This window comes from Budorcas taxicolor, chromosome 7 (assembly GCF_023091745.1).
Source record: "Budorcas taxicolor isolate Tak-1 chromosome 7, Takin1.1, whole genome shotgun sequence".
NCBI lineage: Eukaryota > Metazoa > Chordata > Mammalia > Artiodactyla > Bovidae > Budorcas > Budorcas taxicolor.
Window position 1 is genome coordinate 68,782,559 of NC_068916.1, and position 72,089 is coordinate 68,854,647.

The 72,089-nt window shown below is 36.4% G+C and overlaps 1 protein-coding gene across 2 annotated transcripts; it reads right to left on the minus strand.

The window, feature by feature from the left end:
- Positions 1 to 1,204: 1,204 nt before the first annotated feature.
- Positions 1,205 to 60,650, minus strand: CLINT1 (clathrin interactor 1). Of its 2 annotated transcripts, none has more exons than XM_052643010.1 (12): positions 60,469 to 60,650; positions 27,837 to 27,941; positions 27,205 to 27,301; positions 25,626 to 25,734; positions 24,519 to 24,683; positions 21,369 to 21,546; positions 17,601 to 17,847; positions 15,280 to 15,349; positions 8,753 to 8,827; positions 5,538 to 5,830; positions 3,843 to 3,993; positions 1,205 to 2,898 (listed from the first exon to the last, which is right to left on the minus strand). In XM_052643010.1, exons 1-12 carry the CDS (start codon positions 60,507 to 60,509, stop codon positions 2,552 to 2,554), a joined length of 1,878 nt encoding a protein of 625 aa, XP_052498970.1. In that variant the 5' UTR covers positions 60,510 to 60,650; the 3' UTR covers positions 1,205 to 2,551. The 2 variants fall into 2 exon arrangements, with proteins under 2 accessions (XP_052498970.1, XP_052498969.1); XM_052643009.1 differs by having other exon boundaries at positions 3,843 to 4,047.
- Between the last annotated feature and the right edge of the window lie 11,439 nt (positions 60,651 to 72,089).

Consider the following 72,089-nt stretch of genomic DNA (forward strand, 5'->3'; position numbering starts at 1 on the left):
TGCTGTCTCCTGGGACAGCACACAAAGCCAGTTTGTTTCAGAAATCTATTCACCATTAAGGTGTGTTCTGTGCTCAGGACAGTTAGCCTTATTTCACTATTTCATAAATATTTGAGAGAAAAAAAGTATTAACCCTTCCCTCCAAATATAAGTAACTATAGGCCTCAATTTATTAGTGACTAGCCCCTAACCAACAGCATTATGGATATCATTCAGGCAATTTATTAAAATTTTAAAAAAGTAAACATCCAAAGTACTGTACAAGAACACTGTATACATTTATGGTTCCTGAAGATCATAACAGAGAAGTAAAAAACATCTGAAGAGGGAAAAAAAGTGAATCTGGAATGGCAGTGGAGAGTCACACAAGTGTATGTAAATTGCAAGAACAGTAACTAATTCTCCTTCACGCCCCCAAATATTAAGCAAATGTTCATTAAACTGAATGGAACCCCAATGAGGCAAGTTTTGTTTTCCTTTCATGGGCTCTGAAACAAAAACTACTAGTAAAACAGCAAACTGTATGTTGAGACACAGTAATAACTGAGGTAGGGGCTCACTTGTCTACAGAAGTACAACACTGGAAGAAGCCATAGTACAAAAAATGCTTGAGATAAATCTCAGTTTTATTTAAAAAATTTTTTTAAACACAAAAGTTTAGAAACAAACTATTTCTTTTAAGGACCAGATATATTTGAAAAGGTGATGCTATACTTCTCAATTTAAAGAAAAAATTCAAGATTACAGATTTCAAGTATCAGTGAAGATACTCTCCATGCTGCTTACCAGAGCCTGGTTTGATTGCTCTGAAGTAACAGCACTTGAAAGCTCCTATTCTTTGAAACTAATTTAAACACATTGAATTGTTGAAAGATTAAAAACCACAGTCAGCTAATTACACTCTCTCTCATCTCTTATTCAGCAAATGAATCACTTTTCATTACTGCTTAGCAGAAGTACATGAATTTCTGCCTAATTAGAAATGTTGTAGATGGAACATTAGCAAAAATGGAGCAGGTCAGGATATCTTTGCTGCTTCATTTTTAATTCCTAACAGTAGAGTCTGATAGGAAGGAATAGAGAAGTCATTAAATAATTTTAAATTATTTATAAAAATTACTTTACCCAAATTATAATTATTTTTTCCCCAAACGGTTTCAAATGTCTAACATAATGAAAGAAAAAGCAGTTCAACATTGATTTTAATGAACATTTTAATGTTATGTATAACAGAACTTTATGAATACAATGGAAACAAAGTTTCATCAATTTAATTAAAAAAATTTCAACACAAAGTGGGGAGGTAATAATTTGATACCTATATTATTCATTTTAAAAAATATTCCCAGCTTGAGGGTGAAACAATTTTGCATTCCAAACTCTAGAATCATGATTTTCATGTGAGCTTAATGCAGAATTACAGCAGGAAAACAAAAACATCTTAATTAATTTCCTTTATTTGCATTAAATCAATAAAATCTTTGACTGCTACAGGTCTCCTTTAATAATATAGATATTTAACTCGCCTCTATTGGAACCATATTGCTAATGCCATATTATATACACTCAAAACCAAAACAAAACAATACTGTATAAAATCTAAAAGCCAACATTGTTGAGTTCTTACATTTATATTTAAGGTCTTAATGAATTTTCACCTTTTCAATTTTTTTAAAAGACACCAAAAAAAATAAATATTTTTCTCTTTTGACTGTTCCTATTATGTGGTGGCTACAAGGATAAACATGGAAGGGAAGTCTTACCAAGTTAATCACTGCAAAGTGTAAATAATGACTGCTAAAACCAGAAATACTGGAGGTTTTTTTTCTTTAAAGGAAACCATAGAGCAGTCCCGAAAAAAATATTTTTTCTAGTTCTGCACAGGATAATTATAGCAGAAGAAATGGGAAAAGTCCCATAGCTGTCACCAATTGCTTAAAGAGGTTTTGTTACAATAAAAACTTGGATAGTATAATAGCAGTGTTGTTGGAACATTAGCAAAAGTATATACATTCCAGTTACCTTTGATTTAGCCATAATCACATATGTATGCCTTTTTTGGACAAAAATATATATTTTTATAAAAAACTGATCATCCAACTTTAATGATTTCATATATGGACTCAAGAGTGGTAGTAAAAGGAACAGACCCAATTGTGACAAGGTGATTCAGGGACAGAAAAATCAAGTTCTTCAGGAAAAGAAAAGTATAAAATTAGAGATTCAAACATGTTTATTCAGCCCTATTCTAGTCTTCCCACATATTATGATATTAAAATTGGCTCTTCAATTTATAAAGGCTTTCAACGATCTCACTACCCCATTTGTGGTCTCACTGGAAAAATGTTTCAGACTGTCTCATCAAGTGCCCTTGCCTGGCCATCTAAAATACTAGACATTTTACTTTTATAAAACAGCCTTTTTGGCTCTTAATGTAGGTTTATTTTAATTAATTGATAAAAGAAAGGGGAGTTGATTAGCATTTTCTATCCCAACATCACCTATCTACACCACTAAAAATCCTTCACTCAATCTGTTCCTTTATATTCTCTTATTTGCTAAAGTTGGCGAAATTTGCAAAGGCATCTTGCTTGGGTTGCACAGTTCCAGAAGTCATGGCTAAGTTGGGCATGCCCATTCCCATTGTGCCTGTCAGGCCCATCCCTGTAGTTGACATCCCTATGTTCATATTCATGCCCATCATGCTCTGGTTCATCATTGGACTATTTCCAAGAGGGGCCATTCCCATGGTGCCAGTCATCACATTGGGCATGCTCATAGGCATGGGTCCCCCCATCAAAGGATTAGTTTGAGGCCGGACAGGAAGCATGTTCGATGGAGAACTGAGGTTTACAGCTCCGAAACTTTGGGTCATCATATTCATAGGCTGTTGCATATCTAACAGAAGAAGAGACAAAAGAACTTTACCATTCTGAATTCTTAGACTTAGAGAGCAGAAAAATAATACAATCTGCCTGACCATCAATACTTGTAAGCCCCAATAAAATTACTTCACAGTGATTTTATAAGAGAAGTCAATTGTCAATTAACTTGTATTGATTACTCATGAGAAATATTCAGCGGCTGTCAGCTCTGGTTTCCCCAAGATGTAGAAACATAGGAGTGGCCTGGGGGAAAACATCAGGCAATTTAAAATCATTCCTATAAAATCTATTGAATCCAACCTAACAAGTTGTCAAGAGCTATTGTGTATCAAAACCTTTAAAAAGGTTTTATCCTTTGACTTGCTCTATTTTTAGAACATCATACTAAGGGGAAAAAATCACAAGTACAAAGATTTACACAAAATCATGGAGTTATTTATAGCAAAAAGCTGGAAACAATGGAAATAGAGGAACTGCACAGTAATACAATAGATAACTATAAAGATACAAAAATCATACTTTCTTAAGAATATTCAACATAGGAAAAACAACAATTTAATGTTGAATGTGAACTCCAAGAAATATACACATAACGCTCTCAAGCATTAAAAATGCAGTTAGCAAAGATGGAATGTGAAGAAATATCAATTAATGGTGATTATCCCTGAATTATGGAGTTCAGATGAGTTTTGTTTCCTTGACATATTTGCCTATGTTAAAAACAGTATTTTTTATTTTAGTGATCAGGCTCCCAAAACTCACCATCATACAATAAATGTTATCATGCTAAGACCAGAATACAAAGCAATTTAATGCGGCAGGAGGGACACCAGATCTTATGTGAAAAAAAATCTTAATGTGAACACAAAGCTGCCTTCAGTATGTTTTAAAGTAGTCCTGGCATAAGGGCAAAGGATTACAAGTACACAAACAAATGGATGTCTTGCAGTAACTTACTCTGTTGTTGAATCATTGTATTGAGTGATGGCTGCTGGGGTTTGGAAGGCTGCATACCAGGTAGTAAGTTGTCTAGGCTGATGTTTACACTGGGGTCAGACCAAGTAGAGGGCAGGGTTTTGTTGACTGACTTCTGGACCATATCTGTATTCTGATTATAGAGAGGATTAGGCTTCTGCAGCACTGTGCTAACATTTTGCAAAGGCTGGAAAATAGAAAAATGCTCTAAAAATTAAGTATCTTATCTATAAAGATTATCAAATGGCAGGTTAATCACAGTAACTCCAAATACTGATATATACTAGACTTTGTAAGAAACTTCTGAAACTTTCAATGTTCTATATTAAGGTCTTCAATACCCTTCCGGTACCACTAGCCTCCCATAATATTCCTCCTGAAATCCAAATCATATTTGGAGAAAAAACTAAGATATTTACATTAACAATTATCCTCCCATCACCCCAAGTCTAGAAGCCACCATTCCAAGATAACTACTAACTTCAGGTTAGTACAACTTTAAGGAAATACACAAGTGGAAATTTATTCTTACAAAATGGAATTCAGGGTATAAGTTCTCATGCTAAAAAAAAAAAAAAAAAGCAAAACCATCAAGACAGCAAATTATACTCCAGAAAACCCGACTGATATATCCTTGCTCCATGTACATTTCTATTACCTAAAGTGAACAACACTAGTGGAACTTGCTATAATATGGACCAATTCAGGAGGAGAGATTCAGGAAAAAGAAGCAGAGGTACCTGGTAATTACTACCAGAATAACTGCAGCAAGGACAGAAAAAGGGAGAGATAGGAGTAGGAGGAATAATTAAAAATCGACCAATGCAAAGAATCACAACACAGATGCAACTAAGATTGTAAATAAGTAGACTGGCTTTATGATAAGACCATATGAAAGAAACGCTATAAAGAATAAACTAGCTTGGGCTTGTTCAGTTCAATTTAATGGCACTGGTATGGCTTTTATGTCCTTTGTTTTTAATGTTAGGTCTAATATCTGTTATACAGACGAGTCACCTTTCTGTTTCTTCTGTCTCTCCCTTCATCCTAACACCCCAAAGAAGGTAATCTACACATTAAACTGAATAATTAGCATCATAAGCAAATATTCTGAATAGCCTGAGTCAAAAATAGCAAGTTCCTGGTACAACTTCAGACAAATATGCACTTGTTTTAGTTCTAAGTGAGTATCAGGTGATTTAGATTTAATTTTTAAAAGTGAATTACAAAGTTCCTATTCAGTTGTCTTTAGGAAAGTGAGAGCTGAAAGCCTATATAAACAGTATATAATGTAGAGGAGGCCTAGAATAGGGAAGTACATTATTTTAGAGAATAATCTTCTATATTAGCAATATATCTCTATTCCTTCTTCTTAAAAACACTTTTTTAAACTATTAAAATAAATACCAATTATTTGTTCAATAAAATTTTCAGCAAATGCCTCCTCTGTGAAAGGCATCACACTTGGCTTTGCATGGATAGCCAGATGGGTGGGAAAGCCTTGCCCTGGAGAACCAGATGACTATTCCAGGGGAAAGGGCACAAGGTAAATGCAATGTACAAAAGTAATCATGTATCACATACTTATTTTTCTGTTTTATGCCAACCTTCCATTAGATTAGTCACAGCACATCAAAAATTATGAATTACCATTTCCAAGGGAGGCAGGTAACTTACCTGTGATCTTGACATGGGCAAACCCAGCCCTACAGTATTAGTGCTCATCATCGAGAAATTCATACTCTGGGAAGATGTCATGGTTGCCTGTGATGAGCCCATAAGATCAAATAGGTCTGAGGAATTTGAGGCAGCTGGAGGTGGGCCTAAAGCTGGTTGTGAGCTACTGACAAGCTCTACAGCTGGCTGTGAGGCACTGCCGAAGAGCTCGCCACTGGCAGCAACAGGGACTGATGGGGCTTGGTTGAAGGCACTCCAGTCACCAAAGTCTCCATTCCCACTTGTTGCTGTTACTGAGAAAGAAAGAATGATAAGGGTAAGAAAGTTTCTGAGATGCCCAGAACAAATTAACAATCTACCAACTGAAACAAATTAGAGCTGATCTGTGTCCATCCAAATTAGCATCTGTAGGTACCATCTCCATCTGGATGTTATTTTTTCTCATGAATATTCCATGAGTGTTATTTAACAAGGTGGCAAAGAAAAAATAAAAACTTCCACATATAAAGTAAAATCCATCTCTGGCCATTGGCAGGTCTAAGGTAACAACAAGAAATGATAGAAACCAAAACTTTCCTTTAACCTAAGCATGCATATCAACTATGTTTCTAGCTAAATTAATATGAACTAGCCTGAGCTCCCCTCAAAACAAGAACAAAACTCTAAACTGGTTAAACCTTTTGCTGGGAGAGTTCATTCATTATTTGGAAAGGGTCAAAGAGAAAGCAAGCTATGACTTATACCATCTCATGGAAATAAAACCCCAAATTCATTAAAACATGAAACAAAAACACAACGAAATGAAGAGCAGGACTAGTAAATTTCTGTAAGAAGTTCTCACCCATTTGGCCATGCTTCCACTTACAATACAAAGGCTACAGAGAGCTATGATATTATAACCTTAGAAAACTGCTCACTTCAAATGGAACTGTTCAATCTATTTACATTAAAAAGTGGGGCAAGTCTTAAGAGGGGAACTCCTGCTAATATTTTTTTTAAAAGGAACAAAACTATCACTATGCTTCAAAGTATAATAAGTTTAAGAACTTAAAAAAATTTTTTTAATTAGTCTATACAAAATAAACAAATCTTACTTCAAGAAAGGGACAAATAGATACATGTGAATTAATGGAAGTTGAAAAAAGCAAAGGTGAAGAAAGAGCTACATGTAAACTGTCATCTGAAAGTGAATAATATGCAGTTCCAATTAACACCATTTCTTTGCTATCTTCACTTACAACTTGGAAATACATTTTGTCTAGCCTAAAAGGTAAGCAACCACTTCAATACTGTATCTCATTATGCTGAATATCAAAAGAGAACAATAACATTAAGTCTTTACAATTATATTCTTCTATTACCATATTATATTATAAGCACCCTCAAAAGAGAAAATAATTCATTAGAAACCCCAAGCTCTATCAACAATTTAATGTAAGAACTGGGCTAATATTCATTACCTCAGGGTTTTGCTAAAATATGTCTTTGATCTTCTTTACAAAAACGACTGAATTAAGTTTTACAATTAGTTCTATATATTAAACAATTTAAATTAATTTAAAGAAGACTGCTGGATAAACGTAAACTGTATGCTGATTTTCTATCTACTTGATCTAGAAAACAGAGTAAGAATGGAAACTGGGGCAAAATGTGTTGCCCCTTCTGAAAACTTTATCTGAAATGATTAATCATGAGAGGAAGAGACTTCTAGTGAGGCATATATTGTTCAGAAATGATTAATCATTGTTGCAACAGTTTCAGCCCCTTGCGTAATGGTGATCAGGTTATATTAATCACACGCATACAGATGAAGAGATGCATCACTTACCAACATTAACATATTTGAATTATTTGCATAGTAGGCAACTTTATATACATAAAACTTTTGAGAATTACACAAGCAGCCTATAAAACTGGGGCAATGTTTATTTTCCATTTTGATTTGCCTAAAGTAAGGTATTAATGTTTAGAAGTCATAGTCACCCTTTTAAAATGACGCACTTCATTACTCCACAATGCTAATTTCTGGGAAATACTTGGAATTTATACAAGTTGTCCAAATAACCCAACTCACATTAAAAACTATGCAACTTTCTTCCTAAATCCTCACAAACCTAAACTAGCTATTACTAAATATAAATTTTAATCTAATTTAATGGGGACATACAACTCTACTTAAAATAAGACTAATTAAGTTAAATATTTTCTCCTTGCCTCACCTCATGCTTATGATTTTTAAATGTAAGTTTTTTTATACTATCTCTCAAATTTGAGACCGACCAGATTTTATGGAAAAAACATTAGAACCAACACTTTACAACCTAAGAGACACTTAATAACGAACTTAAGACTCCATTCTACACATTTCTATGGACATTATCAAGAACCATGACAAGAAGCATTATTCCCAATCTTAGAAAGGTAGAGGCTCATATACTAAAGCATATGGCAGAGGCAGTAAGATAAAACATATTAATAAAAAGGGGGAAAAATACAAGCCCTTCACTCAATCCACGATGTTTAAGTCTGTATTTGCTTAGATGTTAGCACTTTTTTGCCATCAAAAAAAAAACTGAGGGTCTAATTGATATGTAACATTCTGTTAGTTTCAGGTAGACAACATAATGATTTGATCTTTACAAATACTGTGAATGGATCACAGCAAATCTAGGGTATTTTAAAATTTTTTATTTAACTAACATGGAATGAGGAAGTTTTATTTTCCTCACATTCAAGGATATGTCAAAATGAAGTTCAGTTATTTTTCATAAAAATTCTCTTAAGATACCTAAATTTCAAAGAAATTAATTTTGGCAAAACAGTCTGCCCAATTCCAATGTCCTTGAATTTCATTCAAGAAAATCATTAATATTTTCTTTTGCTAAGATGAGATTTATACTTATTCACACTCCTACCCACCTACCCCCACCCACTTCCTCCCTCCAGAGGAAACTAAACAAGAGTCACTTATGAGTGAGGAGAACTTTATTTAGGTGTACCTGAGTAGTCTGCAATGAAATTAATTCATTGGGCACATCTAGGATACTAGTCTAATAAAATAACTTTGTGAATAAATTATTTGGTAAGTGGGAATTACAAATACTACAAGTAGAAAAATGGCCAAAAGAAGCAGATAGCGAATAGGGTGGGGGAAGAGCTGTTTTGGTAACCTTTTCACGGCCTCTAGATTTCTGGCCAGTCAAATCATATCGTACCTTGGGAAGGGAAGTTGCCTGATGCAGCAGCTGAGCCAAAGTCAGCAAATCCTCCAAATAAATCAGCTGAGCCTCCTAGAAATTAAATATGAGGGAAAAATTGTTAGGACCACAGCACAATTGATAGCAGTTTTATTAGGAAGCTATTTTAGCACAGTACTCAAAAATTACTCAATATATTAGACCCCAAGACCTATCATAAAAGCTAGTTAGCTGATCTAGCTTTTTATGCCACCATGTTCCCTTTCAGCTATCACCAACTCTCTAACATCCTCAGTTCTATAGCTTACTGATTGATACAACTGTTATTAAAGTTATCCCTTACTTAGACTTCACAAACCTAATGTAGGCATACAGTTTATCTGGCTAATCACACCCTTTATAAGAATCTTCAATGGATGCTAAAACCTGGGAAACATGTTTCTGGGTAATAAGATAATCACATATTCTCAAATCATCACCCTACAGATTATTTACAAATAAAAAGGGATGAAGCTATTTTTACAATGCAGAAATTAGATGGATATCATCTTAAACAATGTCAGGTGCTCAAACTTAATGTCACTAATAACTGGAGAAAATAGTACTCATAGGCTACCTAATGTAAGGGACTAAAAAAGAGATCATCACCCATGTAGAAATTCTTTCCCAGAATATTTAACGGGAATCCAGTCATGAGGAATAAATCAGACAAATACAAACTGAGGGATATTCTGCAAAACAACTCTCCAGACTTTTCAGAACATGTCATCATAAAAGACAAAAAAGACTGGGACCACTCCAGATTAAAGAAGCCTAAAGGAACATGACAAGTAAACGAAATGCGTGAAATGATGTAATTGAGATACCAGGGAAATGTGAATATGGTCTATTATACAGTAATACTGTTTTAATGTTAAATTTCCAAAGTATGATCATTATATTATGATGATGATGGAAAATGTCCTTGTTGTAAGGAGACATATACTCAAGTATTTTAGGGTAAAATGTCACAATGCTTGTAATTCTCTCTCAAACTGTACAATAACAAAAAAAAAAAACTAGAAAGAGAAACTGTGACACATTTTCTGCAGCTTGATATTTTAAAAAATAGAAATAGAAAAAAAAAAAAAACCTTGAAGTTGATCTGCACAGAAGTCAGTTTTAATAACTACAGGAAAAAGAATGAACGCAATGATTTAGGTGGACCTTTTTTTTCTCCTACTATTTACTTGCAAATACATGCATTTTTAGTATTTGAAAAAATAGTAGCTTTCTGCTACTTCCAGACTGGTGTTTCTAAAGAGGTGAGATTCAAATCATAAGGCTGCAGGTCAAACTCTGCTTGCATAACATCACATTCTCATACAAATTTTCACTTGTAAACACTACATAAATAAGAATATTTCCTTTTATCTACAATTTGAACAGTAACATTGTTAAATTTTATATTCCACTTCTTAATTCAGTTACCAAGGAAATAGCAATAGTCAATGGATCTAAAACCTTAAATAGCTGTCCTTGTTTTTTGTTTGTCCTTAAAGATTTCACCTCTTAAAAAGAGTCACAACCTTAGAAATTTAGAGCAGCAGTTCAATTATAGTGCTTTTAGTGTTATGTGAACATTATATAGGTTACATCACAGCTGCTTAGCCTGCAGTGCTTAGAAACTAGCCAGGTGGGACCAGAACATCTGGGCTGCACTCAAACACCACCAGGGACAGCTTCCAACATCTGGTGCCATTTCTGAATTGTCTTATCACTGCAAGACATTCTGCCCCATCTGCTACACTCAACTGGGTTAATTAAACTAGAACCATCTCCCCTTCGTAATAAATGGCCAGAAGTAATAAAAGGAACAAATCAGTTTCTGATACATGTATACTTGGTATTTCTTTTTAATGCACATTTACTATAGTCACCTATCAGCAGGTCTAACGAATTCCTCATTTCTTCACCTCATAAAAGATGCACAAATTCACATATATACCCATTCACCATGAACTAACGTCCATGAAGGCCAAGGTTCTCTACTCCGAGCAACAATTACAGCTCACATGTCTACTTCTGCTTTATCTAAAGATAAATATCATAATGATTTCTCTCTAAAGGTACATATGTCATAATATATACAAAAGATGATGGGTACAAAAGATCAGTGAGCTATATTTTTTACCTATATAAACAAGCACATATGATCCAAGTATACAGTTAGGTAACAGAAAGATAATCTTTTATTATAGCATTAAGGGATTATTAATAGAAGGAAAACTGGGGATTATTTTCATTTTCTTCATTTAAACAGTGAATAGATATCAATATGTAATTTATTATGCCAAATAAGTTAGGGATTTTCAAATCTTATCCAGTCTGGGCTACAAAGAAAATTCATGCTGTGAAGAAAAGCACTGAATAACGTGAAATCGTAATTTCACACTGGTGACATATTTTATTTTTGTCACATCCTGAATTTAATATTTCAAGTGAGAATCTATTTTAGTTATTCTACTGCTCTACCTTTTAACACCTAAACTAAAATTATACAATGTTCATAATGTGTCTACAGCAAATATTATTATTTTCTCCAACCATACTATAGGGAATTTAATTTCAAATATGACTAATTTAAGAACAATGGAGGGGAAAGAGTAGAAACACACATATAAATATTTTACAAATAGAAGCCACCTTTCCTTGAAAGGGATTTAACTTTTCTCCATCTTTTGAAGTACTGCAGATTATGCTTCTACTTATGTTTTACATAATGTTGTCCTCAACTTTGCAAACTATCTCAGAAATTAAAAATCTCTTATTTCATTTAGAAAAGTTTCTCACTCTGAGAAGGGACTATCCATACCTATATGCATGATGTTATGCATACCAATGCTTAAATTTAACAAAATTTCTTTATTTAAGCATTTTTCTAGATAACATCTATCTAAGGAAATTTAAATAAGAATAATTTACCAAAAATTGCTGCATGGGGAAGACTGCTAAATTTCACAATAAGAGCTATCCTTCAAGATTCCCACATGAGAGGTGTCATTATAAATGAACCATTTCCATCTGCCTTTTCAGGGCAGCAAGGAGGTTATTTACAGTCACCAGCTGGGAACATGTATTTCCAAAGCAATACTGTGAACAGGAAAAACACAGCTGAACTAGACAGTGCTTTAACTACAAATGGACATTTTCTTTAACAAAGAATTTCATCTAGATTATATTATGAAAACTTTTCAAAGAGGAATTTTAATAAATACAAAATGAAAATGCAAAAAATTATAAATACATGATGAATAACTAATATAAATAAGTTTTTTTAAAAAATAAGGATAAACAACCCCATTTTTTTTTTAAAAAAAAAGGACAAAAGAAATGAACAGACAAGTTACAACTGGCATATAAAACATGAAGAGTTTCAAATTCAGTCATCAAACACATGCAAAATAAAATGAAATACTGTTTTTCTCCTTACCAAAATGCAGTATTTTCAAAGATACTATTTCCCTACTTTTATAACAGAGAAAAGTTTGGAAACAAAACCTAATGTCCAAAAAATAAGACGCTGCCCAGTCAAGTAGATTAGAGCATATTTAGATAATGTTAAGATTATAAAGCAAAGGTCTGCAAATATCAACTATTTTTAAAGAATGGTCATGAGATTTTAAGTGAAAAAGAAATTTAAAAAAATGTAATAATAATAAAAATCTTTATCTAGAAGCCTGAAAAAGGTATGAAAGATAATGCTTAAATATACTGACTATATAGAAAATATAAAATAAGAATATTCACCCCAATTATTAACAGTTAACTTTATCTCAGTTACAGTAAATCACTTTTTTTCCATAAAATTTCTAAAATGAGCATACATTACTTTTAATTAGTGAAAACAGAATATGGTAAAACATTTTATTTTTAGTAAACTTGGTTTAAACTAGAGACAACTCCCATGAAAATTCTAATATATAAATTGGTTTCTAACAACCAGTAACTTGGCTATAACAAGGTAGTTCCTATCCTTGTAAATATCCTCAACTAACTGGGTACAGGGCAACAGGTTCAAATGTATATATAGTGAAGATTTTGGATTTGATGTATGTTAATCTTCTATAGTTTTTAACTTAAATTCAAAACATATCGCAAGCCTTGTAAAGTCTTTCGATTTTCTCTTCAACCTCGTTAATTGTACTAGAAATAACTTACAGAGTAGTATGTTAATCAAGACCTAAATTCATTAATTATAAAAGGGACAAAGGAGACAACGTAAACTTTTAGGACAATATATACTAAAAAATGAAACAGAATGACTCTTGGCATTACATTTGTAACTGGCTGATTTTCTAAATACAGCAAATATACTATACATAAAAGTCATCAAAATATCATTTGAGTACAGATCTTAAAAGAACATCACCACAGTGGGATATATCAAGATAGTCTCAAATAAATCTTGATAAATGGGTTTCATATGTGTATTTTTAAACTTGGTTGATATTCCGCAACGATTTTACCACATATACTTCTAAAGATGCTAACAAGAAGGATGTAACAACACATAAAAAAAGAAAATCCATTTTCTCCAAGGAGACATTTTTCTGGTGAGTGGTACAGAAGTCATATCTGCTTAAGTTTACAGTTCATGCCCATATTACTTGCATGATGGCACCATTATAAACACAGGCACATCTGGTAAATGACACCCAAATGGCATACCAAACAGCAATGTTAGTATGGTAGATTCTTTAAGACTTTCTCACATACAGGTGCTAAAGATTTAAAATACAACTTTTTTCCCACTGCTGAATTCAATTTAAAATGTTATTATTACTAAAAATATTTAAATAGAAATTCATGGTAATGAAATTCATCTTACTGATTGGAGGGGGTTCTGCACAAACTGGTTAAACAAACTATTTCAAATAGAAGAGAACTTTAAAAAATAATTAGGTTGTCAACCCACTATCAGATGGTTTTTAGAAAATATTAAAATAAAAAATTAAGACAAGAAATATTTTGGATTTCATTCAGACTTTGTCTCAATTACTCTATTAACGACTACTTCTATTTAATTAGTCAATCTACTGTTAGCACTGGAAAAGAAAAATCACTCAAAGGTTTCTTGCCAAGTAAAGGAAGCATGTTGGATTTAGTAATTCTCTCTGTTCAAAGCAATCCTGATAACACCAAGGAAAAGTTAGATTCACTCATCTGACCTTTCTAGTTAATTCTTCTCTGATTGCTCCATTAAAACTTTCCACAGATACATGAAAGAGGCTCTTAAATATTTCATACCAGGAAGTCCAAAGTAGTTGATATTATGTAACACCAAGTCTCTACTATATGATTACATGCTAACTACCAGTTAATACTACAGTTAAAATCTTCAGCATACAAAAAAGACAGCACATAAATTGTTAAACAACTAATGTGGTTGTTTGTTACTTTGGGCATGACAGTTCAATAGAGTTTAAAGAATAATTTTAGGAACAGTTATAGTTACAGAAAAAGAGAGACTGGGAATTGAAGAATCTCAGACACTGGTTTGAACCAGACACCCTAGTAAGTTAGCACCCAATCTAAGAATTAATTTTATGGTAATAGGTAAGGAGTGGGAGAAAATAATCCCACTGTAAATTAGTAAAATAAATTAATCACATGTACTAAACTATCAGTGAGAAGTAATTTTCATCATAAACATCCACTTAAACTCTACTGTAAATTTTAAAATAATTAAGTTTTGAAAAATCATTACACACAACTAGAAACAATAGATTTACTTTGACATTATTTCTATGCCTATCTTGCCAGTTATATTTTAATGTGAAATGAACTTTAAACAAAGATTTATTTATTAAGCTACTTTGACTTGTAGTAGTTTATTATGACTCCACAATCCTCAAATGCAACCCTAAAATACCAATTTTCTTGAAAACAACTTATAGGGGATTAGTAAAAAAAAATCTACCACATATTAGAAATCAAATTGAAGAAATCATTGAACTTCTCTGTGAGAAAATCATGGTAAATGGACTATTATTCTTTTGATATAGCCCTCTTAAAATATGTAAGGTAGTTACACACTTTCACAGAATGCCCCTTTCCTCTGTATGTCTGTAACTATTTGTGACTCTTTACTAAGCATTATATCAATACCTCAAGCACCCAGGCCAGTGTCTGGTTCAATAAATGTTTACTGAATAAATGAATGAAAAGTGTAAATGAACTCTAGGCATGGCTAATTTGAGAATATGAAAAGACAGTGAAATGGGAAGAGCAGTATATTTCACTTACAGAGAAAGTAAAGGGACCCCAAATACTCAGTTCTAAGGAAATTGAGAGATTACTGAATTATCAAATACTTAAGTACTCGTTTTCCTTATTTTAGGCAATTAAATATTTCCTCCTAAATAATGCTATAAGGCTCATTAATTTCACTTTAAAAGTAAATCTACTGTAAGAAAAATTTTTTAAAAATGTTCATTCCATCTCTTATTTGCCATTAAAAAAAATTACTTTGAAACCAACAAAAAGCCAGTGTCGAAGCTTACCTGTTGATTGGCTGGTGCCATCAAACAGATCGACAAGGTCACCAGATGACTTGCTGCTAGGCACTGAAGTCTGGAAACACACACAGAAACTAATAAGCTTAGGAAACAAATTTCTACTACTTAAAAAAAATCTGCTCTATTCATCTCTAATTCTCAACTTAGACACAAAAACCTGTAATTATCTGAATAAAGGCAGATTTCCTTTTCTGAATAAAGAAAAGTGAACTTGAATCCCTTTAAAGAGATATTTTTAAGTAATTCTATTCCTAACTTACCCACACTCCTCTTTCCCCTAACTCCTTTCTTTTCAGAAATCAGATGAGTTTGGCATGCCCACTACTCCTGGATTACTTTCTCAATTCTTTTCTTATTGTATTTCACTATGAGAAAACATACCTTCCAGATCCCACTCAAATATTAATGCAGAATCATTTGAGAAGCATACACACACACATATATTTTATATGTATATATACATATACATATATATACAATATGCTGAATCATAATTGCCCAGGGTGGGATCCTGGTCTGTAAAGTCTTACAAAGCTCCCTTGGTAATTTCAATGTGTAAGAGGTCTGAGATCTACTAGATTGGAGGCCAAGATCCTATCCAGCTCTAAAATTTTATGACTTTGTGAAGTTCAGCAACACTGTCTGTATATCATGTTTGTCAGTATAATTCTATATTGGTTTGATATACCTTGACATATGTTTTAGTTTCCAAACTAAACTGTGGGGCTAGAGTTGTAATGTAATTTCTCTCTTCTCCATAGTCCTAAACACTCTAATACATAGGTTCAATATGTTCAATACAAACACACTAAATTAGAACAAAAAGTGCTAGCAATAGGGAAACACTGTAAATAAGTAGGCATATTAATTTGAGGTTTGAAGATTAAAACACTGTATGCTGCTGCTGCTGCTAAGTCGCTTCAGTCGTGTCTGACTCTGTGCAACCCCACAGACGGCAGCCCACCAGGCTCCCCCGTCCCTGGGATCCTCCAGGCAAGAATACTGGAGTGGGTAAAACACTGTATACTGTGGGTCAAAAAGGCCTTGAGATTGAAAGATATCTGAAGTGGTTGAGTAACTTTTCAAGAACTTGAGAGTTCAAGACATCTGTTCAGCAGTAAGAAAGTCAAAAAGCTTATATACTACAAATATAAAATATTTTTGGTGTGACATACATTCAGGCTGTACTATAAATTTATATTTAAAATCTTTTAAGATGAAAAAGTTTCAGTTTATTGTTTAAAAAATATATACAGGTTGAATGATTTTCCCCATACAACCTGGAATGAATTCTCCATATGACAACCATCATGTATTTGGGTTTTAATTATGACTATCAAATCTTAGAGTCATCAGTTAACTAACTGTATCCACAGCAGGGGAAAGCTAAGACCACAAAGAAATAACAGCACCATTTCCCCCTTTTAACTGCAACTAAAGTTGAGTTATAATTTTGAATTTTGAGGTTTTCATCAGATCTATACAGAGGACAGTATGAGTGAAACACCAGAAAATATTTGGGAAAAGTTGACACAGTTCTTGCCACTAAGTAGGACTAGCTTTATTTTTAGAGTCACCTGCAATTCACAGAATACATTAGCAAAATATTTTCCACAGGCTACATTTGATGAGAAGGTACAAACTGTGAGAACACTAGGAGGGGTATAGTAACAAAACAACTATTTAGCCTTTTGGGGTAAACCTCCCTCTTTGGCAGATTTCTCCCCAAAAGACTAGCTTGCAGTCAGGTATCTGGCGAGTGGATTTCATCTCTTTGGTGGAAAAAAAAATGATGACGGTACATGAAGTAATGCTGCTACTGATCAATACTGGCCACAAGGCAAATTAACCTCCCATCACAGGCACCATCCCTGTATTAAACAAGACCATTTCCCCTATATATAAGCTTGTCATATATACACATTGTCATTGCTTACAACTTTCAAACACTACCACATTTGCCTTAATGAATCTGGCACTTGGCACCAGTGGTAGTGCCTAGTAGGAAATAAAGGCACTACATTCTGATTCACAGCTTTTCCCAAATGAACCAAGAGTGTCATTACTATTTCCACAGAAAGTGCATAGATAATCATTCAGCAACTGGACAGGTTTCTTCCTCCAAAGAGATTTCTTATTATTAATGAGTGACTAATATATGCCAGTCACTTCACTTCAATATATGCCAGATGATCTATAATTAATAAGATTACCTAGAAATGCCTGAGACTACGAATGCAATAAATCTAAAAGTAATTTTTTAAGAATAAAGTTGTGTATAATGTGTAAACTTGTGCCATTCGCACCTTAAGTGAAGACTGAGGTGTATGAGTTGAAGCATTCTGATCTGGACTTGCTTTGTCCCCCGTGTAATGTGCTGCTGCGCCAAGATCAATGGTTTTGGAAGGATTTGCTGTGCGCTTGTGTCTTGTGGTGGTGGTCTCTGTGGCCTGTGTGATATGGATATGCTTTGTCGTCACAGTCTCCTCTTCATCTTTGAATTCACCTTTGGGAGATCTGCCTCTTCTTGCTTTCTTTTCCTCATCACTGTCACTAAAAGATATTTAAAATGAAGGAAAATAATAAGACAAGGGATTATTTTTCAATGGAGCCTTCAGTGATTTGAGCTAAAGAATTTCAAATGCAGTCACTCCAAAATTCTGTACTTTGACTTACTTGACAGTGATCAAGACAATGTTATCTAAGCTATCTGAATATGATATGTGTGCAATGGGGAGGGGAAGTGGGAACCCATCAAATTCCCCAGGTAAGACTAAAACACTGCTACAAAAAAGCATTTACATAAATGTGTACAAACAAAAAGGCCTAAAATAATTCAGGTGCTTATTTATTACAGATTTAAAGTTTAATTAAAAAATAAAATAGCTGAATTATTATCATATCAGAATCAACTAATGAGACCCTGGGAGCTCAAACAACTGCAAGTTACATTTTCTTGAAATGGATTTTGTGCAACAACTACAGTTTCATTTATATAATTCTGTCAGTGACTCTCATATACTAAGCAAATATATAATAAAATACTATAATTTCAATGAATATCTTCTAAATATCATCCTATCTGAATTCAAATGATTAAACTCTCATCTGTAAATGCAGAAAAAGGAGATAGTGCACTTTACAACAACTGTGCTCTAATTTACTATATACAGAATCAGGAGATCAAACTTTTACAAAACTATGAAAACTGTTCTACAGAAAATTTAAATGTATTTTAAATGTTTTGAAATAATTCTTTTTTGGGCACATTAAAAAAAAAAAACTTCTTTTCCTTAACAGTGTGAAAGTAAAAAATAAAATAAAAATGCAGAATGAGTAAAAAATGCATATTTCATATGCCACGAATAGAAAATGTCAGCAATAATGTATTCTCCAGTAATGAGGTATTGAGGGTTTTTTTCCTGGTACAAGTAAGACAGAGAGAGAAATTACCTGAAATATGTTCCATTACCTTTATTTCTTAATTTTAGAGTAGGTGGTTTAAATTATAAATATCCTGAAATAAAATACTTAAAATTCTCCTTAAAATTATGAGTATTACTACTGATGCAAATTATCTAAGACTAAAGCAATATCTACTTAAATATAAATCAGTTTGGAGCCTGTATAAATCAAGAATCAAGAAGAATGACTTCCCACACTGAGTAAAGGGGTTAAATGTATTTTTATCTACAAGCATTTTAAAGAATCTACTAGTTCTGATTAAGTATTCAAAAGCCCTTGTCACTAACTTCTAAGCAACAAATGACCTGAAGATTCCCATCATCAGTACTGTATCTAAAACTGAAATTTCTTACCTTTCTCATGTTCAATTTGATTCCAGAGCAAGATAACTTCTTTACAAGTTGAGAACAGAAACCTGACTAGCACACAATGAAATGGAAGCTTCATATATGATCAGTGTTCAAGAATTTCTAAATATAATGTTGAACGAAAAGTCTGAAATTCTGATAACATGCCGAAGAGGTCCCATGCAACTTTGTCTAAAAATCCATTCTTCTCTCACAAATACTCCAAGATGTAAAGTCCCTAGCGTGCTCTTTAGCTACTAAAACAAACAACACACACTGAATTTTCACTCTTTTAAACCTGAATACTCAAGATTTAGGAACTCTAACAGATCCTGTCTTAGAGGCAAACATAGAAAAAAAAAAAAAAATAAGGGAGAAACAGAAAGAAAAAAAAGGAATAGGAAGACAAAGCAAAACAAAGAAAAACTGAATGTGGAGGGCAAAGAGAAAGTAATAGAACGAGAATGTACATAGTTAGATCTCTAACCAGCCTACCTACCTGATTGCCATACTTCTTCAGAATATAACAAGAGAATATGTGGCCATTATGTTTTCTAAATCAAACCAAAAATGTAAATGCTAAGGCCACAAGAACACTAATGAGGGAAAAATAGCACAGAGTATTTGAAGTAGGCATAATTTTCCAAAGTTCAACTATTTATTATTACTATATGCATACACTTTCAGTATAAAAGAGCTGGAAATCTAGTTGTAAAATATATTCAAACTATTAAAAATAAATTCTGGTTCTTCAAAGACCATATTCCATAAATAGACAGGAATTCCATAGATGAACCTTAGTAGTTTCAAAATTGTATTTTTATTTCTTTTTCATGACCCCTAATCTGAACTGTCAAAGAGTGTTTTTAATAAGAGAAAAAGAGATGGTACTTAAGTTAAATGAACTCACTTGAAGTTGTGGTTGCATCTCTGTGTAACTATAGGCAAGTTCCACACAGATGATTGGGCCTCAGGTTTTACTTCCAAAAAATAAGGGTAAAATCCTTGCTCTAGACTACCTACTAGCAATATGGTGAGACACAAATGACAAAGATCTTATAAAACTTGCTTTGCAAATTAAATGCTATATATTTTACCCTCTTAACTGGCAGAAAGACTAATTAATAGCTATCCTGATAGGTAAGAACAAAAAGTGAATGCTAAAATGTTCCAAGTACTATTCTATGTAAAACTAAATACAAATACCCCACCATCAGAAAATAAATCTATAAAAATACCGGTACTATGTGAAAATATTTTAGCTCAAAAATCAATCTGGATTTTTTTTTTTCTGGTATACAGTGACACATAATTTAAATGAAATGTCACAGAAAGAATTAAATTTCAACCCCCTTAACTTCTGTTTTAAACCTAATATACTAAACTTCATCATCCCTCAGCAGTACCTTAGGTCCCTGGATCATCAGATGCTCAAGTACAAAATAAACCATCAAAGTTCTTACTGGAAAAAAAAATCCAATTAAATAGCCTGAATAATAATATATAGGAAATGTGATCAAATTTAGAAATAAATGGACATAGACAAGGAACATGTGCCAATACTAAGTGCAAATAATGTCTGATCTAGCATCTTATAAACAGCTATACTGTATATATTATGTATGTATGTGTACATACACACACACACAATATATGCATAAATCAGCACATATGGAAACTGGAACAATACAGAGAAAATCTGCATGTCCTGGGAACTGCCTGGTCATCCAGTGGTTAGGACTCGGCACTTTCACTGCCATGGCCTGTGTTCAATCCTTGGTTGGGGAACTAGACTTGTATGTCCCTGTGCAAGGTCAAGAGTTCACAAACTATTCCATATTTTCACACAAGCACTTTTAGGAGAGTGAAACTACTCTGTGTGGTTCTGTAATGGTGGATACTATGCATCTGTCAACTGTACAACACCGTGAACCCTAATGCAAACTGAAGAGTTTAGTTAACAATACTGGTTCTCAATTGTTAATAAATGTACACATGAATGCAAGATGTCAGTAACAGGAGAAAGTGTGTGTGTGAGCACACGCTTTTACTCAGAGAGGTGGGATTATGTGGCAGCTCCCTGTACTTCAGGCACAATTTTTCTATGAAACTAAAAATGCTTTAAAAAATAAAATCCATTAAATAAACAAACAACAAAAGCTGAATTTCAGATAATGCCAACACTCAAACAAAAAAACCCAAGACCCACCTGAATAAATCTAGTACCCTTTCCGAGAGACCCAGGAGACAAAGTGTTAATACCTGCATCTTTCTGGAGAGTCTTCTCTATCTTTCCTCCGGAACTTGCTGATGGTGTCATCAATTGTGCTTCCAATTTTATCACTCAGTTCACCTAATTTATCACTGAATGGAAAAGCACTCTTGTTTTTATCCCACTCCTCATCCCATTTTGATTTGGGCTCAGGATCGTATCTTTCACCTATATAAAGCATTAAAAAGAGAAGCAAGTCTAAGGACATTAAATTCAAAAGGGGTCTATAGTCCTTATTTCTGAAGCTTTTTCTCATAATAAAATAGTTTTCAAAGGAAAACAGAAAGCTCCCACAGTGCTGAATCAACACAATTACAGCAAGGCACAGCATGTAGTGCCAGTCATTAAGTGGCAGGAATGCAGATTCAAAAGCTTTTGTTTATGAAAACTTACACAACCTTAATGCAAAGCACAGCATATCCAGAAGTTCTTAAGCGCTATTGAAAGGAGTAGAAGAAAACACAAAAACCAACACAGGATGTATAAGCAAAAGAGAAATGGAAATCTTTTTGTTTTTATGTGGTTTTGTGGGGTTTTTTGTTTGTTTGTTTTGGCCACGAGGCACGTGGGATCTTAGTTCCCTGACCAGGGATGGAACCTGCACTCCTGCAACGGAAGTGCAGAGTCTTAACCACTGGACTGCCTGGGAAGTCCTGAAATCTTTTTATTTTTATAGAAGTCGCTTATTGCATTATATTTCATTCCCATCTCTTAATGGTTTTTCAATTATTAGGAAAGTATCTGGACAGCAACAATCTCTTAAAAGACACAAACTATAGGAAACACTATTCTGAATGCTACGTATCTCAATATAGTGTAAAGACTCATAACTGTCATTCTTTACTATCAAACTAGAAAAATAAATGTCTTTCATCGCCTGGGAAAGCACCTTTCAATTATTTTAAAAAGAAAAGAATATTCTAACTACCAAAAACTATACAGACTAGAATGATGAAATATGCTCAGGTGGTTCAGAACAGTGATGATCTATACAAACACCAAGTCCAAACATATGCTGGGACTGGCAAAACCTAGGGAGCCTCTGTGTGAATTTGTGAATTGAGTCAGTAGATCAGTGGAAAAAAGCCCCCAAATCTGTTTTAGTCCTTGTCCTTGAGGGCCTAGAGGAGAGATAGGAATTGTAGGCACTAACTGGAACCTTTTCCATTTCCATGTCCAAACTTAAGAGCCAAGAGTAAAATGTCGGAGAAATCACATGAGGTTAAAAAGAAGAAGACTGAAAACTAAGGCAGGGTGCAGAGAAAAAGAAAAGACCAATGAGAAACAGCAAAATAATCAAAAGGTGGATAATTGAGCTTTTATCTTAAAAGTTGGTTAGCAAGTTCGGATGGCATACATGCCCATTGGAGATTGAACAAAATCATTTTGTTGAATTACTAAGTAAAACTACAGAGCAAAATTTTCTGTAAGAAGTAGAGGATTTAAAAATATGTCTACTAAATCTGAAAGTGATCACCATCTTAAAGAGAACATGACAAAATGTTTTCTAAACAAAATTTAAGCCAGGATGGTATTATAAAAGTGAGTAGCTTTCCAACAATGTATATGTACACTTTAGTAACAATGTGATGAACTAGGCGTTGAAAAAAACAAGTTTATAGGAAAAAATGAAAAAAGCACATGAAAACTAAACTGATTAGCATGGTAAGCATTATACTAAGAAAGTGTCAAAGAGACTGCATATTGGCAAGACATTTTCTAATGTCAAAATGAAAACCAGGTAAAATAGTTACAAAGTTGACTACTTAAGTCTCTGAATAATACATATAGCATTAAAAACAACGTATAAAAGAAGCCAATGCAGATACACAGGACACTGAATTCTATCTCGAATGCAAATGCTGTAATTAGTTCACTCTGAAGTCTAAAAACTTATTCAATTGTCTAAATGCATCTAATTATATATTGCGCTGATTTAAAAAAAGACTACTAGCAAGTAGAATGAGGAAATGAGTGGCAAATAGCTATTTCTGCTAAAAACCACATTGATCTGCTAAAGCTACCTTGAAAAATCTAAAGAATAGAGTATCTATTGAATATGTGGGTAAAAAATTAAAAGACTTACTTCCCTAAACAAGAACTCCAAAATATATTTATGTAATTTATTTAAGAGAAACATTTTTGCCAATTCAAGGATTGACTTGTATGTGATATGAGACATAAAAGGAATTTTTCTGCCATTAGAAACATTAGCCTATTAAGTGCAGTACTTTTTCTTTAATGGCAAGAAAAGCAGAGGAGCAAAAGAGTGAAGATATTTTATAAATACTCACAAAGTAAGAAATAGAAGATTTTTACATGTTTACAATGAAGAATCATGAGATCTCAGTGAAATTCAAATATAAAAAACAGCGATGGTTGTGGATGGTTAGAGAGTTCCAATATGCAGCTGCTAAGTATACAAAGCTTTGGCCAGTCCCTTACACAAAATGGCAAGGGACTGTCAGCATTCACAGAAGACAGAACGAGTCCAAAGGAACATATTGTGAAACAGAGTTCTTACTTTCTGTATCTGTTTCAAGCACCTACCTAGTGACCTATTTTAGGAAAACTATATTATACATTAAAAATAAACATGAGAGATGAATGTTCTAGCTGTCCTTAAATATATTAAGAACATATATGTGACAGGCCTAGATGAAAAACTGATGGTATCGTTACCTTTTTCTACATCAAATTAACATAGTGCTTAATTAAGGGAGGGAATTAAGGATGGACTAACTTGCAGCTCTATTTTTAGCCAAAAATATAACTAAACTGGTTTTGAATTAACAGGATGAATCTCCTGATCACTTTTTTTAACTGCTCTAAATGGTTAAGTTAGAGGAATCCTTTTCTTCTTAGAATGGGAACTCCAAGAGGAAAGGACATATATCTATTTTATTCTTTGTATGTCAACTCAAAGTTTGGTCATTCAATAATGCTTAATGATTAAAATCATATTCTTGAACCACAAAAGTAAAAAAATAGATCCAGAGGATCCAAAGGAAACAAAATGAGTATTACATATGTCTTAGTATCATATATATTCAAAATAGCATTTTTGTCTTCTGTGATTCTTAAAATATACCCAAGAAGCTAAACTGATGTTCAGGTGCTAATCTGTCTTTGATACTCACTGTATCTGAATCCTCCAACACTGTCTGAGGAAACCCCAACATATTTGTCTTTGTTCTTCTTGGCTTTCTTTCGCTCTTCACGAAGCCTGTCATCATCCTGGGCAAATTCAACCAATTCTTTCACCTTCTGGCGAATATTGATACCCTGATCCTTGCCATGCTCATCTGTGAGGATGGTAAGGGAGAAACAAAACCTTAAGAATTCAGTTAATATGTATTAAACCTTTTAACACACACGCAAAGACATGAAAATTTCAACGTAAGAAACCACCTTCAATATTTTTAAATTAATAAAAAGAGGCAAACTGTGTTACTGAATTTTGTCATTTCCTCATCAAATCCTAAGTCTTGAGAGACAATTCTGGCTTATAAGAGCTTGCAGAAATGAACTAAAAAGGAGCACAGATGACGGTGCCAAGCAAAATCAATTAAATATCCACTAAAAAGGATTACTAACAATAACCATACAAAAATGGACTAATATCCAAAAATGTTTTCTCTTTCTATAGTATTTTAACAAAACAAAATCTACATTTTAATGACTGAAAAGCACCTAAATGCCTTCCTCTCCCCAATACAAGTTTGAAAACACTAATTACCAGGATTTAGTATAGCTGAAAAACTGAAATTTTAAAGTGTTTTCAACTGGGGTATACTACAAAATGAAATGTGGTTCATTCTGTATCCTCTTTCACATTCAAAACACACTCTGGCCTTGCTGCCTTTGCACAGTAAATATTATTTGGTGGGAGGAAAAAAACCCCAGCTTCAAACAGATGTGTGTGTTTTGGAGCTCTAACCTTTTCTTCCCATATGATTAAAGCTATTCCTTTATGGACACCACAGGGGACCAGTCTCCAGTGCATATTTTAATATAAACCCGAACACTCATGTTGTGTTGGTTCTGTTGTTATTAGCCAGTCTTTTCTGCAAGTTCTTGTCTTCACTAATTAATACTCTAGGGCCCCACGTCTTGGATTCTGCACTCGTCACACAACCAGCAACAGTCACATTCTAATTAGAGCAGAGAAGCTTCTAAGCTGGTTCAGGTGACTGACAACTCCAACTACTGTTTTAATTTGCTTATAAGGTTTTTCTATTGCTCACCTACAAAGTGGTAATTTTCCAGGGATCGCAAATCATAAATGTGTTCTCTGGCACTTGTAACAACACGCTCTGATCCATTCCTTATGAGGTAAGCTAGGAGCAGCAATGACTGTAAAAATACAAAGCACCAAATGATTTAACAAAATAAATTCTGGTAGAGCTCTGGTAAATAGCTTAAAAAAAATAAAATCTAACAGCAAATAAATAATCTGTATGTGTGTGTGTGTGTATATGTGTGTGTGGGGGGGCGGAGGGCGTTCTTTACCATACATTAGACTTTAAGTACATTTAAAACCTCATATTTTCAATTTAGAGTTCCTCTTACACCAAGCATAATAAATAATTATAAAACGTCAACTGGATACATGTGTCAAAAGATTTTTAAAAAATTAGATGTTAGGAAAAATCTGAATGTATGATATAAATGAACACTAAGCTTTTAGAAAGCTGATTCAGTTTTACTGTTAGAAACGTTAGTTTAAAGAAAATAATTATTTGGTAATTATATGATCTCACAGCACTTTTCCCAAATAAAATTTAACTTGGGAGGTTTGTGATGTAGCTTTTGTTTAAAAAACTTGCTACCAACAAATATGAGAAAAAAACATTAAGAATTTCTTTTTGAGATGATGAAAACTGTTCTGATTTAGACAGTAGTAACAACGCACAACTTTGTGAATGCACTAAAAATCACTGAATTCTCAATTCTAAACTTTGTTTGGAACAAACCTCACATAAAGATGATTAGACCTATGAAAATCTAGTTAGGCTGGAGAATTGAGGGACAAAAAACTCATCTGAGCAGGAATTTATTCTTTAAAAAAAGTAGTTTACTCTAGAATTATTAAAACAAAACTCTAATTATAAAAAATTAATTTATAGGAATTTAAACTATTTCATCACTACTACTGTACAAGCTAAAGAAATGACAGTAAATGTTTTCAGAAACAAACAACATCAAAAACATAGAACTAAATAAAGCAACTAATTTTTAACGCTGAAAGCCAGAAATGTTACTTTTAAAGTTTCATATATGAATATTATAATGACATTTTGGAAAGCATAAAAAAACTGCAAGCAGCAAGAAAATATAGTGGAGGTGGAAGAACCGCTTACTATCTTGTTTAGAATTCTACACTATATGATGAGATCAGAATTAAATGAAAGGATTCTAACAGAAGAGTACATATATGCAAGTTTTAAAATGTTAGAATTTTAATGATTTAGAATTTATTTTATTATATTTAAAAATGACACATTTCTGGTGCACAATACTGTAACACTACTGGAAAAGTTTTATGTAGAGATGACAAATGATATTAGAGGGTGGTTTTTATCTTAAATGCTCAAACACTAAACACAGATACTACTATAGATTCATTACTTTCAATATGCTCAAATATATGAATAGCTGTTTATGGTGACTAAAAAACACAACTCAAATAGCAAATCAATTTTTTATCTGTTTTAGAATATTCTATTCTAGGATTCAGTGTCTATCATAATCACTTATGTATGTACACTTTAAAATTTCACGTCTTCTACATGTCAAGTAATAAGCACAGACTAATACCCATACCTTATAAACTCTTCTCCAATTTTTTTTGTTGTCTTTTAACATTCGTGACCAAAGCATGTTCATAAGTTCTGGAAATTGTTCATACATAAAGGTAGCCCTGAAAAAAGAACAGTTTTCCTCAAGAGTTTGTAGTATGTTGATTTTGACAGTAGATGGCAGGCTTGTTCTAAGTTACTGTATTTTCCTAAATAGCTTTAAAAAATAAGTTTAATTAAAAAAAATTTAGATATGGTACCTTAAAAATGTCTATTTTATATAGTATCTAGCATGTAAATCCCACTAATATCATATTTCATAAGCCCTTCATTCAGTGGCATAGTCAGCCAGATGTTTGTCAGGAAAAAAATTTCCTAGTTTTAAGTCATTTTATATGCATTTGTCAAAATTTTACATAGTTAAGCTACAGGAAGTCTCTAAACTTCATTGAAAAAGAAAAATTTTGTTTTACTTTATTGAGCTAATATTTAGAAGGAATGGATCCTTATAAAATTTCCTGCACTGATATCAGAACGATTATATGCAAAATTTATTATATCTGGCAGTTGAACAGTTTAAAACTGAAAGCAAATTTCACATTTCTGGGTAAAGATAGTTGCATTCTTTCTACACCGCTGAGTCAAATTATCACTTACTTGGCAATCTCTCCCATGAGTTGCCCAGAAGGTCCCCAAGGATCGTCATTCGTTGCTTCTCGAACCTTAGACTCGATCTCTGAATAATTCATAACCACATTGGTGCTGAAGACAAAAAAAATGCACGCACATACACACAAAGATTAGCATCAAAACTGAGAAACACATGAAAACTTAATAATGACACTACTGGGTGTCCTAATGAGATACCTCTACAGGGTGGGAAAGAAAACATCTTTTGTGCACAAGCTACCCTTAGGACACTATATAACACATTTAAGTTATCTTTAGGAAGATTTTACTATTCCATTAGCCTTCAAGAATATAAATGAGAGATTACATTAGAGCTGGCGTAAGTCCAGTAAAAAATGGCTTTAGGTCAAATTAAAAAGGAAATTGAACATGCTAAAGTCTATTATAAAACTAACTTGTCAGTTTGCTGACCAGACCTGGTTTACATTCAGTCTTAGGTTCCCTGTTTACAGAAATTCTTTAAGTTAATGAGCAAAATTATGTAGAAGCTGAATATTATTTATACTGTATTTAAATTAACACACAATAAAAAATCAAACATAACACTAAAGATGTCTAGAATCACTATGGATTTTAACTGTAATCCTTGCCTTTTTTCATTTACTGTACCACATACATTTTCTATGTCACTGTAACCCTTACTTTTAATGGCTACATAATATTCCATCAGAGGATCATATGACAATGTATTTAATTTTCACTTAAGACTTCATCAGTGGTCCAAAACATGGGTTCTAGGAGTCAGAGAGATCTGACTAAAATTACTTTGTGATATTTAGCAAAATTATTTTACTTCTCTTAGTTTTCTTAAATGTAAAAATGGGAATAAGGAGGAATACTATTTACTACCTCAAAGAGTAACATATCAAATGGTATACCATGGTACAGTGTCTAGCTAATATCCCCTATTAGAACTTTAAAATATTAAGTAATATTTTTATAAGAAAGAACTACCATTGAAAAAAGCACCTTACAATTAAGATATGAGGTGGCAAAACATCTGGTTGTTAAAAAAGAATTTCTCATGCTTAAATGGATTTAAGAATTCAAAAACATTCTGAGGAATAAATACTTTGAGAATGTGACATACTGTAGTAGTGCTCATTTGACATAGAGAGCTCCAATTATTACATAAAAAATTATTGTAACAGATGCCTGTGAATTTGGTAATTCAAATCTTCCACTTAAAACTGAGTTTTAGCAATAATCAAAAAGTGAGAATTTGTTAACTACTATGGGCAGAGACATTACTTTGCCAACAAAGGTCCGTCTAGTCAAGGCTATGGTTTCCAGTGGTGATGTATGGATGTGAGAGTTGGACTATGAAGAAACCTGAGCACCGAAGAATTGATGCTTTTGAACTGTGGTGTTGGAGAAGACTCTTGAGAGTCTCTTGGACTGCAAGGAGATCCAACCAGTCCATTCTGAAGGAGATCAGATTTCTTTGGAAGGAATGATGCTAAAGCTGAAACTCCAGTACTTTGGCCACCTCATGCGAAGAGCTGACTCACTGGAAAAGACTCTGATGCTGGGAGGGATTGGGGGCAGGAGGAGAAGGGGACGACGGAGGATGAGATGGCTGGATGGCATCACTGACTCGACGGACGTGAGTCTGAGTGAACTTCGGGAGTTGGTGGTGGACAGGGAGGCCTGGCGTGCTGCGATTCATGGGGTAGCAAAGAGTCGGACACGACTGAGCGACTGAACTGAACTGATGGGCTTCCCGGATGGCTCAGATGGTGAAGAAGCTGCCTGTGATGCAGGAGACCCTAGTTCGAAGGCTGGGTTGGGAAGATTCCCTGGAGAAGGGAATGGCTACCAACTCCAGTATTCCTGCCTTGGAGAAACAATTCCCACGACAGAGGGGCCTGGTGGACTATAGTCCATGGGGTCACAAAGAATCAGACACAACTGAACAACTAAACATGATGTGACAATGACATTAGCTATATCTATCCCACTTTTGTTATATGGTTTTTCAGTTATCAAAAAAGTTACATGTTTTAAGTAATGAAGTTTTGTTAATAACTGGCACTCAAATCTCTCACATATAAACTTCAAATTTATTACAAATACTTAAATTAATAAACAGTACTAGTTCAAATCTTAAAGGAACCATTATGTATAAATGACTTGCCAAATCACAAAACTAATCTGGCTTCTAGGTTTACATTCAGAATTCAGTTCTATTAAGGTAGAAAAGTGAAATTCTATTACTTTCTTTCAAATCTTAGAGAAAGCTACACTGGTTTGATAACACAAATACAAATTATTTCCCTAGCACTAAAATAAATCCATGGTCTCTACTGCCTCTTTAAAATTTAAGACTATTAATGAATGGACTTTTATAAAAACCCAGTAATCATTCTATCGGCAATTTTATGTATAAATATAAAGAGATAATTTTTTTCCTAATTTTTGCTAACAGTGGAACCAAAATAAAATCAAGGCAGCCAATGGCATATCTGCAATTTAAGATGCCACAAAAAAACAGATTTCAAAATGCTTTTGTTTATCTTACTGGTTGAAAAATGCATGCATTAGGGAGTTAATAGTGTCAATGCAGTGTGGGAATGAACAATAGCAATTAGGATTAAAATTCATCCAAGAATTTCATGACCAAGAAAGCACTTGAAATTGTTTGCACTGTTTAATTTGTTGAAGAACGAGATGAAAAGAGTTAATCTCTAGTCCATGTACATGAAATATTTTTACAAGAGCCTTCATAAATGCTGCAGCTTTCAGAACACTACTTTCCTTGTTCAAGTTACAAAAGCCCATGGGTCAAATGAGAAAGGTCCTGTTTCCCTAACCCTTCACAAGATCCTTAACTGAAGGCCTGTGTGTTTGAGCGCTGTGTGTTCAAGAGGAAGAGGTGGCAGAAAGCCAATAGCTTAAGAATCTCCTATTTCCTTGGTTGAAAAACAATGGCAACTATGTAAAAGGACAACTTGCCATTAGAACACACTCACAATACAAAATGGCAACAATATGGAAAAATATGGCAACAATAGTAAGAAAAAGTAACAAAGTTAGAAAACTCCATGAAAAGTATCAGGTTCTATTTTGAAACCATTTTCCAATGAAACCATTGCTTTCCAGAAATTGAAACCACTCAGGATAAGATCTAATGGCATCAAGAATTCCAAAATGAAGTATTTTAAAGCTACACTTAATTCAGGAACAAATGTAAACTAAAACAAAACGACACTGTATAGTTTGGCCTTATTCCAGGTTATTTAAAAATAATTATTTCTAAAAAGGTAAAAATAGCATTTTGATCCTTCCCATCCATGTTTTCTATTGCCCCCAATCCACACCCTGCCCATAATTCTAGCGACCTTTTTAAGAAAGGAAAATAACTCCCTGCTTTCTCCCATAAATGAAAAGCTAAAAAAAAAAAAAAAAAAAAAATCATGTCCAGATGTGAAAGGAAAACACAGCTAGCTTAATTCCTAAAACTTACCACTGACACAAATGTTTTAAGAATGGATAATTCAGACACTAGAGGGGGATCTCTCATCAGTTTTTTAAAACACAGAAAATTCAGACAAAGGTTGAGGATCCACTCCACAAACAAAATTACAGGAAATTACCAGGGAATGACCATGTGCTAAAGATTTTTACCTTAAAGCAATACAGAACTACTGCTTTTTATAAGGATAAAACCCACAATTGAAATCAAACCACTTACACACTTTCACATTTGCTCCTTATAACATCCCAGCAATAGGATACAAGACTGACTACCAGTCTCCAAGAGGAGTACTTAACTCTGAACAACCCAGCACTACACTCAAATCACTGGATTTTCAATTTCCAACTACTAACAGTTACATCCTCAAGTCCTCTACATACACTGCTATGGCTATATGAACAGTCAATATTCAATTAATGTCTAATATTCAGTTATTCAATTTGTAAACAATTAGTGTTTATTTTGGCCCTCCTCTTTATTCCCCATTTTCTCCTTATTTCACTGGTCACTACTGATAAAATACCACATTATTTTACTTGGTAATAATTTTGGTCCAGGGTTTAGAGGCAAAATTGGTTGAAAGTAAAAGCTAAAATGGAGTTTTGACCTACAGATGGTCAATGATTCTTCTAACATCCTTAAAGAAGAATCAGTAAAATAACAGACAAGAAAAAACTTAGTCTTATGGACTTTTTTTTCTGCCAAAAATTCAAGAATATTCTTTGCTAAAACAAAACTACAAACCAAGAGAAAAGGTAAAGTATGGGTATAATCCAGTCCTAACTGCTAACAAAGGATAATGAAAATTGAAACTGATTTAGTAAAAAGTCTTTTTCCTAGCCTGCTTTTAAATTTTACATTTAAAAAATGAAATCAAATGGGTCCATATTTTTAATAGTTTCTACTTTTTGTTTCAAAGTTACTATAAAGACTTCATTCTGAGTTCAGGAGAAAATATTTAGCAGTATTTTCTATTGGACAGTTTTCAGTTTGTGTTTTTTCATACGAACATCCACACTTACATACATAAGAGAGTCAGAAAAACAGAGGCAGAGACAAGAGACAAACGCAGCATTCAAACTAATGGTTTTAAATAATGGTTTTTTTTTTTTCTTCAAACTATTTTCTTTTTCCCGTATTTTCCAAAATTTCCCCCATGAATATTATATTGTAACAAAGGGGAAAGTATTAAAATGCCATTAAGAATACAAATGAGTATTATATCATCATTAGCAACATTTTAACTATTAATAGGCAAATAAGCATCATGGTAGATCAAATGAGTATTATTTGTACTTCCAATGTCGGACTGAGCAATTGAACTGAACTGAACTCAACTGAATGTCTTATTATTATCAGACTAATAATTGCAGCAAACTAGTAACTACACATATGTATGTACACATCCTAAAATATGTATACCAAATGCTACCTGTGTAAAACCACAGGGATCAACTTAGGGACCAATATTGAAATTAACTTGCTTTAAAAAACACTGTATTAGAGAAGAATGATTCTAGATATTAAAATCTATATTTAAAAGTGACCTCTCAATGCCACAGATTTCAGAATATACTTTTATGATATAGGTAAAATTATCATGCTCCCTCTAAAATAATCTTTTTAAAACTTATTAAAAACAATAACATACTCTTAAAATAAACACTGATAAAAGACAGTTTTCTCAGGTAACAAGTTACATAAGCCAGGAAAATCTGTTCCTTTTAAAAAATGTTTCTAACCAAAATAGCAGGGAAATAATTTTAAAAATACTTGCTCTAAAAGCTAGTTAATGGACCATGTGACATTCATTTTTCATCAGGGGATGATGGTCTTCACCACATTGCCCTTATTTGCAAGCTGAACAATTACAGGTTCAATACTCATATTTTAAAACCAAGTTAGATGTTACTACAATCCTGTGAATGCTATCAAATTTATGGTCAATAACCAAGAAGTCTAGTACTCCTAAATTCGACAAATACATAACCTTCATTTTTATCAAAAAATCTTACTGTATAGAAATGGGGAGGGGAGGTGGGAAAATTGGTTCATCTACTTGGCTGGGTATTTGCTACCCATTAAAAAAAAAAAAAAGCCCTTTCTGGATCTGAAAATGAAACACAAAGCAATGAATAATGTCCTAACACAAGTAATGGTTCAGTACAGAAATTAATGCTGCTAAAGCCGATATTATCGTGTTTGATTACATAGCATCTTAGTTATAAAATAGCTACAATGCTAAAACAAAGAAAAAAACTACAGTACTCCCTCCATAAGAAAACTAGCAAGTTAACTATTGAAAACTACTGAAGAAACAAAATAACAAACCCAATGCTTGCCACTTTCTCTTCAGTGCTGCCACTACTAGCAAAGTCCCTCTACCAAAAAGTAATTTAAAAATTTGAGAGAGGAGGAAGGGAAAAATATTTAATAGCATCTCTTTGGTAGAGAAGTTTAAATAAAACTTACACTCAGGATGAAAAGACTAGTAAATACCAATAGATATCCAAACTGTCAGGGTTTTGAATTCTAATTAAATGTAGCCCATTTCCTATTATGCCATAATGCTGCAGAATCAGAGAATTAATAGTATCACCTAAGCTAATAGTCTACTAGTTAATATAGTTTATATGTAAGATGATATCACAAGTTATGCTACAAAAAGAACTAAATGCTGAATTAGTATTTTAAAAAATATATTCTTGGTCATGGAAATTACATTTCCTTTGGTTTTACTAAAATTAAATACAAACTAACCAGTTAAAAAGGAGGAAACCAATGTACTCCTCTCTTAAACATACATATTCTTAAAAGCAATGCAAAGAAAACATCAGTTTAAATAGGAAATAACTGAGACTGAAGACATCTAAAATCTGAGGCTCTGTTAACCATGCCCCTGCAGTAACAAGATTTCAGAAAAGAATAACCAAGCTACTTTTAAAAAATTACCTTATATCAATCTACTTCCACTTATAAATATGTACTGACAATATGCTCATGTGCATATTATTTATGACCACTTATTTACACAGTGGACTATGCTGATTATGTACCTTCTGTTTTCCTTTTCACTTTTCAAGAGAAGAACATTAAAATGCTAAAATATTTAACCTGCTACTTTTAAAAATAACCAACAAGAATAATAGGCACTGAAATATTATATCTCATTCTTTAGCTCTCACAGTCAAGAAACATTAAAACCAAATAAATATTAAATAGCAATTTACCAGGTTTTATTGAGGGAGGGAGTCCCATAATCATTTTTAAAGCTTCTAACTTTTAAAATAATTCTGGATACTTAAAGATCAAGTTATGAAGACCATACTATAGCCAGATACTGAATACATTTTAAAAATATGGCACAGGCAGAAAAACTAAGTCCAAAACTCAAGCAGTCTGCCTGTATGACATTAAAACCACAGAAAATGTATTAATGTTCAAAAACACCATATTAATTATTCTCTCTCCACATAGTACTAGGTAATATAAAAGTTGTTGTTCAGCTGCTCAGTTGTGTTGCGAGCCCATGGACTGCAGCGTGCCAGGCTTCCTTGTCCTTCACTATCTCCCAGAGCTTGCTCAAACTCATGTCCATCAAGTCGGTGATGCCATTCAACCATCTCATCCTCTGTCTTCCCCTTCTCCTCCCACCTTCAGTCTTTCTTGGAATCAGGGTCTTTTCCAATTAGTCAGTTCTTTGCATCAGGTGGCCAAAGTATTGGAGTTTTCAGCTTCAACATCAGTCCCTCCAATGAACATTCAGGATTGATTTCCTGTAGGACTTACTGGTTTGATCTTGCAGTCCAAGGGACTTGAGTCTTCTCAACACCACAGTTCAAAAGCGTCAATTCTTTGGTGCTCAGCCTTCTTTATGGCCCAACTCTCACATCCATATATGACTACTGGAAAAACCACAGCTTTGACTAGACAGACCTTTGTTGGCAAAGCAGTATCTCTGGCTTTTTAAAATGCTGTCTAGGTTTGTCATAGTTGTTTTTCCAAGGAGCAAGCATCTTTTAATTTCATGGCTACAGTCGCCATCTGCAATGATTTTGGAGCCCAAGAAAATAAAGCTTCCATCGTTTCCCCATCTAATTGCCATTAAGTGATGGGGCCAGATGCCATCATCTTTGTTTTTTGAATACTGAGTTTTAATAGAAAAGTACCCCTGATATACTTTTAAAAATTGTAATTAAGTTGTAAGAAAATTAAGGACTATATACTCTTTTTTAATCAAAAGCTATTATCACATCAATCCTACTACCAAATTCTTTGATGCATTCTGAGTGATGCTGGCCATCAATTTCAGTAACAGTTCAGACCAGTACTATTTTGAGGTTGGAAAACTGAACTATAGAATTTTAATCACCTGTGGTGTTTTCCTATTATTGAACACTGTTGATAGATACAGCTCAATAGTCTTATAATCTTAACTCAAAATTTTACACTGCATTTGTACTACGTACAGATAAAGTAAAGTGGAAGGATAAATTCTACAAAACTATTTTCTATAGAAGTATTTTTCATTGCAGTGGCATGGTGGGGGGAAGGGGGAGGGCAGGGAGTAGCATGAACAGAGAACAAATGAAGCACTACTTTGAAGGCAGAAGAAGCTATAGAAATAAACCCCTAACATTGTTGAAAGATAAACTGAAGGACTTTGGGTATAAAAATGCAGACTCCTGACAACCTCCCAAATTCAATCAAGAATTAAGTATCCTCTGCATATTATACTTCCTCAATACAAGATAACCAATATTTAAATTAACCAAATTATATTTCTTAGGTAAGCAACTTTTGCATGGCAGAACATGTTCCATAAATTTCTTCTACTGATTCCATACAGATTTGATTGTGTCATCAATCCAAGGTACTACCAAACCCAATGCGTTCCTCTTTAAATATGTATAAAACTTCTATTTTCTATCTGTGAATTTTACAAGGCTCTGCCACATTCAATACCAATACTAAATCCAGGCTTTCTGTGAGTCGTTTTTCACAAAAAAGCTAAGGTGTTACCACAGCCCGAGAGCTGGAACACAACAAAGCTGAGCTGCAAGATGGATACCAGTGACTGACTTAGCTAAGTGACTAGTTTCCACACATGCAAGTCAGATTTGGATCATAACAAAATTAAACATTATTTCCTGTTAACAAATCCTCTTTAAGAAGAGTTTAAAAACTCAAAACTCTGAAGAGAAAAATCTATCAAGACTCTACTGTACTTTAGAAAGAACGCTTACAACAGTAGGAAATGTAATGCAAAAAAATTTAATCTAAGAACTTTTATCAGTAACTGACACTAACCAATTTATAACGTACTATCTCTTTTAATCTCTAAAAACACCCATTACAGATTTTCAGTATTCCAAATGATATCTTTATCTAAAGATTACAAACTCAAAACCAGCACTCCAAAGCCACACAATTTCACAATGTGTGTTTAAAAAATAACTTAGTTCTTTGCTTTAGTAAATTTACCAAACATTCCATGAACATTTCCAGTATTGATTCAGTATCAGTTTGCATACGCCAAAAACGAACCAGACCCACATCTAATATTTCTGATATTTCTGATTTTTTCATCATTTAAGTGTAAACTGGTCCTAACATGTAACTAGTAGAAATAATAAATCTTACGAATTTCCTCCCCCCACAAAAGAAAAACACAGAAAAATCATTATTCTATGGTTTATGCAGAATTCAAGGTCAGGAAAGGGCAAAGTCATTAAGGAAACCAACATTCCAAATTTAGTTTCAAATAGCAAACTTTGTACCAGACTAGAATGTATAAATAAACTGATCACTGGAAAGATAAAAACTTAACAGAAGCAGTAACTAAAATACCTAATTTTATACGAAAGATCATTAAATATTTATAGTTCAACATAAAGTCTTTTGGGAAACACATTAGAAACCACATATAATTTTATTTCAATGCCTCAAAAAAATATAGGAATTGATCCAAAAAAAACCCAAAAACCTTAAATTGGGATGGTAGTTGGATTTCTGCCCCTCAGAGTCTGTCATTTAATTCTGTTTTCCAAAAGGTACCACCCCTTGATCACTACTAGTGTGACAAACTGGCAACTTTTCAAGGAAGTAGTTTAGTAATTTATGTAACAGATGTGCGAAGGAAAACTATATGGATCAGATAAGTCAAGAAAAACATCCTGATGTCCACAACTAAATTATGACCTGTAGGAGGAAGAAACTATAAAACTATTTCCCTTCCTGTACAACTTCAGAGGTTAGCAATACCAAATTAAATAATCCATTTGATGGCAGCCCATATTCAGATATTAAAACGGGCTTGGGCTTGACTCTGACTCTAGGAACTGGTCCAAAACACAGGGCCACACTAGAGGAAAATATTGTACAACCACTAATTTTCACAATCTGCTTCATCTCTTACGGCTGTTTTGTAGAAAACATGTATAGTAACTGACCAACAATTTATTAGAAACGAATAGGGCCCATTATCTTATCTCTGATCCCTGGACAAATCAACCACTTATGTGTCTCAGCTACCTAATCTGAAAGGTAGTTCCCTTGTATTACTGAGATTAAATTGAACAGCATATAAAGCATTTAGCACACATGGTTATTTTTCTGCCAATATTTATCATTTTTAGTTTGAAGATACTCTTTATATGGCCCCTTAGAATATACTGGCATTAATACTTATTACTTACCTATGCTATTCATTGTTGTGGAACTTTATAGTCAAGGTAACTGGCAGCCTATCTGACCTAGAGTATGCATGCTGAAATGAAGAGTTCAAAGATATAACTACACTTCAAGGCAAGATGACTAGTATTTAAAAATGGCCAAAGATCTGGAAATGCGTTTCTCTAAGGGACAGGACAAGTATCAATACAAGCCATTTTACAAACAGAGTTTGTATTTTGAAGTTCACTCTCTTTAATCTCAGTACCACCAACCATGTTCTAGGGTTTTATTTTACATTAAGCAGCAATTTCTCCTGTAGTGGTAATCTGTTATCATCTGATAATGTCTTTAATATTTTTTTGGATTTACCAAACTAACTCATCTGTATCAGCTACTCGAGACAGACATCCCAAAAGCAAATTATGTGAAAAACAAAACATGTTTAGGCTATTATAAAAAGAAACTTTCTCAGCATGAAGTTTATATCTACAATTTAGATACTGGAAGTTGTAGAATTTTAAGCTTTCAAAATGCCAAAAATAAGGTCCATGTAACTGATTCCATGAAGTGTCTACCTGAACAAAGGATGTTAGAAAAGCCACGACAACCAGTTTCTCCAATCGGTTTCCTGTGTAACAGCACAAATTATTATCCTAGGAAGTGTCTGAATATTCACAGGTCTTATATGGAAGCCCTTCTCTCTAGCACAAGTGCTGCTAACATGAACTGGACAGCAGATGATAGGATCAGAGAAAAGCTTTCCCAACGTAGGCTAGTCCCATGATGCTACAAGTTATTATTTTCAGAGAGGCACTCTGGCAGCAGTAAGATTTGAGGAGGGTGGCAAAATGGAAGACTTTTATTGTGTGTGGTTCAGAAAAGCAGAATGAGAAGCTGCTCCCAAAATGTTGCAGCAGTGTGCTTGGAACAACATAAAAACAGAACAGGCAGAGGCAGCCACCAGCAGGAAATTCTTCCCTTCATAGCCATAAGAAGCTCTCACAATACAAAATTGTATCAACACTAACTACTACCAACTATATAAAAACAACTTTGTGCATGTGGACAACGCCTAAAGTTAAAAAGCCCATAAAAAGTGTTGGGGTGGAGGCACACATTTAAAATTTCATTTATACACTGAAACAAAAACTAATTTGGGGGGGGAGAAAAATAGTACTTCTATATACAACTTCTTTACACTTGCTAAGTGCCCGCCGGCTAGGCTGATTTAATTCTGCCGAGGATCGGCTTCCACTCCCCTGGCTCAGCAGCCTGTGTGCTGTATCAATGCCCGGTGTGCACAGATAAAAGCTTTCTGAAAAGACAGCTATGGATAGAAGGCCAGAAGATAGAAGTATCAAGTTACTCTCGGCCCCTTGGCTCCGAAGGACACTGCTGCCTCAAAAGGAGCCCGTTCCCAAGGAATGAATGCAAGCCCCAACCCAAAACCATTTTCTATTTCCAGATGACTTTTTTTTCCCTTTAACACATATCTCTGCAACTGTTAAGATTTTCAGTTTTTATTTTCTTCTGAAACAGTACTCTAGTGTTTTGCGAAAAATACTCTGGGAGACATTAATAGGTGTTATGTGAGAAACGTGTTCCATGGTCAGGTTTAGGAAATGTTACATAAAACAAAGGCAACTTTATTACTGCAACACTTCTTGGAGACTTTACTATTCTCGCGTGCAATATGAGTCTCCAAGAGGGGACTATATTAAATATTTCTAAAACTTTGGGGACAACATACCTTTTCCCTGGAGCATATCGTAAGTGTCCCAAGAAACCCATTTCAATGTATTTTTAAAAAATGGCCCTTTTCCCCCAAACTTCTAAAAATATTGTCAGCTGATACCTTTTATTTTACCATTGTTTTTACTTTCTATTATTTCTTATCGTTAACCTCATGAATAGCTTTTCCTTTAACCTTTTATGTTTTTAAATTGTTGGTTGGCTTTTAGCCTTTTGTCTTGCTTTACTTCTTACCTAGTTTTATCATACTTAAAAAACAAACAAAAAACCTTGATTGATCTTTATTGTTAATGTTAGTTTTCTTTTTCTTTTTTAAATATGGCCACGTCACTCAACTTGAGGGATCTTAGTTCTCCAACCAGGGATCAAACCGTGGCCCCGGCAGTGAAAACCCCAAGTGCTAATCACTAGACCGCCAGGGAATTCCCTCAATACTATTTTAAGTCTCATCTGTTTTACTCTTTTTGAACCCTTTCTGCATTGGGTTTTTTAAATGTTTAAAACTTTATTCCAACCTCTCCAAAGTTTTCACTTTATTTTAGCTTCAACTTTTAATTTCTTAATTTTCATTTAATAACCATGTTAAATCTTATTTAAATATCTTTATTAGTTAAATAAAGTTAAATATATTTATTTCCTGCATATTTTACTTATTTTATGATATTTTATGACACACAGCTAAACAAAGAGCAAGAACACAGAAAAACAAACACAGCAAAGAGCTCAGGAAGAGACAGATGACCTCTCCCCACAGGCCTTACTCTCACACTAGTAGCTGCTTTTCTGGGCTCCCTCATGCAGACCTAACATTTTTCACAAGGATCAATACCCATATGAGATACCCCAATAGTCCCAAAGTGGAAAACATGACTATTCTTACAAATTAGAGCTGGTTTTTAACAAGAAAATGTCTCTACGTATTTTAAGAGGTAGCAACACAGAAGCAGCTTCACCATTTTTCACCCTGATACATGATCTCAGAGCACATGATAAAAGCTGGGCAGGCCGGGTGCAGTTGTTGGGATGTTTGGAGTTATCTTTGGGAGTCTCTTCCCACAGTGCCTACTTCTTATTAATTTCCAAAACCTGTTCATTCTGCATTTAAAATATAGGTACTCACCTCCAGCCTAGTCCTACAAAAGCACTTAACACTCTCTCCAATTCAGGTGTATTATCCTTTCATTCATCTTCCAAAGCAAAACAGATTTGTCTTCCTAGTGTTTAGTGTTGGTCATGTTAGCTTACCACAAACTCATTAAATCCATCTTCCCCTGAAACATCTTCCTCCTCCTGTGCAGTCGACAGTACCATCCAGGGTTACAGTTTGAACATCGCTATTGATTACTTCTCTCCCCTCTTCTAGCCAGCATCCAATCCATTCCCAGGCCTTTTCAACTCCGTTTTCGAGGTATCTCTCAAATATGTCCATCTGCTTCTCCCACATGCACCTCCACTACCTTAGTCCAGGGTGACCACCATTACTCACAGGGACTATTGCCAACAACCACGTAACTAGTCTGCTTCCCATCCATCTCCCAACAGGCTAGAGCCAACATGAACTCCTGCTGAAATAAAAATCCTATCTATTTGACCTCCCATTTTAAATCCAGCAAAGATCTCCTTATTACCTTCAAGATGAAGTCCTCAATCCTTCATATGAGATATCAATTTATTTTTTCAGTCCCACCACTGCCATTCTCTCCAGGTCTTTGCACATACTTTCTTTTGGTTTTTAAATCCTCTGCCCATCCATCCCATCCCCCCACCTAATTCCCACCTTATTAGATTTTAGCTTAAATGTTACTTCTTCCAAGAAATCTTCTTTCAACTTTGGGGAACTGCCTATATGCTCTACATAGCAAAGAACAGTATATGCTTTCTATTACCTTGAACTAAAACTAAAACTGGGGCACTATATAATGGGCATGTTTGTTTCCTTGCTTGTCTCACCTTCTAGACTGAAAACATCCAGAGGGCACAAATTTGTCTTTCTCACTTAAGAACCTCAGTACCTGGAACAGGTTTAGTGACAGCAGAGGTTTAGTAAATATTTATTAAGTAACTGAACAAAAGGATTATAATTCTTAAATGTTTTCTTTCCTCTGACTAAAAAAGTCCTAACTGACTTTTGATAGTAGTCCTCAACCAATCTCTCCAGGCTTTTCTCCCACTACTTGTTTCATTTACTTTATGAGATAATCATAGTGTATTACTAGTTGAAATTTAAGCATGCTTCCCTGGTGGCTCAATGGTAAAGAAGCCACCTGCAAAGCAGGAGACACGGGTTTGATTCCTGGGTCAGGCAGATCCCATGGGGAAGGGAATGGTAACTCACTCCAGTATTCTCGCCTAGATAATTCCAGGGACAAGAGGAGCCTGTGGGCTACAGTGCATGGGGTTGCAACGAGTCAGACGCAACTAAACAACTAACACTTCACTTTACTTTCTTACCTGACTGTTTACTCCTGGAATCCCCACCTCTTCTTTCAGTTAAAATCAACCCTAATTTTAAACAAAGATGCAAAAATGAAGTCTTCCTGACTCTTCCCAACCCATAATCTTCCTTTCCTATGAAGAATTAAGCATTACATTTATAACTCTTATGAATTATATTCTGCCATTATATTGTATAATGGTTATAACTGAGTTTAATTTCCTTAATATGTTTAAAAAGCAAGTAGAGTTGACTATTTGAGGACTCTGTTAGTGTATTTCCTCACCAAAATATATTTTTAACACCAAAATCAATATTCATAGCACTTTCATGGTCATTTGTGAACAGTGTGCAGCAAAACTCTGAGTTAACTGTCTTACAGTCCCAGATGAGGTCAAAAAGGTGAGGCTCTCATTTCAGTTCTCATACTGTAAACAAATGTCCTTTCTCTGGCTTACTCAGTGTCATATTTTTTTACATCTTTATGATTTCTCCTGATTTTGTTGTTTAACATGGCCCCCAAACTGGGTGCTGAAGTGCTGTCTAGTGTTTCCAAGAGGTTATGATGTGTATTATAGAAAAAATATCTTCATACAAGACATGTAATATAGTTGGCCTTGGGTTCAATGTTAATGAATCAACAATATATGTAATAAAAAAGGCATCTTTAAACAAAAATACACATAAAACAAGGTTACATACTAACTGGTTGATGAAAACGTTATGATCAGAGGCACACAGGAACCTAATCCTGTATTTCCTCTAAGAACAAAGATTCAGTATTTGCAGTAACTTTTAAAAACATAACTACCTCAATTAATCAGTACTGACTGTACTAGGTATTATGCATTTTTGTTTCCTTCTCAGTACCTAACAATGGATGTCTCACATAAAATGGGATATTTAATAACTGACCAGTGAATACATAAATGAAATCTATGATCTCTTGGTAACAGAGAGTAACAGAGAGGGGGGATGGAAGATAAGGACTTTGAGATTAAGATATGAATAGACAGGACTAAAATAAACACCCGCTGACCAACATATACACAAACAGAATGACATGAGAAGTAATGCCCTCAAAATTTCTTTTTAAAGAGCTGTCACAGATGTTTCAATCCCAGGCTTTTTGGAGGCACAGTCTGAAAGATTTGTTAAATTATTATAAGCCCTAAAATTAGCTTATTGACCCCCAGTAAAGACTTTAAAAGGTAAGATACCTTGGCCTAAGACTTCTGTGTCCCATATAAATACATGAAAAGCTAAATATGAAATTTAAGGCTAAAAATTTTTGTTAAATCTCTTACTCATGCTCAGTATCAACTATGAATTTGAAAGCATCATGGATTTCACTTCTCCAGATGCTGGAATTCTAATATACAAGGCTCCTTTCGCATGGCATCTTGTTAATTGAAACTCCTACATATTGGACCAGGCTCTCACTTTGCACAATCTATTACCACAGAGGAACAAAGCAAAGCAAACACTGTATAACAGTAATTCTCATGTATTCTTTCCAAAGTAACACAAATAGGGGGCAAACACACACATTTTATTGCCCACTTTACATCCTATTCCATAACCGTTATGCTATAATCATGATTTTAAGCAGTGCTCCTTTCTACTCATGTCCCCACCTCAACCTCCAATCCATTATTCAACTCAGCACCAACAGTAAGGTACATATATGGGATCACTTCACTCCTTTGCTTATCAAAATTCCACTGTTTAACATACTTAAAATAAATCCAAACTCCATGCAATAACCTACAAATCCCTGAGCCTACCACTCTTCTTCCACACGCTCCTGCCATACTGTTCTCTAATATTCTCACCAGCTCCTTCCTTATTTGCTCACTCCATGAGTGAAACACTCCAAGGATAAAACATTCTTCCTTTATTCTATGTGCTATAAATTCTTTACAAATACCACATCCGCAGAAAGACCTACTGCTGCTGCTGCTAAGTCGCTTCAGTCGTGTCCAACTGTGTGTGACCCCCAGAGACGGCAGCCCACCAGGCTCCTCCGTCCCTGGGATTCTCCAGGCAAGAACACTGGAGTGGAAATGGGTTGCCATTTCCTTCTGCAACGCACACATGCATGTTAAATCGCTTCAGTCGTGTCCAACTCTATGTAGCCCTATGGACAGCAGCCCACCAGGCTCCTCTGTCCACAAGATTCTCTAGGCAAGAATACTGGAGTGGGTTGCCATGTCCTTCTCCAAAAAGGCCTACTATCACCACCCTAAATGAAAGAGCCCCATTCACCACTCTCTACTTCAGTCCCTTATCTTCATAACACTTGAAAAATGTAATTAATTTGCTTACTTTTTAGTTATCTCTCCCCACCAAAACTTGCTTACAACTGTACTTTAAGTATCTGAAAGAGTTCCAAATGCTCAGTGAACAGTCATTTAAGTGAATGCATGCATGACACATGCTAAGTCACTTCAGTCGTGTCTGACTCTGTGCAACCCTACTGACTGTAGCCCACCAGGCTCCTCTGTCCATGGGATTCTCCAGGCAAGAATACTGGAGTGGGTTGCCATACCCTCCTCCAAGGGATCTTCCCCACTTAGGGATTGAACCTGCATCTCTTAAGTCTCCTGCATTAGCAGGCAGGTTCTTCACCACTAGCGCTGCCTGGGAAGCCCTTGTAGGTGAATAAGCCAGGATATCCTGCAGCTTCCCTGCAACCTTTAGTGTATTTCATTCTCCTTGTCATATGAGTAATCTGACATGAGAAGCAGACCTATAATTTGAGTTTTCTTTATTAATAGATTATCTAAGTATTCGGTTCGGTTCAGTTCAGTCGCTCAGTCGTGTCCGACTCTTTGCGACCCCATGAATCGCAGCACGCCAGGCCTCCCCGTCCATCACCATCTCCCAGAGTTCACTCAGACTCACGTCCATCGAGTCAGTGATGCCATCCAGCCATCTCATCCTCTGTCGTCGCCTTCTCCTCCTGCCCCCAATCTCTCCCAGCCTCAGAGTCTTTTCCAATGAGTCAACTCTTCCCATGAGGTGGCCAAAGTACTGGAGTTTCAGCTTTAGCATCATTCCTTCCAAAGAAATCCCAGGGTTGATCTCCTTCAGAATGGACTGGTTGGATCTCCTTGCAGTCCAAGGGACTCTCAAGAGTCTTCTCCAACACCACAGGTCAAAAGCATCAATTCTTTGGCGCTCAGCTTTCTTCACAGTCCAACTCTCACATCCATACATGACCACAGGAAAAACCATAGCCTTGACTAGACGGACCTTAGTTGGCAAAGTAATGTCTCTGCTTTTGAATATACTATCTAGATTGGTCATAACTTTTCTTCCAAGGAGTAAGCGTCTCTTAATTTCATGGCTGCAGTCACCATCTGCAGTGATTTTGGAGCCCAAAAAAATAAAGTCTGACACTGTTTCTACTGTTTCCCCATGTATTTCCCATGAAGTGATGGGACCGGATGCCATGATCTTCGTTTTCTGAATGCTGAGCTTTAAGCCAACTTTTTCGCCCCCTTCTTTCACTTTGATCAAGAGGCTTTTTAGTTCCTCTTCACTTTCTGCCATAAGGGTGGCGTCATCTGCATATCTGAGGTTATTGAGATTTCTCCCAGCAATCTTGATTCCAGCTTGTGTTTCTTCCAGTCCAGCGTTTCTGATGATGTACTCTGCATAGAAGTTAAATAAGCAGGGTGACAATATACAGCCTTGACGTACTCCTTTTCCTATTTGGAACCAGTCTGTTGTTCCATGTCCGGTTCTAACTGTTGCTTCCTGGCCTGCATACAGATTTCTCAAGAGGCAGGTTAGGTGGTCTGGTATTCCCATCTCTTTCAGAATTTTCCACAGTTTATTGTGATTCACACAGTCAAAGGCTTTGGCATAGTCAATAAAGCAGAAATAGATGTTTTTCTGGAACTCTCTAGCTTTTTTGATGATCCAGCAGATGTTGGCAATTTGATCTCTGGTTCCTCTGCCTTTTCTAAATCCAGCTTGAACATTAGGGAATTCAAGGTTCACATATTGCTGAAGCCTGGCTTGGAGAATTCTGAGCATTACTTTACTAGCATGCGAGATGAGTGCAATTTTGTGGTAGTTTGAGCATTCTTTGGCATTGCCTTTTTTTGGAATTGGAATGAAAACTGACCTTTTCCAGTCCTGTGGCCACTGCTGAGTTTTCCAAATTTGCTGGCATACTGAATGCAGCACTTTCACAGCATCATCTTTCAGGATTTGAAACAGCTCCACTGGAATTCCATCACCTCCACTAGCTTTGTTTCTAGTGATGCTTTCTAAGGCCCACTTGACTTCACATTCCAAGATGTCTGGCTCTAGATGAGTGATCACACCATTGTGATTATCTGGGTCGTGAAGATCTTTTTTGTACAGTTCTTCCGTGTATTCCTGCCACCTCGTCTTAATATCTTCTGCTTCTGTTAGGTCTACCATTTCTGTCCTTTATCAAGCCCATCTTTGCATGAAATGTTCCCTTGGTATCTCTAATTTTCTTGACGAGATCGCTAGTCTTTCCCATTCTGTTGTTTTCCTCTATTTCTTCGCATTGATAGCTGAAGAAAGCTCTCTTATCTCTTCTTGCTGTTCTTTGGAACTCTGCATTCAGATGCTTATATCTTTCCTTTTCTCCTTTGCTTCTCGCCTCTCTTCTTTTCACAGCTATAAGTATTAAGAATATATAACTCATTCATGAAAAGATTATCACCATTTATTCTAAAAAACTCGTATCTTAAAAATGTTATCATTCTAGGATTGTTTCTCTTGTGTTGCCAGAATGCCTCTGTATCTCTGCCCCCTTGTCCCCTCTGGCTATCTCTTTCTGAAAATAAAATGATGGATCTTCAGCAAAAAAAAAAACACCTTATCAGTCTAAAAGGAATGTTAATTATATATTGTTATTGTTTTCAGCTTATTCCTTATATATCTCAACACAGCCAAAGGCAGATTACCTATGTTAAATTCCAACACCAGGGCTATATCTCCAGCAAATTCTCAAGTTCTTTTAACTCTTAATGTTCATATTACTTGTATTTATTTTAATTATTTAATATTATATAATCTTGCTGCTTTTTACATTTATACATATATAGTTAATTTGTTAATTGTTCAGAAAATGAGATTCTCAACATATGGACCAGTTCTTTCCAATTTAGGTCAAAAGGATTTCATATTCCAAATGAGTTATCTATTTGGTTTGGAGTAAAGTAGGTATTATGTCTACACTTAAGACAGATATCCTAAGATTATCTACAGAAAATTATTCTTCAATACTTATTTCCACAAATGTCACAAACAAGTATTTTATATTTGCTTGCTAAAAAAGTGCCAACATTCAGCACTCTAATTAGAATAGTACTGCCATAATTAAGTGAGACTTAAATTACTCAGTAATCAGCTGCTAGTATAAACAATTCAAAAGCCAAACAGGAATTTAGTATGTGAATTACAGGTTGTAACATGAAATACCATTAGGAAAAGTACATTCTAGAGAGCATTTTATTGACATAATCACATTATCTACAATATATATACTTGTACAGAAAATGCTTTGCTATTTGTCTTTTCATACTTAAGTGATTTACAGAAAGTAAATTACATTGTTGGGGAGAGAATGGCAATGTAGCACCCTTCACAAATCTTAATTATCTTAAGGTTTAAAAATATGAAACAAAAATGTAAAACCTTAATTATTCAAAAGAAAAATACCACCACTGTACTTCCAAAGAGGTCTTTATCCCATGTGCCAACTCTTTTACTGTAGGTGTTCCTACACATAGGAAATTCTAGCAACATCTTAACTGTGACAGAAAAATCTCTCTAGTCCACCATACATTTCCTTTAAAAATGTGTCCCACTACTAAAAACAACCAAAACCAGGGATCCTTGCAGAAATTGCCAACTCCAAGGCTGAAGTAGTGAAAATACAGGATAAGCTTGAAACAGCTTGTGCCAGAATGTTAGAAAGTGCTCAGAAAAATAAAACAGCATGACAAATATAATCATTCCTCCATTAAAGCATTAAAGAGTTTTAATAGAGTGAACATTTTATGTTATGCTTTTAGATACAGAATGCATCAATTTTAATGTAAAGGAAGTTTATAGTTAAAACATGATATTTAGGCTCACCTGATTTTTTATAATTAATGTCATTTTATAATTAAATTACAGTAAAAAGGAATAACTAGTAATATATGCAAATCTTATTTTTTTGGTACATCAACCATCACACCCCTTGTCTCAAACCAGGTTAACATGTCAAGCAATCTTATTCATATGAGTAAAAAATCCTAAAGGTTAAACATTTCAAGCAATTAATAGGCCAATCAACCTCAATGACTCTATAGGATTTTTCTAGTTACAAAGTGTTCATGAAAAATAGTAATCTATTATTATTTTTAATGACAAAAGTTAATAAAAGCTAGTAAAATGTTACATTTAGATACAACAGTAATATTCTATTTATGACTTTGAATAACTAGAGCACAGATTCCCACTTGCCAGAATAACTTTTAGTGAAATATTCAGCATAAAACATTTGTTTGAAAATTGTCCTGGAAATACCAGTCATTATAAACTCAACTATATATGTTATGACACACATTATCAATGCAAGCACAAGTTTCTAAAATGCCATTTCTAATAAATTTTGAAAGCATATGCTCCTGAGGTCCATATTTTTTTTTAAGTACAGGAATATTATTCCTATTCAAAAACCAGAAACAGTCCTATTCTGTACTTAAAGCAGCTTCAGACTTGCATTGTTTTGTGTATAAGTTTACTTGTGAAACTATCTTTCCTATTGCTGACAACTGCTTAAGGTCACTTAAATAGGTTATTTAGTAAATCAATTTCTTCTCAAAAAAGAAAAGGACAGTGTGATGTTTATCTTTATCAAGAGATGTGTATGTTAAACTGGTCTCAGAAACAAATCAAACATCCCAGGGTATTAAAAAATGGATATAGCATAAGAATTATTAGCATTATACATCCCAATTCTAGTTTTTACAGGTACAATAAAATAGTAGCTACTAAAATTAATAGTAAAGATTTTGTTAAAGGGGTTTATAGTTTATTAAAAAGTTTTGCCAACTTTTAAATTCCTACTCTTTGGAACTAATCTAAGGAGTGAGTTTTTGTTCACCTTTATCTTAATTTTAGGTTACAGCTTTTTAAGGTTACCTCATGACTAAACAAGACCAAAGAACCAGAATTTATTGATAACACAATGGTAAACCTTTTTATAATATATTATTTCGTTTAATTCTAACAGTCCTAGAAGGTAGTAGATCTTATCCCCATTCTATACAGAAATGTACAAAGTCTCTTGACTTATGTCTTCCCTCAAATTACTCCTTCCACCCCTCATTTAAAAACAAAATTAAAACTCAAAGAAGCTAGCTCAGCTTGGGCATACTCATAACAAATCATCTTTTAAAATACGTGGCGACCTATTTAAAATATCCTATTAACATAATTTTATTAACTGTATTGGGTTTCCCTGGTGATTCAGTGGTAAAGAATCCACCTGCCAGTGCAGAGGATGCAGGTTCAATCCCTTCTTCAGATCCCCTGGAAAAGAAAATGGCAACCCACTCCAGTATTCTTGCCTGGGAAATCCCATGGACGAAGGAGCCTGGTGGGTTACATACAGTCCATGGGGTCACAAGAGTCAAGACACGACTTAGTGACTAAACAACAACAATTATTAACTGTATTATCAGACTCCTTCAGGAAAATAATGCAAAAGAAAGTACCAAAATTAGTTAAACTTTAAGGAAAAGCATAAAACTCTTCTAAGAGGAGAAAATGATGAAAGATCCTACACTGGGACAATATATGAAAATTACACCTTTGTAGACACAAATGCTTGACACTGTACAGTTTGGCCACATCACTTATAGGTATTTCCACTTCTATGTGATTAAGTTCAGATGTACTCCCAAATATCAAACACTAACTAAAAGAATATAAAAAATCCTATCAATAGAATAATGAGAAATCCTGCACCTCAGCAGTGATAGTTTGAGTTTATAGAACTACCTGTAAGTGAACTCTAATACTTGTTATTTTTAAATTTTAAGTGTTATTTAAAAATTTTAAATTAAGTCAGCAATATTTTCTCCCACTTTCATCCATGATTAAACTTAGATTTACTCAAATGACATTCGAATCCCAAAAACTAGACTCAACTTTTCTGACATTAAAGAAACTGTTCCCAGAACGTTACTACTAAAATTCTGAAACCTATACAATTTATTTCCCCTCAAAGTCTCAAACAAACACACACCATCAAACACCAGTACTTTATTTAATCTGGATTATCTGGGGATAGAAGGGGAACTTCCTTTTGAAACAGAACAGCTTCTGAGACAGTATCACTGATGTCATCCTCTGCTTGGAACCATTCAGCAGTAGGTTCTTATTAGCGACCACATCATTTGACCTGTGTTTCAGATGTTTCATTCCATGTTTAATACCTTTTTCGGCCTTATTGTCCTTTCGGCAGATACGCATTTTTGAAATCCCAGGATTTATCTATTTCATTAAGCTTTTGCTCAGTCTTAATTGTTCTTTCCATTCCCTGAATTTCTACAGTATTTATCTATACCACAAATTTGGCTATCATAGCATCTTATATTATTCTGTCTTTTTCATGTGCATCCACTTAACAGAACCATAAGCTGCCCTGGAACCGTAAGGTCTGTCACTCAGTTTACAGTGCTATCCAGTGCTCACTCACTGAAGGACCCCTATAAGGTTAGTAAGAATACCAGCAATGTACTTTCAGCTACTGTATACCATTTAGATATTTACAATCTATGCCATCCTCCTTGGATAGGCACATACTGAACTAAGGAAAATTATTTTCAAATTACCCAATTTAAGCTGAGTAAAGTTGGGAAACTCTGGACATATATCAGGGATTAATACAACACAGCACTACAGGCACAGCTAACTGACATAATATAAAGATCAAAGAATTGAGGGAAGTTTATTAAAGCTGTGGAAGCTGATTACAGGGTAATTTTGAACCTATGATACAGCTTATGACTGTCATGAACTTTTTTTTAGGATTAATTATAATAAGTAAGTTCATTATAATAGCTAAGATTTCCTTTTCCACTGACAAAACAACTGTTCGCTTCTCGACCATTGAAGGGCATCCTACTTATAGACAATATTCAGAGTCTAGAAAAATTTTCTTTTATGATCAGTACCCATAGGGAAAAAAAGAATAAAATGCTTATTGAATTTGATTCAGAAGCTTATAAACTTCTTCCAAGTAATTTTTAACTGCTTTAAGTAAAACCAGTAATTCACCAGTAATTCACCAGTAATGTCTTGTACAAGTTAGCAAAAACTGTGAAATATATGTTCTAAAAGCTCACACTAGATTTAAATCTAGACTCTATTTTCTAGATGTGTTATTTCAGGCAAGTTTCTGGACTTATCTGTGGCCAATTTTCTCAACCACAAACTAATACTAATAATAATGCTGTCACTATTGTTACTGGCACATGGCAAATACTCAATAGTGATTTATTAGAAGTATCTGGACTTGCCCTCAAGAGGCTTACATCCCAGAGGCAGCAGATGGACAGATGTAAATAAAAGTAGCAGAAGTGGCTTGTGCTAAAATAATAGCAGAGCAGCTTCTGTGAATGCAGGCATCTTATTAGACTGACACAGAACAGTGAATGAGGGAAAGTGGTGGTACATGAGGTCAGAGGGAGCCGCAGAGCTAGACCAAGTAGAGGCTGGTAAGCAGCAAAATAAAAAGTGGCTGGAGAGTTCTGAACCGATGTGATTTAAACAGTTTTAAAGAATCACCCTTGTTGCTATGTGCAGATTACAGGATTACAATTTTTATCTGGCTTCATGAGAAATGGGCCACACTTCAGAAACCCATTCAATACCAAACTTATAACTATAAACCAAACATATCACACCATTATGGTTTAACTGTTAATAAAAAGTTTTAATCATACTTAAGTCACTTTTAAAAACTACAAGTGATGAATGTTCTTTAATGATTGCTAATATTGTATGAAAACAAACAGCAAGAAAACCAAATTGAATTTTCAATGTATATCTTCTTTCTCTAACAAAAATAAAGGCTATCTAAGGGAATTCCTTGGTGGGCTAGTGGTTAGGACTCCACGTTTCCACTGAGAGGGTCTGATTCAAGGCCTGGTGGGAAAACTAAGATCCCACAAGCCACGATGGTACAGCCAAAGAGAAAAACAAAAGTGGGGCCAGGGTGGGGTGTGTCGCCAGTATCTAGGTAAGAATTTTTTTTTTTGAGTGAAAAATTTTACCTGATGTGTGGAAGTTATAAAATGTTGGGCTTCCCTTGTGGCTCAGCTGGTAAAGAATCTGCCTGCAATGCAGGAGGCCTGGGTTTGATCCCTGGGTTGGGAAGATCCCCTGGTGAAGGGAAAGGCGACCCACTCCAGTATTCTGGCTTGCAGAATTTCATGGACTCTATAGTCCATGGGATTGCAAAGAGTTGGACACGACTGAGTGACTTTCACTATAAAAAAGTATTCATAATTAGAATTATGTATAACTTACTAAAGCTGAAACTCCAGTACTTTGGCCACCTCATGCGAAGAGTTGACTCACTGGAAAAGACTCTGATGCTGGGAGGGATTGGGGGCAGGAGGAGAAGGGGACGACGGAGGATGAGATGGTTGGATGGCATCACCGACTCGATGGATGTGAGTTTGAGTGAACTCCGAGAGCTGGTGATGGACAGGGAGGCCTGGTGTGCTGCGATTCATGGGGTAGCAAAGAGTCGGACACGACTGAGCGACTGAACTGAACTGAACTGATAACTTACTCTCCAGGTGTGTGCATGTGTGATCAGTTGTATCTAACTCTTTGAGACTCCATGGACTATAGCCAGCCAGGCTCCTCTGTCCATGGCATTTTCCAGGTAAAGAATACTGGAGTGGGTTGCCATTTCCTTCTCCAGGGGATCTTCCCAACCCAGGGATTGAAACTTACTCTCCTGAGAATTTATAAACTAAGCAAAATTCCTATGTCAAAAGAAGACACTCCAAAACAGGGCTAACTGGACTTAATCTTAAGTACAAAACACGCCTGGCTATTGTTGCACATTAACAAAATTATTCATATTTAATAATTCATTAGCTAGATCTATGCACAGTCATGAGGAGCTATCAACTTGTTCCAGTGTAGGAATGCATTATGTTACTTTACCTATATTTAATTTCCTGGCTAATGGACTCTGGTAAGCCAAAATGAAGCCAAAATGATTTCTTACCAACTTGGGACAGTGTATCGAAAAACTGGAAAGCACACTGTAACATGCTTTCCTTGTACATGTGTGCTCACTCAGTTGTGTCTGACTCTTCACAACCCCATGGGGACTGCAGCCCACCAGGCTCCTCTGTCCCTGGGATTTCCCAGGAAAGAATACCGGAGTGGGTTGCCATTTCCTTCTCCAGGGGATCTTCCTGACCCAGGGATTGATCCCATGCTTTCTGCATCTCCTGCATTGGCAGGCAGGTTCCTTATCCACTGAGCCACCTGGGAAGCTCCCTTTCTTGCATATACTGCTCATCTACTATCAGAGACTATGAATTGGGTATCACATTTTAGAGTTACTTTTCTTGATTCTGTTCAGTTTCTTTAAGGATAGATGGTCCACTTCAATTTGCCTTCATAAGTCTTTATATATTTTAGAAGAAATATTTTAGATTAGTAGCATCTTTAAAACCTTGAGAAATACAAAACAAGCTGAAAAAAAATGAGCAGATTGAAACTGCAATACGTCTTTCCAAAGACTTTATTCCTCAACGTGTTTTTCAAAAGAGTTTCTGTAATATGCTTTACAATATTAAAGGCATTTGTGATTTGCTAAACACAACACAAGGCATACATAACAGAGATATTTTTATGAGTTCTATGGGTTGCTTACTGTGTCTATTTAGGTGAATACACATTGAAAATAATGATTTATGGATTAAGACACAGTTCTTACACACTTGTAAATAATTTAGTTTGACATTTTCTTTATTCCTTCAAACACTATATCTTTTGATTTTTTTCTACAGGTTATAAATTGTTATAAATTATTTTGTGCTTTGCATAATAAGAGTAGCATTTCAAGAGTTTATTTTATGTCAAGCACTATGCTAAGTGTTTCAAATTTAATCCTCACAAGAACTCTGTAAAACAAAATACCATCCTATTTTATAGATGGGAAAGTTTGGAGATATTGTCCCAATCCCCAGGATCACTATTTCTTAGTGATGGACCTAGGATTTCAATCCAGTTCTGATCTCTGAATCACAAACTTCTTCTCAGATTCACTCAACACCAGATGGAAGTACCTAAGTATAAGACAGTGCATATAGCTAGAAAAGTGATATAAAAATATATACAGGGACTAGCATACATAATTAGACTTAACAATGAAAGGTCATAAGAAGTGACACCTTAAAAAAAAAAGATAAACAGTTAAGTATACTGTCCCAGAATGTTAGGTAATGTCAGCTAAGACTAAAAAGAGATAATCTTTATACATAAGACTTATTAAAAGTACTACAAATGTACTTTGACTCTATGAAGTAGTCCTGTTGTCCCCAAAATTGGAATTTGAATTTATCAAGTGAGTAGATACAATCACCAAATTGCAGGACATATAGACGTTAGAGAAACAAACAACCTTATGGGAACCAACTAACAAAATCCAAACTGAAGAAAGTACAAAAGACTTAATTTCTTCAACAAATAAACAGTATGAGTGAAAAAAAAGACCAGGATTGAACTTAGACAAAAAGAGAATCAAGAGATACACCCACCAACTCAGAAACATCAAAGAAGAATCATGAGGTAAATGAGAAAGGAATGACGACTGGACATTCAATATAAAGTAATCATCTTTTTTAAAAGGCATGATAATGATATTATGGTTATAATAAAAAAAAGATGACTCTTTACCTTTTGGAGATTGATACAAATGAAATGATACATTGTCTTGAATCTGCTTCAAAATAACATGGAGTGGGGATTGTAGGCAGAGACACAGATAAAGCAAGACTAGCCAAACTTTGAAGCTAGGTCTGCGTAAGCAGGGATTCACTACCTCCATTTTTGGATATATTTAAAATTTTCCAAAATAAAAGCCCCAAATTACATTCCAATTAGATCTAAATATGAAACATAAAATTTCTTCACGATTAAAAGAAATTACTTAAGTTGCCTATACTCTTTCTTTTTTCTTAAAGGAAATATTAAACACTGGAAATAGGAAGAAAATAACACAAGAGCACAGAAAAAGGTTCAACTATGGAGCCATACTGGAAAACCTAGGAGTATTAGTTAGAGGTACTTAAAATTTAAAAAGCCAAATACGTTTAGTGGATGTATCAGTAAACAGACAAAAAACTACTTGAAAACACTAGGGCACAGGAAAACATAAGACGCAGCTAAGAGCTTTTAAGAAGCACCTTGGCAACAGTACTAACTAGACTAATTTAAACTACAGAAAAATCACTCCTAAGATATGGTCGCAAGATAAAACTCCTCTTTCTTTGGAATTAAATTCTTAGTATTTACTTGTGTCCAGTTACTAGAAGAGAGGAAGAAAGGATAATGAATTTACTGTTTCAGCAATAACAACTGGTTTAAAGAAAAGTTGATATGGAGAGACTAGAAAGCTGAAAATCACCTTTATTTTCCAATTCTAAGAAGCAAACTGAACAGAGATTTACTGGTAAGATAGAGGAGTTAGGGGGAATACATCTGAGGACTGAAAGGGAAAACCAATGATAAGTTCAAGTTGTAGCATATCTGTAGTGGCAAATTTTTTTAAGACAGGTATTGTATTTTTCAAGTCCAGAAAATACAGTACTATTCCAATAAATAATAAATGTATTATCTGTTGAAATAACTGAATGAAATATTTTCTATTAAATGCAAAGGGTTCTCCTTCTGGGCTCAGCTAGATTAGAATAGCAATTTGCACAATTCTTTTATGTTATGCAAACATTTAGAAACTAAAAACATGCAAATACACCAACAAAAATCATCTTAAAGGGGAAAAAAATGCAAGTTATGCTTAACAGAATAACTTAAAATGGACAATCTATAGCAATTGCTAGCACTGTTTGAATCACTATCTTAAAGAGAATAAGGGCCACTGATGAAATAGATTTACCATTAATATTACTCCCTGCATGAAAGAGAAGGGTTGGTTGGCCTTGAACAGGAAGCAGTAGTAAGCGGTTTGATTCTCCACTACCAGGTTATCTTCACTGCATTTCCAAAATTTGAAGAAGACAACAGAACTGCAGCAACTTTCAGTTTATACCAAAAATGGGATAACAAAAAATAAAAGTGCTCAATTTTATTTCAGCATCACATGAAGGGAGGCAGGTCAAAGGATGACAGTGGTCAAGCTAGTCCCAGTTGGTGGGAGTGGTGCCACTTATCCTTTCCTGCCAAAGCTCCCTTTAATGCAACTTGAGTACAAGTGGGAGGAAACTGGCACTCCAAGCTCTGGTGAGCTTTTGTTTTTATCTGCTTTTCCTCAGTTCCACAATGTCCTGCAAAACAGAGGCATTTAATACCACAAGCAGGTTCAAAACTTGTGGAAAGTATCTCCCTAACCCTCTGTGAAAGTTTTCAAACTCTCAAAAGTCAATATTTAAAATATATCATTATACTTAAGAACTGCCATCATACTGGATCTAACAGTAGCTTCAGAGGACACAAGAGTACATTTTTCCTTCTGAAGTAAACCTCATTGGGTAGGGATACATATTAAATAAAAGTCCTAATTTTCCAGAGTCATGGATTGCACTTATTTATTGCATAAAGCAATTAAATATAACACTTATTGATTGTCACATAAAAAAAATGTCTTTTCAGCTGAAACTGTCTCTGGTGGATAATGATTTTCTAAAATTTATCTGCTGTTATGAAATACTTGTTCCATTTTTCCCCTGACAGAAATTCATATCTCCAAAATGCCAACAAGGTTGGAAAAAGTCATTCTAACACAATCCCATCATTTTAAAGATAAGGAATCCAAGCTCTGGAGAGTCATATGATTCTGCCTCAAATTATACATATGGCTAATTTAAAAAGCAGTATCAGAATGTGAACCTAGGTCTCCCCAAACCTCTGCTGCTGCAGCTAAGTCGCTTCAGTCGTGTCCGACTTTGTGCGGCTCCATAGATGGCAGCCCACAAGGCTCCCCCGTCCCTGAGATTCTCCAGCAAGAACACTGGAGTGGGTTGCCATTTCCTTCTCCAATGCATGAAAGAGAAAAGTGATCCAGTGCTATATCATATAAAGCCTCATTTCTGTTCAACACAGCTCTCAGAGGAGTCCTTAATCACTTTATTGTTTCCTCTTTTGCAAGTTTCCTCATCACCTTATCCCCTTGATAATCTGAATAGCTGTTCTATGGATCTGTTTCACTTCCATTATGGCAATTTAAGATGAACAGTCTAAATGGGCATAATGCCACAGGTACTGGTTTTGTAAAATGTTTGTATTTGGGGAGGAAGAACTATTTCTTTTCTGTCAGTGAAAGATGAAAATTAAGTACTCATCAGTAAAATAACCTCATGTTCTAATCCTAATATGTGTCAGACACCACTGAAAAGTTTCTTAAAAAGTCCTTGGTGGCAACATTCTTACATGTTCTTGAGTAACTTGGTTTAATTTTCCATTCTTTTAAAAAATTTTTAAGATACTTATTTGGCTGCACCTAGTCTTAGTTGCTTGCCTAGAGACTCCTGTGGACAGAGGAGCCTGGTGGACTACTGGCCATAGGTCTGCAGAGAGTTAGACATGGCTGGAGAGACTTAGCACGCATGCATGCTCTGGAGGAGGAAATGGCAACCCACTCCAGTGTTCTTGCTTGGAGAATCCCAGGGACAGAGGAGCCTGGTGGGCTGCTGTCTATGGGGTCGCACAGAGTTGGACATGACTGAAGCAACTTAGCAGCAGCAGTCTTAGTTGCTGCATGTGGGATCTAGTTCTCTGACCAGGGATGGAACCCGGCCGGGCCCCCTGCGCTGAAGCCCCAAGTCTTTGTCACTGGACCACCAGGGAAATCCCCAGGTTTCCATTCTTATTTGGGTAGTAAAAAGGAAGACTGAAGTTATTTTTCAACAGCAGCTCTTCCATTAGATTGACCTGATAACTATTTATGTGACAAATTTAATCGGAGGTACTTGAAACTTAGTAACAAAGGTGAGAACAACAACATGAAAAGAACAAGAGCAAGAATATTGCCTTGATTTGTCTCCTGAAAAAGTGTACCTTGTCTTCAAATTTTTGAGTACCACAAATTTAGTCCCCTAAGGTAAGAAGGTGCTTTTTTAGTGATTTTTCTTCCACCGACCTCTGGTTAAGAAATAGTTTTGTAGAGATTTTTGGATCTTCAAAGACTGTTTAAGCTAGTATCCTTTACACCACATATTAAAGAACAACCAATAAACTTGGATAAAAAAAAAACAACAACATGATTTTATTTTTACCTTTGAAAAGCAAAGGATATATAAATAGTAAAACAAAACCAAAATAAAGGACCAAGGACTTAATAGTCAAATAAATGGTTGACAAAGCAAAACCACCAAATCACTTCTTAAACATGGATCTTTTCTCTTAACGAATTTTAATATTACTCTTGATGTAGAACATGAGCTATAATTATCAAAAGCATACTGATCGAAACTTACTGCATTATGGCCTTTATACGCTATTTAAGTTCTTCGCCCTTAATTCTCACAACATTCTAAGGTAAATATTCATCACTATTTTCATATTTCACCTGAGAAAACTGGGACACTTCAAGGTTAAGTAATTTGCCAAGGTTACAGAGCTTGAATCCAGCTCTGCAGGTTCAGAAATCTGTGCTCCTTAGGCACTCTACTGCATTCTCGATAGCACAGAAAACTTGAAAATACAGTCAAACTGTAAATTCTATGTGATGCATTATCCAAGCCACTGAATTTTTTCTTACTGAAGTATAGTTGATTTATTAGTTTCAGGTGTACAAACAGTAATTTGATAATTTAACAGATTATACTGTTTATAGTTATTATAAAATGGTGGCTGTATTTCCTGTGCTGTACATTTTATGCTTGGATCTAATTTATTTTATACATAGCAGTTTACAATAAGTTATTTTTTGGGAGGTCAAGAAAGCCAAGAATTTGCCATCCTCACTTCCTGATTTTAGATCGGATGAGTGGCACAAATGAACTGTTTTTGCCATTACTTATTATATCATCACTAAAACCTGAAAAGAAGGGGACTAGTTAAATTCTTAAACTTTACTTCCTGCTGTTCTAGAAGACCTTACTTAACCACTGTTTTAATCTATATGATGCACTCAATATAAATGTTAAGGTTTCCCTAGGGTAGTAACATACTAAAGTGATCACTTAAATCTTAAAGAGTATCAGCGATGCATTAGTCATTTTACCTGTCTGTACTTACAAGCAGATCAACAGGATATAAACCTTGGTTGTTTCCTTTTTAGGAGCCATTTCTTGTTAATTCAATGATTAGTTAACTAAACCAAATGGAACAAATGGCCCTCCAAAAATGAAATGTAGTGGAAAAGGAAAGAGAGGAAAGGAATCACAGTAAGTTACATGGTGATCTACTCTCACTAGTGTTAGAAAAGCAAAGGAGAGAGTCTTGAGTAACTTCAGTCTGACCACAATGACCACTTGTTACACCTACCACCCACTACAATACCTCAGGCTCATTAGGAATTAAAAGTAGCTCAGCAAGGTAAAAGGACACATCCCAACCAGGCCTAAGGTCTCTACAACCGCTGAGGAGCACAGGGAGCCACTGAAATAAGTTTCCCAACCCTCAAGCTTTCACTGCTGCCCAGGAGGCAAAGACCAAAAGCCAGGGGCCAAGACAGTTCTCCGGCCAGGGCAGTGACCCAGCTCGAGACAACCCTCCCCCGCCCCTGATCAAAGTGTCCGCGCCTAGAGGGGTGGGGTAGCTGCAGGGTGAGGAAGGCCTGGATAGGAGATAAGGGGACTAAGATGTTTCGACAGAGAAAAGGTCCCTTCGGTTGGCGGATCGGGACGCGGGCCCGGGCCGAGAAGAGTCGCCCGCCGCCATGATAGGGCCGGCCCATCTGGGGGGCGTGACGCGGCCGGCCCGGAGCGCAGAACCGGCTCCCCTTTCCCCCCGCCCCTCCCCCGCGTGGGCCTCGGCCACAACTGCCCCCCGATACTCACGCTTTGTCCACCAGCTCCCGCACCTTCCACATGTTCAACATCTTGCCCGAGCGGGCCGGGCCTCCACCTCCCTCTCCTGTACCCCACGGACCCCGGAACACTTCCGCGCCGGGGCAGATCCAGGCCGGGGTCGCTGCCGCTGTCGCCGCCGCCGCCCGCCGCCTCAAACTCCCCCAGTCAGCTCCGTCTCTTGCCACAGCCGCGGCGCCGCCAGTGACACGTCGAGACGCGGGGGCAGAGGCGCTGCGTGGGGCGGAAGTGCCTGACTTTCCGCCCGCTGCGCACGGGGCACGCTGGGACTTGTAGTTCTCTGAGCGCCAAATTAGGCTGAAAGAGTTTCAGAGGAAAGCTAAAGTTAGGATTCTTCGGTAAAAGAGCTCTCTGGATTTTCCGCACCCCTCCGCAGTAGTCATGTATGGATGTATGGATGTGAAAGTTGGGCCGTAAAGAAAGCTGAGAGCCGAAGAATTGATCCTTTTGAACTGTGGTGTTGGAGAAGACCCTTTAGAGTCACTTGGACTGCAAGGAGATCCAACCAGTCAGTCCTAAAGGAGATCGGTCCTGAATGTTCATTGGAGGGACTGATGCTGAAGCTGAAACTCCAATACTTTCACCACCTGATGCGAAGAAATGACTCATTAGAAAAAACCCTGATGCTGGGAAAGATTGAAGGCGGGAGGAGAAGGGGAATTCAGAGGATGAGACGGTTGAGTGGCGTCACCAACTCGATAGACATGAGTTTGAGTAAGCTCCAGGAGATGGTGAAGGACAGGGAAGACTGGTGTGCTGTAGTCGATGGGGTCGCAAAGAGTCGGACACGACTGAGTGACTGAGCAACAACAACAACAACAATGGACAGAGGAACCTGCCAGGCTGCAGTCCATAGGATCTCAGAGTCGGAAACGACTGAAGTGACAGCATGCACGCGATGACTATAAGAAGTATAATTGGCATACGTACTCCTCATTGACAGAAGTAATTCTGTAGTTGGTTCCAAATGCCCAAATATACTTCCTTCCTTGGGCTTTAGTTTCCATCCTTGTACATGGAAAAGGCTGTATCTTAAAACCTATTCCATTCTAATTCTACCATACAGTGCTCTTATATTTAGACAGATACTTAATATCCTTGTTAGAAACTTACTATAAAGTTCAGAACCTCAGTTCACACTCCATGGGAAATTGTAGAAAAACAACACTACGACATTACGACGGGCCCAAGAACGTGACACGTGTATGTTCTCAAAGTGTAGATACACATCTACCCTGCATTCATTGTTTTATTGCAATGATTATTGTCACTTTATTTTCCACTTACTTATTTTTTGACAGTGTTCATGTTCGAGCCACAAACACAAAGTTCATTTGGTCAAACTGCTTAAATTTTACAGTTCTTCACATTCTACAAATTTTTCTTGAACATTTTCTATGTGCCAGGAGTGGGGAGAAGGAGAAGGGGATGACAGAGGATGAGATGGTTGGATGGTATCACCGACTCAGTGGACATGAGTTTGAGTAAACGCTGAGAGTTGGTGATGGACAGGGAGGCCTGGTGTGCTGCAGTCCATGGGGTCGCAAAGAGTTGGACACAACTGAGTGACTGAACCGAACTGAACTGAAGGAGTGGAGAACCCAGCTGGGAAGAAGACAGGCAAGGCCTCAGCTCTCTTGGATCTTAAAGGTCTTTGGAGGAAAACATAGTAATTGAGGGAACATTTAAGATAATTGCTGATAGAAAGTGCTTGAAGAAAACAGAAGATAATATTATAGAGAATGATGTTAGAGGAAAATAGTATTAGGGAATATTTAGGGTGTCTTTGAGAAGGCAATGGCACCCTACTCCAGTGCTCTTGCCTGGAAAATCCCATGGATGGAGGAGCCTGGTAGGCTGCAGTCCATGGGCTCGCTAAGAGTCGGATACGACTGAGTGACTTCACTTTCACTTTTCACTTTCATGCATTGGAGAAGGAAATGGCAACCCACTCCAGTGTTCTTGCCTGGAGAATCCCGGCGACGGGGGAGCCTGGTGGGCTGCCATCTATGGGGTCGCACAGAGTCAGACTGAAGCGACTTAGCAATAGCAATAGCAGGGTGTCTTTGAGGACAGTTTTTTTAGGGGGGAGGTAGGATCTTAGTTCCCCCACCTGGGATTGAACCCACCCCCCTGCAGTGAATGCATGGGAAGTCCCTGAGGACATTTTATTTAAGCTGAAACTTGAATGATAAAAAGGAAATGGCAAGAAAAAAAATTTTTTTTAATCTGCAAGACAAGAATTTCTATTGAGGACTGATTCACAAAGGAGACATGAAATTGATTGCTGCTAGTCATGAAGCTAGGTAAAAATGATCCCAAATCAAGAATCCAGAACACCTGACCCTTAGTTCTTCAGGTCAAATCAGTTCCTCATACTGCATTCATTAAATAACTGGAAGGAGCTCTGGAAGATTTCCTGAGAAATCTGTATGCAGGTTCAAAAGCAACAGTTAGAACTGGACATGGAACAACAGACTGGTTCCAAATCAGGAAAAAAGTATGTCAAGACTGTATATTGTCACCCTGCTTATTTAACTTATATGCAGAATACGTCATGCAAAATGCTGGGCTGGTTGAAGCACAAGCTAGAATCAAGATTGCCAGGAGAAATATCAGTAACCTCAGATATGCAGATGACACCACCCTTATGGCAGAAAGTGAAGAAGAACTAAAGAGCCTCTTGATGAAAGTGAAAGAGGAGGGTGAAAAAGTTGGCAAAAAACTCAACATTTGGAAAACTAAGATCATGGCCAACATTCAGAAAACTAAGATCATGGTATCTGGTCCCATCACTTCATGGCAAATAGATGGGGAAAATGTGTAAACAGTGGCTGACTTTATTTCTCTGAGCTCCAAAATCACTGCAGATGGTGATTGCAGCCATGAAATTAAAAGACGCTTACTCCTTGGAAGGAAAGTTATGACCAACCTAGACAGCATATTAAAAAGCAGAGACATTACTTTGTCAACAAAGGTCCATCTAGTTAAGGCTATGGTTTTTCCAGTGGTCATGTATGGATGTGAGAATTGGACTATAAAGAAAGCTGAGCGCTGAAGAATTGATGCTTTTGAACTGTGGTGTTGGAGAAGACTCTTGAGAGTCCCTTGAACTGCAAGGCGATCCAACCAGTCCATCCTAAAGGATATCAGTCCTGGGTGTTCATTGGAAGGACTGATGTTGAAGATGAAACTCCAATACTTTGGCCACCTGATGCGAAGAGCTGACTCATCTGAAAAGTTCCTAATGCTGGGAAAGATTGAGCACAGGAGGAGAAAGGGACAACAGAGGATGAGATGGTTGGATGGCACCACCAACTCAATGGACATTGGTTTGGGTGGACTCAGGGTGTTGGTGATGGACAGGGAGGCCTGGCGTGCTGCGGTTCGTGAGGTCACATAGAGTCGGACACAACTGAGCAACTGAACTGAACTGAATTGAAGATCATGGGATCTGGTCCCATCACTTCATGGCAAATAGATGGGGAGCAATAGAAACAGGGACAGACTTTATATTTTGGGGTTCCAAAATCACTGCAGATGGTAACTGCTGCTGCTGCTGCTGCTGCTGCTAAGTCACTTCAGTCGTGTCCAACTCTGTGCGACCCCATGAACCGCAGATGGTAACTACAGCCATGAAATTAAAAGACGCTTGCTCCTTGGAAGAAGAGCTATGACCAACCTAAATAGCCTATTAAAAACCAGAGACATTACTCTGCCAACAAAGGTCCACCTAGTCAAAGCGATGGTTTTTCCAGTAGTCATGTATGGATGTGAGAGTTGGACCATAAAGAAAGCTGAGCACTGAAAAACTGATGCTTTTGAACTGTGGTGCTGGAGAAGACTCTTGAGAGTCCCTTGGACTGCAAGGAAATCCAACCAGTCAATCCTAGAGGAAATCAGTCCTGAATGTTCATTGGAAGGACTGATGTTAAAGCTCAAACTCCAACACTTTGGCCACCTGAAAAGAACTGACTCACAGGAAAAGACCCTGATGCTGGGAAAGATTGAAGATGGGAGGAGAAGGGGAAGGCAGAGGACAAAATGGTTGGATGGCATCACTGACTTGATGGACATGAGTTTAAGCAAGCTCTGGGTGTTGGTGATAGACAGGGAAGCCTGGCATGCTGCAGTCCATGGGGTCACAAAGAGTTGGACAGGACTGAGCGACTGAACTGACTGACTGAGCTCTAGAAGGGCTTTCAGTAAGACTTCAGGATTTTAAAAAGACAAATTGAAAGAATTGCCAGGCAGAAAAGTATAAAAAGCACAAATCAGATCAAAACTGAGAGCTTTGTCAAGATAGGAGTGCTCAGGCAGATAGAAGTAAAGTGAGTTGAAGAGGTGGGTGGGGAGGCGCACGTAGAGATAGGCAGAGAAATAGGGCTTTCAAATGAGAATTTTGTGTTTCATATTGAATGGACTGTCCAGCTCAAGATTCAAAGGGTGGAATGTGGCCAGGGAAGATAAGAAAGAGAATCTGCTTTCCGTAAATAAGAGCTCAGCAAGTTAACTTTCAAACAAGCAGGTCCAGGGTACACCAGCAGAAAGAGCCTGGCATGAAAATAACCGCCTTCCCCGCCCTAGGCCTGTTTACACATTCATAGTAATTCATGATCAACTTCACCAGATTTACCCAATGAGTACAATGTTGTCACCTGCTTTGCCTGTTCCGATAACAAGTTTGAAAGTGTCTAGACTTATTCCAATGTTGTCACCTGTGGTCTGTTCACAGTTGACCAGTGCCATCTAGAATGTAACACCAAAAACCTGCGTGTCTACCTTTGATTCAAAAGAGCCTTTGATAGAAGAACCAAACAAGGAGAGTTTGTTAAAAAGTGGTCTGGTCTCCAAAGACTAATCATTTGCATTTTAACAAAGTGTTCCATTTTTACCCTTTATCTTGCAACTTTGAGAGCAGTTTCCATAGTAACATCGTTGTGGCAATTTAAATGTGTCCACAGTAGAAAAATAAACAAGAAAATGTCCCACCTACTCCTCTTCAGGAAAACATATTTTTTACTAAATGGGCTTTTAGTGAGGCCAAACTGGCACAAGGTTTGAAAGCAAACGTACTCAGCAGTGTTACTTATGTGTGAGGAGCAATTGTAAGTATGCTTATCTCCTATGGTTGGCTCCTTGGTGTATCCTTCAGAGGAGTTTAATTCCTAGTACAAGGCTGTGGTAGCCATGGGAAGGCACCTCCCAGATCTTTCTTCAAGAGAACCCATTGAGGGGAGTGTGGATGGCCAACAGCTCCAGCAGCCACATCTACTTCTTGGGAATGAGGTGCAGCATTTATGCCAAGGCTGTGCTGTCAATGGGCTACTCCCAGGCAATGACTGAACAAGGTGTTCTGGAGCCAGCCATTGCAAGACTTCTCTGCTGGGCCAGCAATTGCCTTCGGCTCCCCCCAACCCCAACCTGGCCCACATTTCCTCAGTTTTGCTGCAACTGAACGGATTATCTTCCAACCCAATCTTCCTTCCTTCTCCTTTCTCCCTTGACAGAACTTCTTGTAGCTTGAGACTCTTCCCGTGTACTCTTGTTCCTTCTTCCATTTATCTATCCTTTAATACATCTCTAATCTACTCTTCTAATTCCAGCTTGGCTTCTGCTTCTTGCAGTATCCAAACTGAAACAAGAGGAAAAGAGTTATACCTTGGTTTCAGTACTTGACCCAGTGACTGTTGTTTTTGATCACACATAACTGCTTTTCTCTAGAAGTCTAGATACTTGGTTTCTGATGTTAATATGAGGGTTGCCACAAGAGCTAGGCAGAATATGTATTGTACAACCCTAGAGTCCTATTTATATGTAGTACTGTGAGCTGTCAGTTAACCACAGAGAGAAAGTATAAAGTAGTGGTTCAAGAGTGCAGGATCTGTACTCAAACAAACCTAGGTCCAAATTCTGTATCTGCTATTCAGTAGCTTGGTCATTCTGGATGAATTAAGTAAACTCGTAAAGCATAGAGGTTGTGAATTAGGTCTCTGGAGCCAGATTGCCTGGGTTTGAATCTTAGTTTTGCTACTTACTAGCTGTAAATATATGACTTTGGAATTATTTGACGTCTCATATAGGTCAGTCGGTAAAGAATCTGCCTGCAATGCTGGAGACCTGGGTTCAGTTCCTCGGTTAGGAAGATCCCCTGGAGAAGGAAATGGCAACCCATTCCAGTATTCTTGCCTGGAAAATCCCAAGGACAGAGGAGCCTGGCAGGCTACAGTCCACTGGGTTGCAAGAGTCGGACACAACTGAAGTGTTATCTTTTCTGTTCTGTGACTTAGTTTTCTTATTATAATGAGGAATAACAGAAACTCATCTTAAAAACTTTCTCAGATAATTAAATAAGCTAAAGTTTAAAAATAACTTAGAATAAAATCTAACACAAAGTAAACACTCAGTAAATGTTAGTGATCCTCCTGCTACTTGGGCTTCCCAGGTGTTGCTTATGGTAAAGAACCTGCCTGCCAACGCAGGAGATGTAAGAGACCCAGGTTCAATCTCTGGGTCAGGGAGACCCCTGGAGAAGGGCATGGCAACCCACTCCAGTATTGCCTGGAGAATCCCATGGACAGAGAAGCCTGGTGGGCTCTGGTTCATAGGGGTGCAGAGAGTCGGACACAACTGAAGCGACCTAGCACAGCACACTGCTGCTACTAATACAATTAATGCTGCTAGTAATTATATTAATCTTCAAAAGTTATTCAATATTACAAGTATTTAGTAAGCTCCTACTATTTTCTACACACTGTGCTAGGTGGTGAGGTGGTGGGCATATAGTCAGAGATAAAATAGACATATTAAACAAGCAAATAGATTTGGTAAACATAGTAAATTCAAAGTGATATGCTGAGGATTGAATGAGGTAATACATATAACTCATTTCACATTGTGTCCTGCACGCAGTAAGTCCTCACTAAATTCTGCCTTATCATTATTATCAATCTGTTATGTGGATCTCTGGCTTCCCTGGTGGCTCAGATGGTAAAGAACCTGCTTGCAATGCAGAAGACCCAAGTTTGATCCCTAGGTTGTGAAGATCCCCTGGAGAAGGGAAAGGTAACCCACTCCAGTATTCTTGCCTGGAGAATCCCATGGACAGAGGAGCCTGGCAGGATACAGTCCATGGGGTCGCAAAGAGTCAGACAGGACTAAGCGATTAAGACTTTCACTTTTTTTTACTATGTGGATCTCAACTTTTTCCTTATAATGAAGAGTTGGTCTATCAGAGTATCCTAAGCCTAACCAGAGTAAGAGAATTTATTGACCCAGGAGACAGAGGAGTTCATAGATTGAATTTGCCTCAGGATCTTAGCAAATACCGGAGAAGGCAATGGCACCCCACTCCAGTACTCTTGCCTGGAAAATTCCATGGATGGAGGAGCCTGGTAGGCTGCAGTCCATGGGCTCGCTAAGAGTCGGACATGACTGAGCGATTTCACTTTCACTTTTCACTCTCATACATTGGAGAAGGAAATGGCAACCCACTCCAGTGTTCTTGCCTGGAGAATCCCAGGGACGGGGAAGCCTGGTGGGCTGCCATCTATGGGGTCGCACAGAGTCGGACACGACTGAAACGACTTGGCAGCAGCTTAGCAAATATAGTCAGAACTCTCTCTGATTTTCATGTTCCTTTATTGCAGTTAAGTTTCTTCTAGTTGGCAGGAAATAGGGCATTAGCTTGTGGAGAATAGGTTCCATTTTTCGGTTAGGCAACCAATAGGAAGTCTTTCATCCACTGAGCCTAATAGTACAGGGAATGACTGACTGGCCCAATTTGGCTCACATACCTATCTTGTTGCCATGCATTTTGCGATCGCTAGCTCTAGGAGAATTGTGTGGAGTGAAAACCGAAAAGCTCTCTGAAGACACTGAAGAAAGCCATAGTAGTTTACACAGACAAAAGCAATAGTTGTTAACTACTATAAGTCTAAGGTAGGGTCTGCGTGAGTGTGTGCATGCTCGGTCACTCAGTGGTGTCCAATTCTTTGCGTTTTTTCTTTCTTTTTTTTTTAATTTGGTCGATGTTACAGAGAAGTTGGGTTGTGGAGAGCAAAAAAGAAAAGAATGCCATGGAGGATAACTGAAGAGAAAAGGAGGCAGTGAAGCAGGAAGGAGTTAAATGGAGCCACAGCATCATGTAGCAGGTAAGCTGGTAGCCAGGCGTACCCTCGCCAACTCTCTGTTCTGGTCTTCTTGGCTGAAATGCAGTTTCCTTTCAGGGCTGTCAGCAGGGCTCAGGTGGATCTATTCAGAGACCCTGGTACGTGCTCTAAAGGGCTAACACATTCCATTCTTGCAGTCCTTCTGCAAGAGTGTGCAGGTGCTGGCAGTAGTGAGATGAGGGCAGAGGTGCTCTTGGAATCATTTTCCTGTCTTCTGGAGTGCTCTCTCTCCTTCTGTCCCCTGGCCACAGGTGAGCCCAGAGTAGGTGCACTGTTTCTAGTGGTTGGATCTCTGAAAACTCCATTCACAGGAAGCCAGAGTGCCATCAATGAAGCAACTATGTGGCTTGTGACTGTGGGAACTTATCTGGCTGTCAGTCAAGTCAGATTCAGGAGTGACTGGGGTGGATATCAGAAAGGATGGGCTGGCTGGTTTCTGAGGCAGAGTCTTTCTGGATAAAGTCAAATGTCCTGGTAAAGCCCCCAGATGTCCAGACTTCACAAGAGACTTTGCTGATCCTTGAACTCTTATTAGTTCAGTAAAAGAATTGTGCTCTAGGAAGAGCACACTGCAGTGGACACCAAGAGTCCAACAGACAAATCACTGCTCTTTAATAAACAGAATGAATGTGGCTAAAGACTGGGAGTAGGGCAAGAGGTCAGTCAGCACAAGTCATTCCTTTCTGGTAGCAAACAGTTGACATTTGGTGTCTATTTGGCATCATGTGCAGTGGGGTTAAACAGATAACTAAAACCTGTTGTTATCCAAGGGGATTATAGTCTAATATGGAAGACAGATTCATAAACAAATAAGAGCACTGAAAGGTATTTATGAGGCAGTATAATGGGGGAGGAGCAGGGAGGAAGGTAAGGGCACTGTCTAAGGTATCGGTAGAATTTGGTTTACACCACAAAGCTGTATGATGTTGACTAAATTCCTGGTGCCCTTGTTGAAAAATAGGGCTGAAAAGAGTCCCTGACTCAAAGGGTTGTTGTAGGCAGTGAATGAGATCAGTTCAGTTCAGCTCAGTTGCTCAGTTGTGTCTAACTCTTTGCGACCCCATGGACTGCAGCATGCTGGGCCTCCTTGTCCAACACCAACTCCTGGAGCTTGCTCAAACTCATGTCCATCGAGTCAGTGATGCCATCCAACCATCTCATCCTCTGTCATCCCCTTCTCCTCCTGCCTTCAGTCTTTCTCAGCATCAGGGTCTTTTCAAATGAGTCAGTTCTACATATCAGGTGGCAAAAGTATTGGAGTTTCAGTTCAGCATCAGTCCCTCCAATGAGCATTCAGGACTGATTTCCTTTAAGATGGACTGGTTGGAACTCCTTGCAATCCAAGGGACTCTTAAGAGTCTTCTCCAGCACCACAGTTCAAAAGCATCAGTTCTTTGGCTCTCAGCTTTCTTTATAGTCCAACTCTCACATCCATACATGACTACTGGGAAAACCATAGCCTTAACTAGACAGACCTTTGTTGGCAAAGTAATGAATCTGCCTTTTAATGTGCTGTCTAGGTTGGTTATAACTTTTCTTCCAAGGAATAAGCGTCTTTTAATTTCATGGCTGTAGTTGCCATCTGCAGTGATTTTGGAGCCCCCCCCAAATAAAGTCTGTCACTGTTTTCCCATCTATTTGCCATAAAGTGATGGGACCAGATGCCATGATCTTCATTTTCTGAATGTTGAGCTTTAAACCAACTTTTTCACTCTCCTCTTTCACTTTCATCAAGAGGCTCTTTAGGTCTTCTTCATTTTCTGCCATCAGGGTGGTATCATCTGCATATCTGAGGTTATTGATATTTCTCCCAGCAATCTTGATTCCAGCTTGTGCTTCATCCAGCCCAGCATTTCTCATGATGTACTCTGCATAGAAGTTAAATAAGCAGGGTGACAATATACAGCCTTGACGTACCCCTTTCTTAATTTGGAACCAGTCCGTTGTTCCATGTCCAGTTCTAACTGTTGCTTCCTGACCTGCATACAGATTTCTCAAGAGGCAGGTCAAGTGATCTGGTATTCCCATCTCATTAATAATATTCCACAGTTTGTTGTGATCCACACAGTCAAAGGCTTTGGCATAGTCAATAAAGCAGATCATTCTGTCGTTTTTGAGATTGCATCCAAGTACTGCATTTCAGACTCTTTTGTTGACTGTGATGGCTATTCCATTTCTTCTAAGGGATTCTTGCCCACAGTAGTAGATATAATGGTCATCTGAGTTAAAATTCACCCATTCCAGTCCATTTTAGTTTGCTGATTCCTAAAATGTCAATGTTTACTCTTGCCATCTTCTGTTTGACCACTTCCAGTTTGCCTTGGTACATGGACCTAACATTCCAGGCTCCTATGCAATAATGCTCTTTACAGGATCAGACTTTGCTTCTATCACCAGTCACCTACACAACTGGGTGTTGTTTTTTCTTTGGCCCCATCTATTCATTCTTTCTGGAGTTATTTCTCCACTGATCTCCAGTAGCATATTGGGCATCTACCAACCTGGAGAGTTCATCTTTCAGTGTCCTGTCTTTTTGCCTTTTCATATTGTTCATAGAGTTCTCAAGGCAAGAATACTGAAATGGTTTGCCATTCCCTTTTCCAGTGGACCACGTTTTGTCAGAACTCTCCACCATGACCTGTCCATCTTGGGTGGCCCTACATGGCTCATAGTTTCACTGAGTTAGACAAGACGCTGGTCCATGTGATCAGATTGGTTAGTTTTCTGTGATTGTGGCTTTCAGTTTGTCTGCCTCTGATGGAGAAGGATAAGAGACTTATGGAAGCTTCCTGATGGGAGAGACTGACAGGGAAACTGGGTCTTGTTCTGATGGGTGGGGCCATGCTCAGTAAATCTTTAACCCAATTTTCTGTTGATGGGTGGAGCTGTGTTTCCTCCCTGCTATTTACCTGGGTGAATGAGATGGTATACATTAAATTCCTAGCACACTGATTGACATGTAACAGATTAAATAAGATCTATTGTCATTGCTACACTGTTAGTATCCAGAGATCATGGGTGATGTGGAGAGGGTACTAGAACAGGTTCATTAAGTCTTAAAATAAATATACATTGATATTTGGGCATTTTTCCCATTGCAAGAACTGTACTGTGAAAGATAGAAAGTTAAGTCGCTCAGTTGTGTCCAACTCTTTGCAACCCCCTGGACTGTAGCCCACCAGGCTCCTCCATCCATGGGATTCTCCAGGCAAGAATACTGGAGAGGGTTGCCATTTCCTTCTTCAGGGTATCTTCCCAACCCAGGGATTGAACCCAGGTCTCCCGCATTAGAGGCAGACGCTTTAACCTCTGAGCCATGAAAACAGACACAAATTCATGTTCTCATGAAATTTAGTCTGAGGGTAGATGGATGTTAAAGAAATCATTCCTTGATAAATCTGTCATTATGTGTGATAAAGA

Coding starts and splice junctions, on each gene's coding strand:
- CLINT1 (XM_052643009.1), bottom strand. CDS start 60,509: ATGTTGAACATGTGGAAGGTGCGGGAGCTGGTGGACAAAGC. Junction 27,942..60,468: donor CGGGAGCTGGTGGACAAAGC/GTGAGTATCGGG, acceptor TTTTGTCTTCAG/CACCAATGTGGTTATGAATT. Junction 24,684..25,625: donor GGAAAATTACCACTTTGTAG/GTGAGCAATAGA, acceptor CCATCCTCACAG/ATGAGCATGGCAAGGATCAG.